This window comes from Coptis chinensis, chromosome 7 (genome assembly GCF_015680905.1).
Source record: "Coptis chinensis isolate HL-2020 chromosome 7, ASM1568090v1, whole genome shotgun sequence".
Classification (NCBI taxonomy): Eukaryota; Viridiplantae; Streptophyta; class Magnoliopsida; order Ranunculales; family Ranunculaceae; genus Coptis; species Coptis chinensis.
The window spans coordinates 60,058,579-60,119,526 of NC_141462.1; the positions used below are offsets into that span (position 1 = coordinate 60,058,579).

A 60,948-nucleotide genomic window follows, 5' to 3' on the forward strand; every position below is an offset into this window, starting at 1 on the left:
CAAAGGAATTTAGATTCTAGACAGATTTTGATGAGCTGCCACCTCATAAGTAGTTGAGTAGAACTAGTTCTTACACCCTCAATTTTTTAAATATATAAGGGGACTCTAATTCTACGCACCAATTTAAATAGATTAAAAACTCATTAGTATATTGCTAATAAAACGATGCATACACAAGCTGACAAGCGATTTCAATTCAAGTGGTGGTTTGAAATTATAAATATTGCTCTATAAATACACTAAAGGTTGCAAAGGTATTATACAATAAAAAACAACATAAATGTGTGACTTCTTCGAGGGCTATGACTCAAACTATAAAAATATTACAACTTCCATAACTTGTTATTGTATAACTTTACACTATGTAACTATTAGTAACATAATGAATAATATAGTCATTAAAGACATATCAATCTTGTATGTCGTTCATGGAATCGAAATGTGCCAAATATGCTAGAAGTAACTCAAATTGTAAAAAATATACAACTTTCATAACTTGTTATTGCATAACTTTACAGTATGTAACTATTAGTCACATAATACTTAATATAGACTCATTAAAGATATATCGATCTTGAATGTCGTTCATGTGGTGAAATGTGTCAAATATGTTGGAAGTGACAACATAAGTGATTTTAATCAAACCAGTTTGGGTTATAGTATGCTATTATTAGTACCGTAATTTATTATATATATTCATTAAATGCATATTTTTCTCGTATGTCGTTCGTCGAACTAAAATATAACAGATATGTTGGAAGTGACAACATAAGTCATTTTAATCGAACCACGGATCAGTAGAAGAACCAAGGGAATTTGGATTCTAGATAGATTTTGATGAACTGCCACCTCATAAGTAGTTGAGTAGAACTACTTCTTACACCCTCAATTTTTTAGATCTATATGGGGATTCTAATTTTAGGCACCAATTTAAACTGAGTAAAGACTCATTAGTATATTGCTAATAAAACGATGCATACACAAGCTGACAATCGATTTCAATTCAAGTGGTGGTTTGACATTATAAATATTGCCCTATCAATATAATAAAGGTAGCAAAAGTTTTATACAATAAAAAAAAAACATAAATGTGTGACTTCTTCGAGGGCTATGACTCAAATTATAAAAAATATACAACTTCCATAACTTATTATTGCATAACTTTACAGTATGTAACTATTAGTAACATAATGAATAATATATAGTCATTAAAGACATATCGATCTTGTATGTTGTTCATGGAAGCAAAATGTGCCTAATATGCTGGAAGTGACTCAAATTATAAAAAATATACAACTTCCACAACTTGTTATTGCATAACTTTACAGTATGTAACTATTATTAACATAATTCAAAATATATATTCATTAAAGACATATCGATCTTGTATGTCGTTCATGGGGCGAAATGTACCAAATATGCTAGAAATGACAACATAGTGATTTTAATCCAACCTATTTTGGTTATAGTATGCTACTATTAGTACCATAATATATTATATATATCCATTAGACAAATACTTTTTTTGTATGTCGTTTGTGGCACTAAAATATAACAGATATATTGGAAGAGACAACATAAGTCATTTCAATAAAATCAGGGATCAGTAGAAGAACCAAGGGAATTTTGATTCTAAACAGATTTTGGTGAGCTGCCACCTCAAAAGTAGTTGAGTAGAACTAGTTCTTCCACCCTCAATTTCTTAGATCTATAAGGGGACTCTAATTCTAGGCTCCAATTTAAATAGAGTAAATACTCATTAGTATATTGCTAGTAAAATGATGCAGACACAAGCTGACAAGCGATTTCAATTCAAATGGTGGTTTGACATTATAAATATTGGTCAATAAATATACTAAAGTTAGCAAAGGTATTATACAATAAAAAACAACATAAATGTGTGACTTCTTCAAGGGCTATGACTCAAATTATAAAAAATATACAACTTCCATAACTTGTTATTGCATAACTTTACAGTATGTAACTATTAAAAACATAATGAATAATATAGAGTCATTAAAGACATATCTATCTTGTAAGTCATTCTTTGTAGCGAAATGTTCAAAATATACAGGAAGTGACTCAAATTATAAAAAATATACGACTTCCAGAACTTGTTATTGCATAACTTTACAATAATAACTATTAGTAACATAATTCATAATATATAGTCATTAAAAACATATCGATCATGTATGTCGTTCATGAGGAGAAATGTGCCGAATATGCTGTAAGTGACAACATAAGTGATTTTATTCCAACCAGTTTTGCTTATAGTAAGCTACTATTAGTACCATAATGTATTTTATATATCCATTAAATACATATTTTTCCTGTATGTCATTCGTGGCACTAAAATGTAACAGATATGTTAGAAGTGACAACATAAGCCATTTTAAACGAACCAGGGATCAGTAGAAGAACAAAGGGAATTTGGATTTTAGACAGATTTTGATGAGCTGCCACCTCAAAAGTAGTTAAGTAAACCTAGTTCTTAACCCCCCTCAATTTTTTGGATCTATAAGGGGAATCTAATTCTACGCACAAATTTAAACAGAGTAAAGACTCATTAGTATATTGTTAATAAAATGATGCATACACAAGCTGACAAGCGATTTCAATTCAAGTGGTCGTTTGACATTATAAATATTGCTCTATAAATATAATAAAGGTAGCAAAGGTATTATACAATAAAAAACAACATAAATGTGTGACTTCTTCGAGGGCTATGACTCAAATTATAAAAAAATATACAACTTCCATAACTTATTATTGCATAACTTTATAGTATGTAACTATTAGTAACATATGAATAATATACATTCATTAAAGACATATCGATCTTGTACATCATTCATGGAAGCAAACTGTGCCAAATATGCTGGAAGTGACTAAAATTATAAAACATATACAGCTTCCATAACTTGTTTTTGCATAATATTATTGTATGTAAGTATTAGTAACAGAATGCATAATATAGAGTCATTAAAGACATATCAATCTTGTATGTCGTTCATGGGGAGAAATGTGCCAAATATGCTGGAAGTGACAACATAAGTGAATTTAATCCAACCTGTTTTGGTTATATTATGCTACTATTAGTACCATAATGTATTATATATATATATATATATATATATATATATATATATATATATATATATATATATATATATATCCATTAAACACATATTTTTCTTGTATGTCTTTCGTCACACTAAAGTGTGACAAATTTGTTGTAAGTGACAACAAAAGTCATTTTAATCGAACCAGGGATCAGTAGAAGAACCAAGGGAATTTGGATTCTAGTCAAATTTTGATGAGCTGCCAGCTCATAAGTAGTTGAGTAGAACTAGTTATTACACCCTCAATTTTTTAGATCTATAAGGGGACTCTAATTCTAGGCACCAATTTAAATAGAGTAAAGACTCATTAGTATATTGCTAATAAAACGATACATACACAAGCTAACAAGCGATTTCAATTCATTTGGTGGTTTGACATTATGAATAGTGCTCTATAAATATACTAAAGGTAGCAAAGGTATTATAAAATAACAAACAACATAAATGTGTGACCTTTCGAGGGCTATGACTCAAATTATAAAACATTTACAACTTCCATAACTTGTTATTGCATAACTTTACAGTATGTAACTATTTGTAACATAATGAATAATATAGAGTCATTAAAGGCATATAAAATTTGTATGTCGTTCATGGAATCGAAATGTGCCAAATATGCTGGAAGTGACTCAAATTATAAAAAATATACAACTTGCATAACTTTACATTATGTAACTATTAGTCACATAATACTTAATATAGAGTCATTAAAGACATATCGATCTTTTATCATTCTTGTGGGAAAATGTGCCAAATATGCTGGAAGTGACAACATAAGTGGTTTTAATCCAACCACTTTTGGTTATAGTATGCTACTATTAGTACCGTAATGTATTATATATCCATTAAATACATATTTTTCTTGTATGTCGTTCATTGCACTAAAAGGTAACAGATATGTTGGAAGTGACAACGTAAGTCATTTTAATCGAACTAGGGATCTGTAGAAGAACCAAGGGAATTTGGATTCTATACTGATTTGGATGAGCTACCACCTCATAAGTAGTGGAGTAGAACTAGTTCTTACACCATTAATTTTTTAGATCTATAAGGAGATTCTAATTTTAGGCACCAATTTAAACAGAGTAAAGACTCATTAGTATATTGCTAATAAAACGATGCATACACAAGCTGAGAAGCTATTTTTATTCAAGTGGTGGTTTGACATTACAAATATTGCTCTATAAATATAATAAAGGTAGCAAAGGTATTATACAACAAAAATAATAACATAAATGTGTGACTTCTTCGAGGGCTATGACTGAAATTATAAAAAATTAACAACTTCCATAACTTCTTATTGCATAACTTTATAGTATGTAACTATTAGTAACAGAATGAATCATATCGATCTTGTAAGTCGTTCATGGCAGCATAATGTGCCAAATATACTGGAAGTGACTCAAATTATAAAAAATATGCAACTTCTATAACTGGTTATTGTATAACTTTACAGTATGTAGCAATTAGTAACATAATAAATAATATAGAGTCAATAAAAACATATCGATCTTGTATGTAGTTCATGGGTCGAAATGTGATTAATAAGCTGGAAGTGACAACATAAGTGATTTTAATCCAACCAGTTTTGGGTATAGTATGCTACTATTAGTATCGTAATGCATTATTTATATCCATTAAAAACATATTTTTCTTGTATGTCGTTCGTCGCACTAAAATGTAACAGATATGTTGGACGTGACAACATAAGTCATTTTAATCGAACCACGGATCAGTAGAAGAACCAAGGGAATTTGGATTCTAGACCGATTATGATGAGCTGCCACCTCATAAATAGTTGAGTAGAACTAGTTCTTACACCCTCAATTTTTTAGATCTATAAGGGGACTCTAATTCTACGCACCAATTTAAACAGAGTAAAGACACATTAGTATATTGCTAATAAAATTATGCATACACAAGCTGACAAGTGATTTCAATTCAGGTGGTGGTTTGGCATTATAAATATTGCTCTATAAATATACTAAAGGTAGCAAATGTATTATACAATAAAAAAACAACATAAATGTCTGACTTCTTCGAGGGCTATGACTCAAATTTAAAAAAAATTAAAACTTCCATAACTTGTTATTGCATAACTTTACAGTATGTAACTATTAGTAACATAAAGAATAATAAAGATTCATTAAAGACATATCGATCTTGTATGTCGTTCATGGAAGCGAAATGTGCCAAACATGATGGAAGTGACTCAAATTATAAAAAAATATACAACTTCCATAACTTGTTATTGCATAACTTTACAGTATGTAACTATTAGTCACATAATACTTAAAATAGACTCATTAAAGACATATCGATCTTGTATGTCGTTCATGGGGTGAACTATGCCAAATATGCTGGAAGTGACAATATAAGTGATTTTAAACCAACCAGTTTTGGTTATAATATGCTACTATTAGTACCATAATGTATTATATATATCCATCAAACAAATATTTTTCTTGTATGTTGTTTGTGGCACTAAAATGTAACAGATATGTAGAAAGTGACAACCTAAGTCATTTTAATCGAACCAGGGATCATTAGAAGAACCAAGGGAATTTGGATTATAAACAGATTTTGGTGAGCTGCCACCTCATAATTAGTTGAGTATAACTAGTTCTTACACCTTTGTGAGCCATATTCTTGACTACGAACATCACAGGTAAGTGGAGTGAGAGAGAGACAAGTGGGTCTCATTTGGTATTGAGCCAAAGGGATGGGCCGAATGACTTCGACTTAGAGAAAAAAGGAAAGGAGGGAATAGTGGGCCTTTTATGGTATTGGGCCCAATAGATGGGCCCAAGATCATAGGGTCCAAGGTCTTTGACCTAAAAAGAAGGAAGAAGAAAAAAGAAAGAGGGAGGAAAAAAGAGGAAAGGGGCGGCAGTGAAAGGAGGGAGAGGAAAGACGGACAGTGAGGGGACATCTATGATTAGAGGGAATGAATCGGGTTCATACAATGGCGCCGTCTGTGGGGAACGCGTTTGCTGTCAACTTAGTGGTAAAGAGAGAATGATATGTTGGTGCAGTGGATGGGGCGAAGATGCTAGGCAGTTACCACTAATACCCAGGCGTTCCGCAAGAATACAAGAAAAAAAGGTGTCACCTTTGGTTAGTTGACAAGAGGAAAATGTATATTTTGGCTACCCGTTAGGACGATGCTGGAGAGTGGATAGTGCTCCAGTAGAGGAAAAGAAAAATCATTTGTGCATCTAGAGACTCGAAGCTCGTTCCCCCAACTCATGAACTATTGCATCTGCCGCGGCACCCAGCAGTAGAGATTCGAAGCTCGGAACACCCAGCAGCACAACAAAGAAAAATCAATTTGTTACTTGATCAGATAACGTGTTCTTGATAGTAGGCAAGATGGAAGTATCAGCAGATCTCACACCATTCAACAACGTTGTATCAAAGATAGTTTATGTTCTTACTTGTTTATAAGTTGTTTGGGTTTGGATATTGGAGTGAAAAAATGGATTTAGAATTTGCCAATAACTCATCAACTTTTAAAGAGTCTGATGTTGAAAATCTTGTAGCTGTTTCTGGACAAGATGGCACACCATCAATGTTATCTTCATGGGCCAGAAATCTTACAACTCCATGACCTTCAGTGGTAACAACAGAGAATGCAGGGAAGCCAAGCTTTGAACGATTTACACTTTCGGGTTGCGCTTGTCCACATGTCTTAATGGATGAGTTAACCCAATCTGTACATACAATATGGATTGGTACCCACAGAACATGAAATGAGATTTTTCTGTTTGGGGAGTGAATTAAAATATTTAGAAAGACGGGAATCTGTTTAACTTTTGGTGGAAATGGTTACTTACGGCCGACAGTTATGTTGCGGAGGAGTTAAGTGGGGATAGTGAAAATGTGTTGGAGTATGATTACTTCTGATGACTCTAATGGGGAGATGCCCACAAAGAGGCGGTGTGAAAGTGTTAATGAGGATTCTATTTTGTATAGAAGAAATGGATAAGCTCAACTAATGTTGGTGATTAAATAATAAGAAGTGAACTAAAAGCTTATCTCGATTCAAACTGATGACATCAGTGGGTGTTGGCAGCCATAAGGAGATTCCGAGAATTTTTCGATATTGATGTCTTACAGATTTTATCTTTAGAGAACAATCCATTGAACATGATCGGGGATGGTTACCTACCGCATTACTGAGAATTATTGCCGCGATTCATGAATTCGACGTTGTCGGGTTGTGGTCCGGTTGGAGCAATACCGGATTTCTTGGGGACCATGTCTTCTCTGTCGGTTTTGCAATTGGCTGATAATGAGGCTCGGGCGGAATTCCAGCAAGTTTTAAGCAGTCTCAATTGCATATTTTATGGTTAAATGATCAGATTGGAAACGGTTTATTCGGTCCAATAGACGTAATTACCTCAATGACCTCTGTGTCACTGTTATGGCTACATGGAAACTAGTTCACAAGTACCATTCCGGTAGGTATTAGAGCACTGCCTTTTCTAACGGTGCTCAATCTTAACAAGAATGACTTGTGGGTCAAATTCCCGAAAGCTTAAATAAGATGACACTTCTAAAGAAGCTGGATTTGAGCAATAACAACCTCATGGGTGCAGTACCAAATTTATTTGGTAATTTCCTTTTTGCGAGTAATCGATTATGTCAATCTACTCCTGGGGTTCCATGCATGTGCCCCACAAGTTACTGCACATATAAATTTTCTTGGTGCTGTGAACTACCCCTGGAGATATGTTTCTTCCTGGAAAGGTAATGATTTGTGTGTAGGTTCCCGGTTGGGGATAGCCCGCAATTCAGTTCAAAAAGTTTTGATTCTCAGATCCGCGCGGATAATAAGCTTAATGGTACTAGTAATGGGATTGTTTGTTTAGCTAGAAGGAATATTGTTTTATTATTGAATCCGACTACTCGAGAGTTTAAGGTGGTGCGATTTGGAGAGGAGTTTGACTTTGATTGTCATCAGAATAGTGGATTGGGGTATGATGGTGCTAATGATGATTACGTGTTGGTGAAGTTTATCAATGGTAATGGATGTGAATCCAGTATTAATGTTTACTCAGTGAACAACACTTCGTGCTCCGCGATTTCGGATGTTCCTTATAGGATTACTGATGATAAAGCGTTGGGAATTTGTTTGAATGGGGCTTTTTATTGGTTAGCATATGGAAAAGGAAAATACTCCAAAGCAATAATCTCGTTGATATTGAGCAGAAAGCATTCCGAGATGTTCAGACACCAGTTCGTATGGGTAAACTTGCTCAGGTAACTATAAGGAAGTTGCGGGGGAAACTTTGTATGTATTGCAAGTATTACGATGAGACTGGTATTGAGATATGGGTGATGGAAGATTATGGTCCAAGGGTCTCTTGGTTTAAATTACTTGCCATTCCAGAGGCTGGCTATAAGCAACGATCATATGAGTTGGCAATGATCATATGAGTTCAAAATGATTAGAGTGGTGGATCAGTTCGAGATAGTAGAGTGGGAGCTGATAGCTATTATTGTTGTCATGTTCACTGCACTTTTTACTACTCTACAGCAGGTGCTCTTTTTACTACTCCGCATCATGGAAGATGCAGTCATGGCTATTTGAATGTTTGTGGGTTTGCAATAGATACCTCAATTTGTAAAGCACTTATTGATATGTACTCAAAGTGTGGTAGGATAGATTTTGCAGGGGAGGTTTTTAACGGGATATCAAAGCGTGATATCATCTCATGGAATACTATGATAGCTGGGTATGGAATTTATGGTCTTGGTAAGGAGGCACTCTTGTTATTCCATGATTTGTAGAATGAGGGGCTGAAGCTAGACTATGTTACTTTCATATGTCTCCTATCAGTTTGCAGCCACTCAGGCCTTGTTCGCCTCATAGCTTAAGCAGCACGAAACAGCGCGTCCTCTCGATGTTTCGCGATTTATCTTTATGATGTGTTCCTGACTTTGCTTATTTTTGTCTTTGCCTTTCATGGCAACAAGTGTGAGAATGGTTTGATAATTACGTAGCTTCATATACTATGGTACTTTTATGCCTTTTGTGTAGTGTGCAGTTACATAGCTTTCAAGATCAGACAAGTACGAGTGGAATTACATCTCCATTGTCAGCTTGGGGGCAAGCTGAGTGGCCCGGGCAAACTCAGCGGCCTCCAACATCTCCACGGTCAACTTGGGAGCAAGCTGAGTGGCCCGGGCAAACTCAGCGGCCTCCAACATCTCCACGGTCAACTTGGGGGCAAGCTGAGTGGCCCGGGCAAACTCAGCGGCCTCCAACATCTCCACGGTCAACTTAGGGGCAAGCTGAGTGGCCCGGGCAAACTCAACGGCCTCCAACATCTCCACGGTCAACTTGGAGGCAAGCTGAGTGGCCCGGGCAAACCCAGCGGCCTCCAACATCTCCATAGTCAACTCGGGGGCAAGATGAGTTGCCCGGGCAAACTAAGCTGCCCTCGACATCTCCATGGTAGCGGGAGGGGTGAGTCTACTGCGGACGATGAGGTCCGAGTTCAACTTCGGGGCAAACTAAGGTGCCTCCAACATTTCTAGGGCAGCGACTCTTTGTGTCAGGTGGGGTTCCAGATTTGCGGACCACGACCCTCTATACCTGCCGCCGCCGCCCAAAGGACGGAGCCAACGTAGATGATGGGTTGTTTATTGTGGTTTATTAATCATCCCATTTCATATTCTAATGGTACGGTATGTACAGGAGTTTACAGCTTGTTGTTTATGGCTTTTATAGCTAAGGTGTTAGGTTGTGCATGGCTATTCATAAATTTTATTCGTGGCGTTAAATATGTATGTGACCTAGTATATTTGGAGTTTGGTAGCCTGGTGTATTAGTATGAGAGGAAGAACTACTTATGGCTTGATCCCTGAAAGGGAAGCAGCGGTGCCGAGTGGCTTCCCTATGTAGGTACCCACCTCATAGAGTTTTATGTTTAAGATGTGGATTGTTGTTTTATTTCCCAACCACATGCATATGCTGCAGCGTGCTTGGTGTGATCTGGGGGATATGTTTAATATTGGACCCTTATATATGTCAGTTGGTTACAAATAGGCAGATACGGGAATTGCATGGTGAGAATGAGTGGCGCTATAAGGTAGATATTTGTTGTTATGGGTGTCATTATTTCTAGTTATTTTTGGCTTTGGTCGAGATGATTAAGTAGCCATTTCTATGAATTAGCATATCTTTCGTAGTTGAGTTTATAGCTGAGATATGAGGCTTTATATGTGGTTTGGCTATACCCTTATTAAATTTTCAGGTTATGACAGGTTATTAGGTTTATGAAATGCGGAAAATTCAGAGGAGATGCTGCCGAAATTTTTCCAGAAAGGTCACATCTTAGGTATATTTGTTTAAGTTTTGGAGCGCTACCGGTCCAAGTCTTCTCAGGTCCGCCGTCTTCATCGACAGACCCGAGAGGGGGCATCTGTGTGAGCCATATTCATGACTACGAACATCACAGGTAAGAGGAGTGAGAGAGAGACAAGTGGGTCTCGTATGGTATTGGGCCAAAGGGATGGGCCGAATGACTTCGACTTAGAGAAAAAAGGAAAGGAGGGAATAGTGGGCCTTTTACGGTATTGGGCCCAAGATCATAGGGTCCAAGGTCTTTGACCTAACAAGAAGGAAGAAAAAAAAAGAAAGAGGGAGGAAAAAAGAGGAAACGGGCGGCAGTGAAAGGAGGGAGTGGAAAGACGGACAGTGAGGGGACATCCAAGATTAGAGGGAATGAATCGGGTTAATACAACACCCTCAATTTTTTAGATCGATAAAAGGACTCTAATTCTAGGCACCAATTTAAACAGAGTAAAGACTCGTTAGTATATTGCTAATAAAACGATGCATACACAAGCTGACAAGCGATTTCAATTCAAGTGGTGGTTTGACATTGTAAATATTGTTCATTAAATATACTAAAGGTAGCAAAGGTATTATACAATAAAAAACAACATAAATGTGTGACTTCTTCAAGGGCTATGACTCAAATTATAAAAAAATTACAACTTCCATAACTTGTTAATGCAAAACTTTACAGTATGTAACTATTAGTAACATAATGAATAATGTAGAATCATTAAAGACATATCGATCTTGTATGACGTTCATGGAAGCGAAATGTGCCAAATATGCTGGAAGTGACTAAAATTATAAAAAATATACAACTTCCATAACTTTTTATTCTATAACTTTACAGTATATAACTATTAGTCACATAATACTTAATATAGAGTCATTAAAGACATATCGTTCTTGTATGTCGTTCATGGCGAGAAATGTGATAAATATGTTGGAAGTGACAACATAAGTGATTTTAATCAAACCAGTTTTGGTTATAATATGCTACTATTAGTACCATAACGTATTATTAAACAAATATTTTTCTTGTATGTCGTTTGTGGCACTAAAATATAACAGATATGTTGGTAGTGACAACATAAGTCATTTTAATCGGACCAAGGATCATTAGAAGAACCAAGGAAATTTGAATTCTAAACAGATTTTGGCGAGCTGCCACCTCATAAGTAGTTGAGTAGAACTAGTTCTTACACCCTCAATTTTTTAGATCTATATGGGGACTCTAATTCTAAGCACCAATTTAAACAGAGTTAAGACTCATTAGTATACAGCTAATAAAATGATGCATACCCAAGCTAACAAGCGATTTCAATTCAAGTGGTGGTTTGACATTACAAATATTGCTCTATAAATAAACTAAAGGTAGCGAAGGTATTAAATTATAAAAAATAACATAAATGTGTGACTTCTTCAAAGGCTATGACTCAAATTATAAAAAATATACAACTTCCAAAACTTGTTATTGCATAACTTTACAGTATGTAACTATCAGTAACATAATGAATAATATATAGTCATTAAAGACAAATCGATATTGTATGTCATTCATGGAAGCAAAATGTGCCAAATATGCTGGAATTGACTCAAATTATAAAAAAAATATATACAACTTTCATAACTTGTTATTGCATAACAATATATTATGTAACTATTAGTAACATAATGCATAATATATAGTCATTAAAGATATATCGATCTTGTATGTCGTTCACGGGGAGAAATGTGCAAAATATGTTAAAAGTGACAACATAAATGATTTTAATCCAAACTATTTTGGTTATAGTATGCTACTATTAGTAACATAATGTATTATATATATCCATTAAACACATATTTTTCTTGTATGTCCTTCGTCGCACTAAAGTGTAACAAATTTGTAGGAAGTGACAACATACGTCATTTTAATAGAACCAGGGATCAGTAGAAGAACCAAGGCAATTTGGATTCTAGACAAATTTTGATGAGCTCCCAGCTCATAAGTAGTTGAGTAGAACTAGTTCTAACAACCTCAATTTTTTAAATCTATAAGGGGACTCTAATTTTAGGCACCAATTTAAACAGAGTAAAGACTCATGAGTATATTGCTAATAAAACAATGCATACACAAGCTAACAAGTGATTTCCATTCAAGTGCTGGTTTGACATTATTAATATTGCTCTATAAATATACTAACGGTAGCAAAGTTATTATACAGTAAAAAAAACAACATAAAAGTGTGACTTCTTCGATGGCTATGACTCAAATTATAAAAATATTACAACTTCCATAACTTGTTATTGCATAACTTTACATTATGTAACTATTAATAACATAATGAATAATATAGAGTCATTAAAGACATATCGATCTTGTATGTAGTTCATAGAATCGAAATGTGCCAAATATGTAGGAAGTAACTCAAATTATAAAAAATAAACAACTTCTAGAACTTGTTATTGCATAACTTTACAGTATGTAACTATTAGTCACATAATACTTAATATAGAGTCATTAAAGACATATCGATCTTGTAAGTCGTTCTTGTGGCGAAATGTGACAAATATGCTGGAAGTGACAACATAAGTGGTTTTAATCCAACCAGTTTTGGTTATAGTATGCTACTATTAGTACCGTAATATATTATATATATCCATTAAATACATATTTTTCTTGTATGTCGTTCGTGGAACTAAAATATAACAGATATGTTGGAAGTGACAACATAAGTCATTTTAATCGAACTAGGGATCTGTAGAATAACCAAAGGAATTTGGATTCTATACTGATTTTGTTGAGTTGCCACCTCATAAGTAGTGGAGTAAAACTAGTTCTTACACCCTTAATTTTTTAGATCAATAAGGCGACTATAATTTTCGGCACCAATTTAAACAGAGTTAAGACTCATTAGTATATTGCTAATAAAATGATGAATACACAAGCTGAGAAGCGATTTATAACAAGTGGTGGTTTGACATTACAAATATTGCTCTATAAATATACTAAAGGTAGCAAATGTATTATACAAAAAAAAACATAAATGTGTGACTTCATCGAGGGCTATGACTCAAATTTTAAAAAATTAACAACTTCCATAACTTGTTATTACATAACTTTACAGTATGTAACTATTAGTAACATAATGAATAATATAGAGTCATTAAAGGCATCGAATTTGTATGTCGTTCATGGACTCGAACTGTGCCAAATATGATGGAAGTGACTCAAATTATAAAAAAAATATACAACTTCTATAACTGGTTATTGCATAATTTATAGTATGTAGCAATTAGTAACATAATTAATAATATAGAGTCAATAAAAACATATCGATCCTGTATATCGTTCATGTGTCGAAATGTTCAAAATAAGCTAGAAGTGACAACATAAGTGATATTAATCCAACCAGTTTTGGTTATAGTATGCTACAATTAGTAACGTAATGTATTATATATATATCCATTAAATACATATTTTTCTTGTATGTCGTTCGTCGCACTAAAATGTTATAGATATGTTGGAAGTGACAATATAAGTCATTTTAATTAAACCACGGATCAGTAGAAGAACCAAGGGAATTTCGATTCTAGGCAGATTTTGATGAGATGCCACCTCATAAGTAGTTGAGTAGAACTAGTTCTTACACCCTCAATTTTTTAGATCTATAAGGGGACTCTATTTCTACGCACCAATTTAAACAGAGTAAAGACACATTAGTATATTGCTAATAAAACGATGCATACACAAGCTGACAAGCGATTTCAATTCAAGTGGTGGTTTGACATTATAAATATTGCTTTATAAATATATTAAAGGTAGCAAACGTATTATACAATAAAAAATAACATAAATGTGTGACTTCTTCGAGGGCTATGACTCAAATTATAAAAAAATATACAACTTCCATAACTTATTTTTGCATAACTTTACAGCATGTAACTATTAGTAACATAATGAATAATAAAGAGTCATTAAAGACATATCGATCTTGTATGTCGTACATAGAAGCAAAATGTGCCAAATATGCTAGAAGTGACTCAAATTATAAAAAGTATACAACTTGCATAACTTTACATTATGTAACTATTAATAACATAATGCACAATATAGAGTCATTAAAGACATATCGAGCTTGTATGTCGTTCATGGGGCGCAATGTGCCTAATATGCTGGAATTGATAACATAAGTGATTTTAATCCAACCTGTTTTGGTTATAGTATGCTACTATTAGTGCCATAATGTATTATATATATCAATTAAACATAAATTTTCTTGTATGTCATTCGTTGCACTAAAGTGTAACAAATTTGTAGGAAGTGACAACATAAGTCATTTTAATCGAACCAGGGATCAGTAGAAGAACCAAGGAAATTTGGATTCTAGACAAATTTTGATAGGCTGCCAGCTCATAAGTAGTTTAGTAGAACTACTTCTTTCACCCTCAATTTTTTAGATCTATATGGGGACTCTAATTCTAGGCACCAATTTAAACAGAGTAAAGTCTCATTAGTATATTGCAAATAAAATGATGCATACACAAGCTGAGAAGCGATTTCATTTCAAGTGGTGGTTAGACATTTTTAATATTGCTCAATAAATATACTAAAGGTAGCAAAGGTATTATACAATAAAAAACAACATAAATGTGTGACTTCTTCGAGGGCTATGACTCAAATTATAAAAAAAAATTACAAATTCTATAACTTGTTATTACATAAGTTTACCGTATGTAACTATTAGTAACATAATGAATAATAAAGATTCATTAAAGACATATCGAACTTGTATATCGTTTATGGAAGCTTAATGTGCCGAACATGTCGGAAGTGACTCAAATTATAAAAAAATATATAACTTCCATAACTTGTTATTGCATAACTTTACAGTATGTAACAATTAGTCACATAATACTTAATATAGACTCATTAAAGACATATCGATCTTGTATGTCGTTCATGGGGCAAAATGTGCCAAATATGTGGGAAGTGACAACCTATGTCATTTTAAACCAACCATTTTTTGTTACAGTATGCTACTATTAGTACCATAACGTATTATATATATCCATTAAACAAATATTTTTCTTGTATGTCGTTTGTGGCACTAAATGTAACAGATATGTTGGAAGTAACAACATAAGTCATTTTAATCGAACCAGGGATCAATAGAATAACCAAGGGAATTTGAATCCTAAACAGATTTTGGCGAGCTGCCACCTCATAAGTAGTTGAGTTGAACTACTTCTTACACCCTCAATTTTTTAGATCTATAAGGGGACTCTAATTCTAGGCACCAATTTAAACAGAGTTAAGACTCATTAGTATACTACTAATAAAATGATGCATACCCAAGCTAAAAAGAAATTTCAATTCAAGTGGTGGTTTGACATTACAAATATTGTTCTACAAATATACTAAAGGTAGCGAAGGTATTATATTATAAAAAACAACATAAATGTGTTACTTCTTCAAAGGCTATGACTCAAATTATAAAAAATATACAACTTCCAGAACTTGTTATTGCATAAATTTGCAGTATGTAACTATTAATAACATAATGAATAATATATAGTCATTAAAGACAAATCGATATTGTATGTCATTCTTGGAAGCAAAATTTGCCAAATATGCTGGAATTGACCCAAATTATAAAAAAAAATATACAACTTTCATAACTTGTGATTGCATAACTTTACATTATGTAACTATTAGTAACATAATACATAATATATAGTCATTAATGACATATTGATCTTGTATGTCGTTCACGGTGTAAAATGTACAAAATATGCAGGAAGTGACAACATAAATGATTTTAATCTAACATGTTTTGGTTATAGTATACTACTATTAGTACCATAATGTATTATATATATCCATTAAACACATATTTCTCTTGTATGTCGTTCGTCGCATTAAAGTATAACAAATTTGTTAGAAGTGACAACATACGTCATTTTAATAAGACCAGAGATCAGTAGAAGAACCAAGGGAATTTGGATTCTAGACAAATTTTGATGAGCTGTCAGTTCATAAGTAGTTGAGTAGAACTAGTTCGTACACCTCCAATTTGTTAGATCTATAAAGAGACACTAATTTTCGGCACCAATTTAAACAGAGTAAAGACTCGTGAGTATATTGCTAATAAAACGATGCATACATAAGCTGACAAGCTATTTCAATTCAAGTGGTGGTTTGACATTATTAATATTGCTCTATAAATATACTAACTGTAGCAAAGTTATTATACAATAAAAAAAACAACATAAATGTGTGACTTCTTCGAGGGCAATGTCTCAAATTATAAAAAATTTACAACTTCCATAACTTGTTATTGTATAACTTTACAGTATGTAACTATTAATAACATAATAAATAATATAGAGTCATTCAAGATATATCGATCTTGTATGTCGTTCATGGAATCGAAATGTGCCAAATATGCTGGAAGTAACTCAAATTATAAAAAATATACAACTTGCATAACTTTACAGTATGTAACTATTAGTCACATAATACTTAATATAGAGGCATTAAAGACATATCGATTTTGTATGTCGTTCATGTGGCGAAATGTGTCAAATATGTTGGAAGTGACAACATAAGTGATTTTAATCCAACTTATTTTCTTTATAGTATGCTACTATTAATGCCATAATGTATTATATATATCCATTAAACACATAGTTTTCTTGTATGTCGTTCGTCGCACTAAAATGTCACAGTTATGTTGGAAGTGACAACATAACTCATTTTAATCGAACCACGGATCAGTAGAAGAAACAAGGGAATTTGGATTCTAGACAAATTTTGATGATCTGCCACCTCATAAGTAGTTGAGTAGAACTAGTTCTTACACCCTCAATTTTTAAGATCTAGAAGGGGACTCTAATTCTACACACCAATTTAAATAGAATAAAGACTCATTAGTGTATTGCTAATAAACCGATGCATACAAAAGCTGACAAGCGATTTCAATTCAAGTGGTGGTTTGACATTATAAATATTGCTCTACAAATATACTAAAGGTAGCAAAGGCATTATACAATAAAAAACAACCTAAATGTGTGACTTCTTCGAGGGAAATGACTCAAATTATTAAAAAATATCCAACTTCCATAACTTATTATTGCATAACATTTCAGTATGTAACTATTAGTAACATAATGAATAATATATAGTTATTAAAGACATATCGATCTTGTATGTCGTTCATGGAAGCAAAATGTGCCAAATATGCCTGAAGTGACTCAATTTATAAAAAATATACAACTTGCACAACTTGTTATTGCATAACTTTACAGTATGTAACTATTAGTAATATAATGCATAATATAGAGTCATTAAAGACATATCGATCTTGTATGTCATTCATGGGGCGAAATGTGCAAAATATGCTGGAAGTGGCAACATAAGTGATTTTAATCAAACCTGTTTTTGTTATAGTATGCTACTATTAGTACCATAATGTATTATATATATCAATTAAATACATATTTTTCTTGTATGTCGTTCGTCGCACTAAAGTGTAACACATTTCTTGGAAGTGAAAACATAAGTCATTTGAATCGAACCAGGGATCAATTGAAGAACCAAGGGAATTTGGATTCTAGACAAATTTTGACGAGCTACCAGCTCATAAGTAGTTGAGTAGAACTAGTTCTTACACCCTCAATTTTTTAGATCTATAAGGGAACTCTAATTCTAGGCACCAATTTAAACAGAGTAAAGACTCATTAGTATATTGCTAATAAAACGATGCATACACAAGCTGACAAGCAATTTCAAATCAATTGGTGGTTTTACGTTATTAATATTGCTCTATAAATATACTAAAGGTACAAAAAAAACAACATAAATGTGTGACTTCTTCAAAGGCTATGACTCAAATTATAAAAAAATTACAACTTCCATAACTTGTTATTGCATAACTTTACAGTATGTAACTATTAGTAACATAATGAATAATATAGAGTCATTAAAGACATCGATTTTGTATGTCGTTCATGGAAGCGAAATGTGCCAAATATGTTGGAAGTGACTCAAATTATAAAAAATATACAACTTCCATACCTTGTTATTACTTTACATTATTTTACTATTAGTCACATAATACTTAATATAGAGTTATTAAAGACATATCGATCTTGTATGTCGTTCATGGGGCGAAATGTGCCAAATATGGTAGAAGTCATAAGTGATTTTAATCCAACCAATTTTGGTTATAGTATGCTACTATTAGTACCATAATGTATTATATATATCCATTATACAAATATTTTTCTTGTATGTCGTTTGTGTCACTAAAATGTAACAGATATGTTGGAAGTGACAACATAAGTCATTTTAATCGAACTTGGGATCAGTAGAATAACCAAGGGAATTTTGATTCTAAACAGATTTTGGTGAGCTGCCACCTCATAAGTAGTTGAGTAGAACTAGTTCTTACACCATCAATTTTTTAGATCTATAAGGGGACTCTAATTGTAGGAACCAGTTTAAATAGAGTAAATACTCATTAGTATATTGCTAATAAAATAATGCATACACAAGCTGACAAGCGATTTCAATTCAAGTGGTGGTTTGACATTATAAATATTGATCAATAAATATACTAAAGGTAGCAATGGTATTATACAGTAAAAAACAATATAAATGTGTGACTTCTTCAAGGTCTACGACTCAAATTATAAAAAATATACAACTTCCATAACTTGTTATTGCATAAGTTTACAGTATGTTACTATGAAAAACATAATGAATAATATAGAGTCATTAAAGACATATCGATCTTGTATGTCTTTCATAGAAGCGAAATGTGCCAAATATACTGGAAGTCAATCAAATTAAAAAAAAAATACAATTTCTAGAATTTTTATTGCATAACTTTACAATATGTAACTATAAGTAACATAATTCATAATTTAGAGTCATTAAAAGCATATCGATCTTGTATGTCGTTCATGGGGCGAAATGTGTCGAATATGCTATAAGTGACAACATAAGTGATTTTAATCCAACCAGTTTTGTTTATAGTATGCTACTATTAGTACCATAATGTATTATATATATCCAATAAATACATATTTTTCATGTGTGTCGTTCGTGGCACTAAAATGTAACTGATATGTTGGAAGTGACAATATAAGCCATTTTAATCGAATCAGGGATCAGTAGACGAACAAAGGGAATTTGGATTTTAGATAGATTTTGATTAGCTGCCACCTCATAAGTAGTTGAGTAGAACTAGTTCTTAACCTCCCTTAATTTTTTAGATCTATAAGGGGACTCTAATTATACTCACCAATTAAAACATAGTAAAGACTCATTAGTATATTGCTAATAAAATGATGCATACACAAGCTGACAAGCAATTTCAATTCAAGTGGTCGTTCGACATTATAAATATTGCTCTATAAATATACTAAAGGTAGCAAAGGTATTATACAATAAAAAACAACATAAATGTGTGACTTCTTCGAAGGCTATGACTCAAATTATAAAAAATATACAACTTCCATAACTTATTATTCCATAACTTTATAGTATGTAACTATTAGTAATAGAATGAATAATATATAGTCATTAAAGACATATCGATCTTGTATGTTGTTCATGGCAGCATAATGTACCAACTATGCTGAATGTGACTCAAATTATAAAAAATATACAACTTCCATAACTTGTTATTGCATAACTTTACTGTATGTAACTATTAGTAACATAATGCATAATATAGAGTCATTAAAGGCATATCGATCTTGTATGTCGTTCATGGGGCGAAATGTGCCAAATATGTTGGAAGTGACAACATAAGTGAATTTAATCCACCCTGTTTTGGTTTTATTATCCTACTATTAGTACCATAATGTATTATATATATCCATTAAACACATATTTTTCTTGTATGTCGTACGTCACAATAAAATGTAACAAATTTGTTAGAAGTGACAACATAAGTCATTTTAATCGAACCAGGGATCAGTAGAAGAACCAAGGGAATTTGGATTCTTGTCAAATTTTGATGAGCTGCCAGCTCAGAAGTAGTTGAGTAGAACTTGTTCTTAAACTCTCAATTTTTTATATCTATAAAGGGACTCTAATTCTAGGCACCAATTTAAACAGAGTAAAGACTCATTAGTATATTTCTAATAAAACAATACATACACAAGCTGACAAGCGATTTCAATTCATATGGTGGTTTGACAAAAATAATATTGCTCTATAAATATACTAAAGGTAGCAAAAGTATTATACAATAACAAACAACATAAATGAGTGACTTCTTCGAGGGCTCTAACTCAAATTATAAAAAATTTACCACTTCCATAATTTGTTATTGCATAACTTTATAGTATGTAACTATTACTAACATAATAAATGATATAGAATCATTAAAGACATATCGATCTTGTATGTCGTTCATGGAAGCGAAATGTGCCAAATATGCTAGAAGTGACTCAAATTATAAAAAATATACAACTTCCATAACTTGTTATTACATAAATTTACAGTATGTAACTATTAGTAACATAATGCATATTATAGAGTCATTAAAGCTAGTTATTGATGATTCGGTTCAATCTAATCAATCAGCTTTCATTCCTGGCAGATCCATTCAGGACAATATTCTGCTTTCTCATGAGCTCCTCCGAGGATATGACAGGAAACACGGCACACCTAGATGTACCATTAAGTTGGACATTCGGAAGGCCTTTGATATGGTTAGTTGGGAGTCTATCAAGGCAATGATCAGGATCTTCGGATTTCCGGATAATATGTGTTAGTGGATTGAAATGTGCATTTCATCCCCTTCCTATTCTGTCATGAGTAATGGTGCGCCGAAAGGATATTTTAATGGTGGCAGAGGTCTCAGACAAGGAGATCCCTTATCTCCATATTTATTTGTCCTAGTTATGGAGATCCTCACCTGAGTGATTAAAGAAAGACTGAACAATCGTCTTATCCAGTATCATTCCAAATGAAAAAAGGTGAAGCTGTCTCACCTGCTTTTCATGAGATGATGTTCTTACGCTCGCAAGGGCGAGAGTGCATCCATACAAGTCATGAAGGGATGTCTGGAAATTTTTGGAAATGCAACTGGGCTACAGATTAACAAACACAAGACAACTCTTCTTATGGAAGGTCTAAATGACCAAGAGGCGAGTGCTCTGGCTAACATTTTAGAGGTTGACTTGATCAAACCTCCAGTGAAATATCTAGGACTTCCTCTCATCTCCGCTCGATTGGGTATCAAGGAATGCCAACCTCTGGTAGAGAAGGTCACTCGCAAGATTACCAACTGGAAATCAAGAGTATTATCTCATGCGGGTAGATTACAGGTAATAAAGTCCATCCTGCTGTCTTTTCACACATATTGGGCAAGAACCTTCATTCTTCCCAAGACAGTACTCGAGCAAGTGGAAAGTATTTGTGCAAAATTCCTTTGGACTGGCACAAATAATAGAAAAGGGCTGCATCAGGCGAGTTGGAGCATAGTCTGTCAAACAAAGGAAGAAGGTGGGCTGGGAGTTATGAATGTTCACAGATGGAATGTGGGTGAACATTGTGGGCTGATCTTCACATTAGTCTCTAAAGAAGACACCATATGGGTAGATTGGATTTGGAAACAACACATCAAGTCCAACTACTTTTGGACTATGAAAGTACCAAGAGACTGCTCTTGGACGTGGCGAAGCATTTTGAACAATAGAACCGCAGCCAAGAAACTTATCAAATACTCCATTGCAAAAGGGGAAGAAACACTACTGTGGCACGATATTTGGTGCACAAGATCACCGTTGTTCGAAGACACTGAAGCAATGGCAGAATGGGATTTTCTGCTAGACGCTAAGGTCAGTGTTATCATTTCTAATGGGGAATGGTCTGATTCAAGAGGTGGACATCAACCAACATCTCGCACAATATCAGATAGTGTGGACGCCGCATCAGAGTGGGCAGTTCACCTCACATAGTGCGTATCAGGCACTGTCACTAGAGAAGGAAAAGAAGAAATGGCACAAGCTAGTTTGGGGTAAGTGGGTGCTTCCTAGACACTCTTTCTCTACATGGCAGCTGTTCTCTCAAAGTCTCCCCACACAGGACAGACTTGTGCAAAGGAAAATTCTCCAAACTTCAGCATGCTGCCTATGCAACAATAGCTGAGAATACTCAGGTCACTTGTTCTTTGAATGTTTGTACTCCAAGGAAGTCATATCTAGAGTCAGTTTACTGCTCGCGGTATCGACCGATAACCGCACAACAAATAGAGAGTGGTCGTCTATCCTTCGCATATGCAAAGAAGAAGAGTTGGGAGAGATCTACAAGGTTTTTTTTCTGTGCATCAGTGGCATACCTATGGAAGGAAAGGAACGATCGTAGATTTCAGCATGTTGCCAAGACAGAGCAAAACCTTTATGAGAAAATGGAATGAGATATAAAGAACTACCTACAAGTCTTAAGGCCAGAAGTCCAGGATTCGGCAAGAGTTAGGGATCTATTTCAGAGACTTAACATCGAACCCAAATATATGACGCCAAGGCAAGTAGAATGTGTGTGGAGGCCTCCAAATGGTAGGCGTGTGAAGGCCAATACCGATGGAGCAGTGAGCAGTAAGGGAGCAGGACAAGGCGGAGTTATCAGAGACAATGAGGGGCAGGTGTTAGCGGGGTTCAGTGGCAGTGGAGGCTTGGCGTCTGTGTTATTTCAGGAAATCAAAGCTATCAACATATGCCTACACAGATGTATAGCAGAAGGCTATAAGGAAGTGGAGGTCGAGTCAGACTCTCTGCGAGCTGTGAATGCAATCAACAAGCAGGAGAAACCCCCTTGGTTCTGCATGGACATGCTAAAAGCTATAGATATGAAAATATCAGAATTCACTTTTATATCTTTCTCTCATGTTTATAGAGAAGTGAACCGAGCTGCAGACTATTTAGCTTCTCATCATGATGCAGCTAATTTTGTTGTACAATTTGTCCCTCAACTAGATCATAGACTGCAATGTATTGTAAATGACGATGCAAGTGGCCAAATATAAGTACAAAATAGTTGAATCAATACAGGTGGGGGTCTGCCTAACCCTAGCTTAATTTTTTTTTTTTTTTTATAAAAAAGACATATCGATCTTGTATGTCGTTCATGGGGCGAAATGTGCCAAATATGCTAGAAGTGACAACATATGTGATTTTAATCCAACCTGCTTTGGTTATATTATGCTACTAGTAGTACCATAATGTATTATATATATCATTAAACACATATTTTTCTTGTATGTCGTTCGTCGCACTAAAATGTAACAAATTTGTTGGAAGTGACAACATAAGTCATTTTAATCGAACTAGGGATCAGTAGAAGAACCAAAGGAATTTGGATTCTAGACAAATTTTGATGAGATGCTAGTTCATAAGTTGTTGAGTAGAACTAGTTCTTACACCCTCAATTTTTTAGATCTATAAGGGGACTCTAATTCTAGGCACCAATTTAAACAGAGTAAAGACTCATTAGTATATTGCTAATAAAATGATGCATACACAAGCTAACAAGCAATTTCAATTTAAGTGGTGGTTTGACATTATTAATATTGCTCTATAAATATACTAGAGGTAGCAAATGTATTATATAATAAAAAACAACCTAAATGTGTGACTTCTTCAAGGCCTATGACTCAAATTATAAAACATTTACAACTTCCATAACTTGTTATTGCATAACTTTACAGTATGTAACTTTTAGTAACATAATGAATAATATGGAGTCATTAAAGACATATTGATCTTGTATGTCGTTCATGGAAGCGAAATATGCCAAATATGTTGGAAGTGACTCAGATTATAAAAAAATACAACTTCTATAACTTTTTATTGCATAACTTTACAATATGTAACTGCTAGTAACATAATGCATAATATAGAGTCATTAAAGACATATCGATCTTGTATGACGTTCATTGGGCGAAATGTGCCAAATATGCTGGAAGTGACAACATAAGTGATTTTAATCTAACCAATTTTTGTTATAGTATGCTATTATTAGTACCATAATATATTATATATATCCATTAAACCCATATTTTTCTTTTATGTCGTTCGTGGCACTAAAATGTAACAGATATGTTGGAAGTGACAACATAATTCATTTTAATCGAACCAAGGATCTGTAGAAGAACCAAGGGAATTTGGATTCTAGACTGATTTTGTTGAGCTACTACCTCATAAGTAGTTGAGTTGAACTAGTTCTTACACCCTCAATTTTTAGATCTATGAGGGAACTCTAATTCTAGGCACCAATTTAAACTGTGTAAAGACTCATTAGTATATTGCTAATAAAACGATGCGTACACAAGTTGACAAGTGATTTCAATTCAAGTGGTGGTTTCACATTTTAAATATTTCTCTTTAAATATACTAAAGGTAGGAAAGGTATTTTTGTAAGAGTTGTTATTTCAGAATGAATAGTTCTACAAACCGTGAAAACCACGCGTAGCGGAATTAATGGTTCTCACGATTTTGGAATGGAAAACATACCTGTAAATCAGCTTTTTGATATCTCTGAGAATCCAATAGCTATGAAATTAAATCAAAAATCAACCCCTTGATCTTCTGTTGTATTCCTTTCAATAGATTGAACGTTGTGTGGGCAACAATCTACCAACCCCCTTCTTTCTCACAAAGCTAGATCCAATTTTAGATCTATCTTTCCTTGCCTCTCTTTTCAATCTAGATGAATAGTAATTTCGGCCTGGAGAGAAGGGTTTCTATTTATATGCTACAACAGGGACCATGAGGAGAAATTAAGGTTGGGCCTCCTGATGGGCTTGGGCTTCCCATGTTCGCCCAGAACACGCGGCCCAAGTCTGTCAACAAATGGCTTATTCCACTAAAGGTCATTGTTGTACTACCGCCCTTATCTCAAATTACGTGTCAAACATTATGGGCCCCATATTATATGCTCGTTGATCTCCCCGTGTTTAAGATATCGAATGTCCGTTGATTAAGTCAAGTTACTAATAACAACATCAGTCAACTTCTTATGTGCTTGAGTAGTACCACTCAACCTCATTGTCATGTCGGAATAAATCCACTTGCGGGATTTACATGACAATCTTTTTGAGCTCCTCAAGGGGACATCATAAACCCGACTTCCTGCGGGTCACAGATTCCTTCTATAATCAACAGCGCACCTTACATACAATGTCATTACCCAATCCATCGAGTTTGTTGATTCACAAATGAATCTCACTCATTGATGATTTAAAGCAATGTACGATGCACATAAGTACCCGTTATTATATCCGGATTAAGAGGACAAGCATCCATAATAATAGAGGCGTTTGTTCTCTTATATAGTCAGTATAAAGAGAAACAACCTCACTTGGTCCTGTTCAATACACACAAAGTGTACTAGTATAATCCTATAGTCAAGATAGACTAATACCAGATTATACTACAACCGTACTAATGGTTTGTCCAAATCCATCTAGGTTGTGAACGATTACTTATACTTTATAAGGTACTGATGATATGATCTTCTGTGTGTCCACACCATATCATCTACAACATAATGTATTAGACACATGCATATAACTAATAACATATATAATATGCATAACATTTTCCCATATGATTCTCATTCAAAATATAAAGATTTAGAATTAATACAAAAGTAATGCTTTTAGTATATAACCCTATCAATTATACAATAAAAAACAATATAAATGTGTGATTTCTTCAAGGGCTATGACTCAAATTATAAAAAATTTAGAACTTCCATAACTTGTTATTGCATAACTTTACAATATGTAACTATTAGTAACTGATAAGTGCTCAAAAAGTGCTATTTAACCCTCGATTATACCTCTTGTTTAGCCATCTTAGTGGACTAAAAGTGTTTGTAAGTTATGTTTTATGATTCTACAGGTCAAAGAGAGAGTTTTGTGGAATATTAGAGAAAAAAGGGTAAAACGGAGCAATTCAGAGCATTAAGGATCACATTGGAAGTCCGTGGACAATCGTGGAGAAGGCCAAGGAATTGGAGCTATTAAAGATGCGATTTGGACCTATTTTAAAGCCTATTTGGAAGCCCAAGGCCAAAGAATTCATTGCTTGGATCAAAGCCCGTAAAAGAGGATAGAAGGATAGAGCAGAAGAGACAAAATAGGCTTACTGGTTTGGGACGCATGGATCGAGCGTCCAGACGCATTGCTTGCGTCTGAGACGCATGAATCGACATTGTAGCCAATTCCTTCTTAGTTTTGGAGACAAAGTTGGACTCTGAAATAAGTCTATTTGTATTAGGAAACAAATAACGGTTTGGAATGCTTCTAGAGCTCATTGTAACCTCTATAATTAAAGGACCTAAGTGCCTCATGTAATTTGCCAATTCACTTATACTCTTGTCTCTAGAACTTGAGGAAGAGAGAGATTAATAATAAAAGATCGGTTTTAACTAGCTGAGTCTTAATAAATTAGTCTTTCTAGTCTTATGTTCTTCGACTCTTCTTCTTCTCGTTCTTCGTGCTCTTCCTTCTCTATGGAAGGTTAATCTTCTCCTTCAAGGGAGGAGATGAAGCCAGTGCTTAAGGTTTAATGATTCTTCTGGTTCATGGTATTCTTCAATCAAGTTAGTTCTTTATATTTTTAGTTATTAGTTCCATTGCTCACACCAGGGGATGGAAGTATAGAATAGGGTTTATGTTTTGCAATATTAATATCATGCTAGTGTTCTTTACTTTTCTTCTAGTAGTATAGTTCTTTAGAGTTAGGGAAGTATTCTTTGTGTTGCCTTAGAAGGGGTAGCTCAGGGAGTGGCTGCCTAGGGGAAGTATTCTTTGTGTTTGCCTTAAGTGGTGATTCATTGAATGGCCACCCTATTAGGAAGTACTCCTTGATGTTGCTCTCGATAATACATTGAATGGCTGCCGGAGCTTACATAAAAGGAAAGAAGATATTAATAGCATAAACATAGGAACAACCTTAAGTAGAGTTAATTGTTAACGATGTTTAGATCCAAAGCGGGGGCATCGGCACTCATTTCGATTGCCTAATTGTAGTATACTTGTAAGAACAATCACGAAGCAGAAGGTCATAGATTAAAAGTATTGGTGGATTCTAATCTCTTGAATTCTCTCTCTTATAAATTCTCAATAGTTTAGTTAATTTAGTTTAGTTTAGCATTAGAATCTAAAATCTCTACAGTCATAATTTTTAATCCCTTAACCCCCCTTTCCAGTCCTATCTTTCACATAACATACACTTAAAAGTGGAACGATACCCTACTCATCCTTTACTTATTAAGGGATAATTAGGTTTTGATACGCTTCGATTTTGTTCAACGACCATACACCATCTGTATACACAAAAAGAGGCAAGGTCAAATGGCGCCACTGCCGTTTTAAGTTGTTTATGTTTAACGTTTTCTTTCAAGATTAGAATTTTGGATCTTGAGGTAATTTTAGCCGCATCATCCATCCTTTTAAGAAAGAAAGAAGCTTGAAGGACATCTCGAAGACAAGATCTACCATCCAGGTTAGTCGAATCTTCATTCTTTTTATTTTTCTTAGTATAGTTGCATCATAGTTTAGTTTTATTGCTTTCTAGTATAATTGCATTTAGGACCTTTTCAACAATTGAAGTTGTAAGCCAACACAGCGAAACATCAAACTCTAGTGTTTCTAATCTAAATCTTGACAAACGGACTATTGTCTGTGGGTAGTGGTACTTAAGCAATCCAAGTGATTCACCATAACCCTAGAAGAGACAACTTTAGACAATGGGCAAGATACTAGCTACAAAGCCCAACCCAGTTGAAGGAAAGTAGTTTTACATTTTAGTATAACTTAGAATAATTGCATACTATTCAAGCATAGTAGGATAGTTTTTCATTATTTTTGCATAGCATTTTCTAGTGTATGCCCCGTCGTCCATATCATCGTCTAGTAAGAACACAAAAGTGGACAAGGTTTAACAACCAACTCACAAGAATACTAGACGAGATTAATACAATGGCCGCACGCAATGATGGAGGTGTTGTGGACACCAATAATCCTGAAGCTATCCCACCCATGCAAGCACAATGAGGAAGAAGCCGAAAGTGATTTCTATTCGCCAATCATTGGAGACCCCACCCAGTGATATTGTTTTTCGAGAGGCGAAGCTAACCGGTTTGAACTTAGAGCATCGGTAATCTCTATGCTTCCAAAGTTCAATGGTTCGCATTAATGTTCAACCTTATGTTCACATGAACAAATTTCTATCACTCCTGAGAACTTTCAAGAACCAGAATATCAGGGATGAGAGTATCAAGTTAATTCTTTTTCCACTCTCACTCGAAGGTAAAGCATCCAAATGGTTAACTGCATAGCTGATCAATTCAATCAACAACTGGGAGAAGTTGAGAACAAAGTTTATGAACAAGTTCTACCCACCCTAGAAGACAGATGCAATGCAGCAAGCCATCAGCAATTTCAAAGGGAAGGTGACTGATGAATATCATCAAAGCTGGGAGAAATTCAATAATCTGCTAGTTTCATGTCCACATCATGGTTATGATAAGAGCACACTGGCTCATTTTTTCTTTCGAGGACTTTCTACTATGAACAAGCAGATGATACATTCAATGCATCAAGGAAAGTTTACATCATTGGATGGAGAGAAAGCCTACAACTTTCTCAAGAATTTAGCTGAAGACACTCAACAATGGAGTACTAGCAATGAGGACGTAGCTAGAGTTGAGGGGGTGCCGAAGCAATTTGGCAACCAAATTCAAGAAGACCCAAATCAAGCAATGCTATCAATTATGGCAAGCCTATTAACAGGACTTGAAACTCTAAACAAAAAGTTTGATCAGTTCTCCATGAATCCTCCAAAAGCAAACAATTTCCAAGCTAAACCTCAACCATCCAAGCCTTGTTATACAATTTGTGAGCTATGTTCTGATGAAGGCCACACCACTGAAGAGTGTTCGTACTATTTGGATACTAATGCGGAGGCATGTAGTATCAACTCTTTAGGAAGAAATGACCAATTCAATCAGGGACAGAATTATTGGAAGCCACAAAATACAAATCAGAGGAATTTTCCTCCAGGATTCCAAAATCGATCAAATCGATTACGAATAACCCGATGATCGGTTCCAAAACCGCTAAAAACCACAGAAATCAACGGTCATACGGAACCCGGCAATACCAAGCCAACACAAACAGAGAGTTGGTGCCAGATCTTATGAGTGGATATATTACCCCTACGCCTTAGTCGAGCAAAGCAGTTATCCCACATCTGGAAGAAGCTATCACCACCATTGTCAATGAGCTGAAATAGACAAATCAAATAACCCAGAAGTTAGAGAGTAACTTTAGTGTCATTCAAGGCCAGATAGGGAAAATCGCGTTGCCGCCTTGATGGAAAGATCAAAAGGAGCATTACCAAGCCAGCCGGAGCCAAATCCAAAAGGAAAAGGTGTCCTGCAGGTGGATAACCTGGAGATTACTCATGAACAAGTTAATGTTATCACCACTCTGAGGTCAGGCAAGAAAGTTGATAACAAGATTGTCTATGAACCAGGAAAAGATTCTGCAGAGCCTAAGGTAACTTATGTCCCGACCATCCCACCCAGTTCTAACATTCCAGATATATCTAGTGTTGTGCCACTTGTTGAAGAAACTATTGCAAAAGAAGTTGAAGGAACTACTATAGACGTAAGTAAGAAGAAGCCATCACGAGTAACTCCACCTGTCACTCCACTATCTGTTACCAAGCCAACCGAAGCCAAAAAAAGAGAACCGATATTGAAGAATCCGCCAGCACCGTCTCCTTTGAAACTAGTGAATACTAGGAAGGATGACCAGTACAAGGAGATTTGCGATGTATTTCAGAATTTGCATATTAATATCCCATGTCTGACCGCCATCAAGCAAGTTCCCTCGTATGCCAAGTTCCTGAAAGATCTAGTAAAGAAGAAAACCAACATTCCGAAAGAAGCTTTTCTCGCTTAAAGATGTTCATCGTACCTAGAGAATCTATCGGTTGTGAAACTGAAAGATCCTGGAAGTCCAACTGTTACATGCAGAATCGGAGATTCTTTAGAGGAGCAAGCTTTATTAGATTTGGGTACCAGTGTGAATCTTCTACCATATTTTGTCTACGAGAAGTTAGGCTTGAAGGATCTTAAACTGACTAATGTTACTTTACAGTTAGTAGATAGATCAGTGAAGATACCTAGAGGACTTATTGAAGACATCATAGTCAAGATCGAAGATTTCTATTATCCGGTTGATTTCATAGTACTAGACACAGAACCTACATCTGGTAGGCGGATACCAATCATTCTAGGCAGACCATTCTTGGCCACTGCAAATGCACTCATCAACTGTCGAAACGGTAATATGACGTTATCCTTTGGTAATATGAAAGTCGAGACCAATGTTTTCCATATGTTACAGCAACCACAGGAGGTGTGTGTTGTGAATGAGGTATGCATGATTGAAGCGTTAGCACAGGATTATCTGACTCATTCATATCCTACTGACGAATTGTTGAAAGCTCTGACAGACTCAAACTGTGAGGAACTTAGTGTCGAGGCAATTAATGCAATTTTGGATTCATCACCTATCATGGATGACAGCAAGTTCAAAGAAAAATTTGAATCGCCTATGCCTGATGGACCATTTAAAGAGCTTAAGAAGGAGCCGCCTAAGCTAGAATTGAAGCCTTTGCCGTCTACACTCAAGTATGTTTTCTTGGGAGATTTAAGAACCTACCCAGTAGTCATTGTATCAGATTTGACTAAGGAACAGGAATCCAGGTTAGTAGCACTTTTAAAGGAACACAAGTCAGCTATAGGTTGGACAATTGATGATATAAAGGGGATCAGCCCTATGATAGTACAACATAGGATTCATTTGGAAGAGGATTCCACGACTTCTAAGCAACCACAGGGGAGGCTTAATCCGAAGATGAAGGAAGTAATCCGAGAAGAGGTCGTCAAACTCCTTGACGCCGGCATTATCTACCCTATTTCTTATAGTCAATGGGTTAGTCCAGTTCAAATTGTGCCGAAGAAGTCTGGAACCACAGTAATCGAGAATGAGAACAATGAGTTGATTCCAACTAGGATTCAGACTGGATGGAGAGTTTGCATTGATTACATAAAGTTGAATAGCGCATCGAGGAAAGATCATTTTCCATTGCCTTTCATCGATCAGATGTTAGAAAGATCAGCTGGACAAGCTTAATACTGCTTTCTTGATGGTTACTCAGGATACTTTCAAATCCATATTCACCCTGAGGACCAAGAGAAGACCACATTCACATGTCCTTTTGAGGATTGTCTGCATCATCTCTCCTTAGTCCTTAAACGTTGTTGCGATACCAACTTAGTTCTGAACTGGGAAAAGTGTCACTTCATGGTAAATGAAGGGATAGTGCTGGGTCACCAAGTTTCAAAGGAAGGAATTCTAGTAGATCGAGCGAAAATGTCTACAGGAAGTAAGCATGTTATCGAAATATCAGTTTTCAAATGGAAACCTAAGTATTCCCCACCTGTTAGTTTATGGGATTTACTCCCTGTTAACCTTCAAAGGAAGATTATTTTTATGGCTCGTGTAGGGTTTAGTAAAAGTCCATTTGCATATAAGAGGAGAGTGTGTAAGCTAGGTTGTTGTAAGAATTGTCATTCTGAAACTTGTCCTGGGTTACAGCCATTAAGAGAAAATTGTTAGTACAAGGTATACTTTTGTCAATCACATGTTGAGAGAGATCAGAAGAATTCCTACAAAGTGGAACCTAGTGGGTGGGAATACTTGTCTTGAGGATCTGACTATAAAGGACTTAAAAGTCTTGAGGATCTGACTATAAAGGACTCACATTATGTCTTGGGGATCTAACGTAAAAAGACCTAAAAATTTGTTTCTTGAACTAATTTTGATATTCCGCATCAATGGTAATATCCTACCTTTTTCTCATCCATTTCATTTACTTCTTTATACATTGAGGTCAATGCATGCATAAGTAGGGGGAGGGTGTACTTGAGAAATGAATTTCGAAAATTAGTTTTCAAAAACAAAAATATTTTTGTTTCTATATCAATAGCATGAGAAAAATGAATTTTAATGATGAGTCTGGGATATATATTCTATACTGCTTAATGTTGAGTTTGATAGATAGTTGATATTATTGATTTCATTACCGCTTAGACTATTTATTATGCTCGAACATAGTTCTTGTTGATAGAATTCTTTATCAAGGCACCACCATAATACTTGGTCAGTTTTGTGTACTTTTGCTAGAAGAGAGATTTAAACCCCTAGTAAACTGGAAGTAGAATTTTTAGACTTAGCCTGTGAGACTTGAACTTTATACCCATTCTTTGGAGAGTTTTACGAAAAATCCGAGTCTTAGTGACTCAACATCTTTCAGTTCTTTATGTCGTTGTAATATAGTCTCATTATTTATTGATTTGGTTAATCACGAAGTGACATCAACTGGGGAGATAGCCATTAGGTCTTGTAGTTTATTCGAAACAGAGTATCATACTGATAAGTCAAGTAGTGAACCCATTCAACCTTTAGCCCACCTAGTAGGACCATCATGTTAAACCCTTTTGAGCCTTATAGTAAGCCATTTTCTTTCATAAAACCCTTTACCCTTTACCCAACTCCAGACAAGGAGTATAGCCAAAATCTTTATCAGCCATACCCATATGTTTCTGAGAATACGAGGGGCACAAAGAGGAAGAAATAGCACAAAAGGAAGATTACAAGGAAATACCAGAGAGATACAATGAAGACCATCATTCTGTTCTAAGTGAAAGAAGCTAGTGGAAAACAAACATATCCAGTACTAATCAAGGATATACCACTGAGCTTTAAAAAAAAAGTTGAATAGAATGGATGGAAAAGCTAAGACAAAGGAAGAACTTTCTTTGCAATACAGAATTTGAAGAAATCTTCCAAAGAATGAAGGAAAACCCTTAGTGTTTTCAGAAACAACCTTAGAATCCTTTTTACCTTTCCTTCATAAACCAATACCCAAGCCAAGTTACAACCCATGACTTATCACTACAGTATGGTACAAAGTCTAGAATAGGTGAGAGGATGCTAAAGTGAAGGACCCGACACTTCATATGTGATTGACATTCTTTCCATGAGACTACTTTTATTCAGAAGCCTGTTTTTCAAGGTAGTATGTGGGATGTTCGTATGCATTATTCTTTTCCCCACATACATGAGGTAAAATAATAGACCATCTTCTGAGAGATTCTTTTCTGAGAATATGACCGGTGAGGATTGAAAGTCGAGATTTTCTACTTATGGTAAACTAGGGATTCCGTTTCTTGGATAGGAGAGTATAGGAGATTGACTAAGTACACACATAAGCCTTGATTGAGAATTTTGTCAATTTTTACTATCTCCCATCATAATCTATGAGTCTTTGCAGCAATGTAGTTAGCAATGGAGACTGTCTGTTGGAGTAAGCACTAAGTGGATAAGGAATTTCTCTCTCTGAAAGATACTATCATTCTTGAGCATGCTATTGATTGATTTTGTGGGTATATCACCTGAAAACCCTCACGAGACTATAACTCATCCTTTTTGGGGAACTTAAAGGTTTAAAGCCTTGTTGTATATGGTAAATGCAATCGCGATGCCTGTGAAAATGAGTTAGGATTTTATTTTTGGTTATTAGGATGTGATTTTGATCACTTATCTATTTTTTATCTTATTTGCTAAGAGACTAGCAAAAGGCTAGTTGGGAGTTGTGATAAGTGCTCAAAAAGTGTTATTTAACCATCGATTATGCCTCTTGTTTAGCCATCTTAGTGGACTAATAATGTTTGTAAATTATGTTTTTTGATTCTACAGGTCAAAGAGAGAGTTTTGGGGAATATTAGAGAAAAATGGGTAAAACGGAGCAATTCGAAGCATTAAGGATCACATGGGAAGCCCGTGGACAATCATAGAGAAGGCCAAGGAATTGGAGCTATTAAAGATGCGACTTGGACCTATTTTAAAGCCTATTTGGAAGCCCAAGGCCAAAGGATTCGTTGCTTGGACCAAAGCCCGCAAAAGAGGATAAAAGGATAGAGTAGAAAAGACAAAATAGGCTTACGTGTCTGGGACGCATGAATCGAGCATCCAGACACATTGCTTGCATCTGAGATGCATGAATAGTGCATCCAGATGCATGAATCGACACTGTAGCCAATTCCTTCTCAGTTTTAGAGACAAAGTTGGACTCTGAAAAAAGTCTATTTGTATTAGGAAACAAATGACGGTTTGGAATGCTTCTAGAGCTCATTGTAACCTCTATAAATAGAGGACCTAAGTGCCTCATGTAATTTGCCAATTCACTTATACTCTTGTCTCTAGAACTTGAGGCAGAGAGAGATTAATAATAAAAGATCGATTTTAACTAGCTGAGTCTTAATAAATTAGTCTTTCTAGTCTTATGTTCTTCGACTCTTCTTCTTCTCGTTCTTCGTGTTCTTCCTTCTCTATGGAAGGCTAATCTTCTCCTTCAAGGGAAGAGATGAAGCCAGTGCTTAAGGTTTAATGATTCTTCTGGCTCATGGTGTTCTTCAATCAGGTTAGTTCTTTATGTTTTTAGTTATTAGTTCCATTGCCCACACCAGGGGATGGAAGTATACAATAGGGTTTATGTTTTGCAATATTAATATCATGCTAGTGTTCTTTACTTTTCTTCTAGTAGTATAGTTCTTTAGAGTTAGGGAAGTATTCTTTGTTTTGCCTTAGAAGGGGTAGCTCAGGGACTGGCAGCCTAAGGGAAGTATTCTTTGTGTTTGGCTTAAGTGGTGATTAATTGAATGGTCGCCCTATTAGAAAGTACTCCTTGATGTTGCTCTCGGTAATACATTGAATGGCTGCCCGAGCTTACATAAAAAGAAAGAAGATATTAATAGTATAAACATAGGAACAACCTTAAGTAGAGTTAATTGTTAACGATGTTTTAGATCAAGAGGCATCGGCACTTTCGATTGCCTAATTATAGTCTACTTGTAAGAACAATCATGAAGCAGAAGGTCATAGACTAAAAGTATAGGTGGATTCTAATCTCTTGAATTCCCTCTCTTATAAATTCTCAATAGTTTAGTTAATTTAGTTTAGTTTAACATTAGAATCTAAAATCTCTACAGTCATAGTTTTTAATCCCTTAAACCCCCTTTCCAGTCCTGTCTTTCACATAACATACACTTAAAAGTGGAACGATACCCTACTCATCCTTTACTTATTGAGGGATAATTAGGTTTTGATATGCTTCTATTTTGTTCAACGACCATACACCATCTGCATACACAAAAAGAGGCAAGGTCAGTAACATAATGAATAATATAGAGTCATTAAAGACATATCGATCTTGTATGTCGTTCATGGAAGCGAAATGTGCCAAATATGCTGGAAGTGACCCAAATTATAAAAAATATACAACTTCCATAACTTGTTATTGCATAACTTTACAGTATGTAACTATTAGTAACATAATGCATAATATATAGTCATTAAAGACATATCGATCTTATATGTCGTTCATGCGGGCGAAATGTGCCAAATATGCTGGAAGTGACAACATATGTGATTTTAATCCAACCAGTTTTGGTTATAGTGTGCTACTATTAGTACCATAATGTATTATATATATCCGTTAAACACATATCTTTCTTGTATGTCGTTTGTTGCACTAAAATGTAACAGATATGTTGGAAGTGACAACATAAGTCATTTTAATCGAACTAGGGATCTGTAGAAGAACCCAAGGAATTTGGATTCTATACAAATTTTGGTGAGCCGATTGGAACGAATCTAGCACCCACAACAACTCTTTCCCTTTTGTTTTTTGGTTGATAACAACTATTAGAAGAATCAAAATATTCACACACATTGTGTTGTTAGTAATGGAGGATTAGTAATGAGGAATTGGTTATTACCTTGTTGTAAATATAGTGAGAAATAAGATTAGAGATAGCGATATGATTATATTCTCAATTAATCTCGTATTCTTTGTAAACATGTCTTACATTCATTAATGCAAACAAGTACACCCTAGAAGACACAACAATGATAATTTATATCAAACTATGTTATCGATTGTAACATATAATAGTTTATGTTACTTTTTTGTTGCATTAACTTGTTCACCCAGTTTGTTCTGGTTCTACCCTCGCAAATGTGTGGCTAGAAAAAGCGTGCACCATTAGTTTCAGTACATCTCGCACACCATAGATTTAGCATTAAATTTTAACTTAGTTACATGTTCTGAAAGGGTTCATTGTTCTGAAAAGCTTCATAAGAAAAATTGGAACATGCAGCTTTCTGCTTAGAGATGAGACATTTATAAGTGAGTAGCACCATTAAGAATTATAAATCTAAAATGGTTCTAGGCGCTGTTGAGATGTGTTATCTGGTGAGTCTCTTTGTTGTTGAACTATCGGGTCTTATTTTACAACCCTATTTTCTTGGTGACAGGCTTCCTTTTTTTCCTTTTATCTTGGTGTCCACATATTGTGCATTTGGTTATGGCAATTAAAACGAATCATGAAATCTCAGTAGCTAGTAGCCACCAGTGGAGGAGCCAGGGGGGCCCAGGGTACGCCCTGGCTCACCTTTAACTTTCGGCAAAACAAATTTTTTTTTTATTGTTCAGCAGAAACTAAAAACCCATAACCGAAAACTTAACCAAAAAAAAAAAAAACAGACTCAACAGTGTAAAGTTCATCATACATTCATACAGGACATCTTTTAAACTCAACACACACGCACACCGAAACCAAACAAACAACGAAACAAAAACCAAGACGTACTCCACTTTGACTTTTTCTCTCCTTATCAAAAAGTTAAATAAAACCACGACCCAGGTACTCCACTTTTCCTCCTTTCTCTATATTATTCTAGTTACCTATCTATAATTCCTAAATTCTTCTAGGTAAGCCTAATATTATTAAATTTCTTGTCTTCTTTTTTATCTTTTTATATGGATTCCTAAGCCATGTTTTTTTTTTTGTATTCTTTTTGTGAATTCATTAAACCACATATTTTTATTTAATTTTATTTTGTGAATATCATAATATCATTGGTGGTTTATTTTAATTGATGCAATTTCAATTCAGCTGATTAATGATTTATTTTAATTATTTAAACAGATATGTTAAAGTATTTTATCAAAGGAAAGTCGTTGCCCGCTCAACCTACTCAATCACCTAATAACACAAATAATGTTGCCAATGTTGAAATAGGATCCTCCTCAAAGCAAAGTCACCAAGAAACTGATGATGGTGGTGTTGAACAACCCACGTCAAAGCGGGTTCAACGTAAAAATCGTGAAGAACTTGACTTGTCTAGTCTTCAGGGAAACCCTGCACTGAGGAAAAAGATTTCAGATTATCATCCTAATGATCAAGACTCGGTGAGAAGACCATATTTGCTTAGGGGACCTTGCCATCCTAAACATGTTTTTCCTCCAAGAAAAAGAGGCAAGAGAATCCGACGCTTTCAAAAAGAGTGGTATGTGGAGTTTAGTTGGTTGGAATATAGTATTTACGAGGATGCCGTGTTTTGTCTATATTGTTATCTCTTTAAACCTAATAAGGGGGCACAAGGAGGTGGGGATGTTTTTTTTCTCACAGGGGGTTTACTAATTGGGAAAGGAAAACCAAATTAAAAGAGCATGTTGGAGGACTAAATAGTGCTCATAATATTGCTTATAGGGTAGCACAGGCTTTGTTAAATCAAGAGCAGCATATTGAGACATTTCTTCACAGACAATCTGACCAAGTTCGAAGGGATTATCGAATACACCTAACTGCAATAACTGATTGCATTAGATTTCTTTTGAGACAAGGTTTAGCTTTATGTGGCCATGATGAATCAGATGAGTTGATCAATAAAGGTAATTTTCTTGAACTTATACGGTTTCTGAAATATCATAACGAAGTCATTAAGAAAATTCTTGATAATGCTTCCAAAAATTGAAAATTGACCTCGCTTGATATCCAAAAAGATATTGTGAATTTGGCTGCTATGGAAACTACAAATGCTATTCTAAAAGATTATGGAAATTCATTGTTTGCTATTTTAGTTGATGAAGCACGTGATCAATTAATAAGGAGCAAATGGCAATTGTTTTGCATTATGTCGACAAGAAAGGTTGTGTGATTGAGAGATTTTTTGGAGTTGTGCATGTTAAGGAAACTAGTGCAGTGACACTTAAAAAGGCAATCGATGAGTTGTTCTCCAAGCATGGGTTGAGCCTTTTTAGTATTCTCTCTAATGTGGTAAATATTGTTGGAGCATCATGTAAGCGACGGGATATGTTGCGCGATGCAATGAAGGCTAGAATTGTTGCAGCATTACAAAGCGGAGAAATTTCAAGTGGCAAAGGGTTGAATCAATAGACTAGTCTTAAACGATCTAGTGACACTCGATAAGGCTCACACTATTATACACTTCTTGGGATGATAACCACGTATGGTTCAGTAGTTGATGTGCTTAATAATGTAGTGGAAGATGGTTCAAGCTTGGAACAAAGAGGTGAGGCTTACAGATTATTAGATTCAGTGCAGTCTTTTGAATTTATCTTCAATTTACATTTGATGAAAGCGATACTAGGAATTAGCAATGATTTGTCAAAGGCTTTGCAGCGTGAAGAACAAGACATTGTCAATGTCATGGCTCTTGTTAAAATAACAAAGGTACGCTTACAGACGATGAAAGATGATGGGTGGGATAGTTTCCTTATTGAAGTTTCTTCACTATGTGCCAAACATGATATGGTTGTTCCATATATGGAAGAGAGGTATATGGCTCGAGGGAGGTCTCGACGAAGAGGAGAAGGAAACACCAATTTACATTACTATCATGTTGGATTATTCTATCACTATATTGATTTGCAACTTCAAGAGTTAAACGACCGGTTTAATAAAGCAAACACAGAATTACTTCTTTGTATGGCATGTTTTAATCCTAGTGAATCGTTTGTTGCTTTCGATAAGCAAAAGTTGATTCGTTTTGCTCGACTTTATCCTGATGATTTTTCAGAGATAGATCAGATGGAATTAACAGATCAGCTTGAGAATTATATCATTGATGTGCGTTTTGATACTAAGTTTGGTGAAGTAAATGGAATAAGTTGCCTAGCTAAAAAAATGGTTGAGACGAAGAAAGACATTGTGTACCCACTTGTTTATTTGTTGATTAAGTTGGCGCCGATTTTACCTGTTGCTACTGCTATTGTGGAGAGGGCATTTTCTGCTATGAATATCATAAAGAATCGTCTGCGCAATCGGATGACGGATGAATGGTTGAATGATTGTTTAATATCATACATTGAAAAAGAAGTTTTTGATAGCATTGATACCAAGTTGATCTTACAACGCTTCCAGAAGATGAAGAAGGATGACGAAAAAGAAGGCCGCCGAGGACAACTATGAACTAGTACTTAGTTAGATTTGATTCTTTTTTTTTTTTTCTAATACATTAATATATATATATTATTATTATTTTGTATGCTTGGTTTTTGTATGGCTGGCTCACCCTTACTTACACTCCTGGCTCTGCCATTGCTAGCCACCATGTCTACTACCATGCTCTAGATAAGTTGTAATTGGAGTTCAAGCTCATATATATCTGATGATTCCAATTAATCAACTGAATATTGAGTAATGAAAATGTCCAGATCTATTGCTTCTTGGTGTATAACAATATTCCTTATGGAACAGTAGATGTAGAAAGTGACTTGCAGCAGATATGTGGTTCAATTCCCACGTATTAATGTGCACTACTAGCGTTCGTCCCAAAATCAGTTCTACTGGTGACAAAAAAGAATGAAAAAAAAAAGTGTGGGAAGCCTTTCTCATCTATCAAAGCCAGGTTTCGATCCTGGGACCTGTGGGTTATGGGCCCACCACGTTTCTGCTGCGCCACTCTAATTATTAGGCTAAACTACACTTGGATCCCCTCTCAGTGTAGTGTTTGTAAGATCTTTGGGGATGCTGCTGCTAAGTGCCCCAAATAAAAGGGAGATATTAACATGATTAGTAAGAAGCCTAAACCCCCAAAGAAGGAAAATCAGTTCAAATGGGAAGTACAACGGAGATGGACTCTTATGAAATATACAAATGCTCAAGGAGAATCTAGTTGTTTGAGAGATAAAGAAGGTGTAATCCTATCCTCCCAATCGATGAGTCTACTATTGAGACCAGGGACTTAGACTAATATGAAGGAACTACAGCCTCAAATAGTATCGTAGTGCATGAAGGTTCACTTTAGGATGTAGTCTCTTTGCCTAAACATGGTATATATAGTCGTAAATGGAGATATGGTTCTTGGTGGTTTCATGACAACAATTACTACACCAGTAGTGTCTCCAACTACTAAATTGGACCCCTTACCTACCAGTGACAGAGAACCGGGGGTTACTACCATTTAGCTGAATATGTTATCCCTTCCCTTGATGCCTGTGATTCCTGTGAAGAACCAATTGCTCCTGACACTGAGTTGTTGAGTGACCAAGGGAATTTACCATGCAAGGGAATGCTTATTTTGTTGCTGATAAGGATGGTCTCGATTCCTTAGGGGATGAACAAGATGTTGTAGAACATATCTTCTTCAAAGATAAACAAGACATTATTGAAGCTGCTGATGGTCATATGACATACACTCCACCTTCTAAAGCTAAGGTGGCGACACAGCATCAGTAAGTACTCCACTCACTGAACATGTATATAAATTTGGTTATGTCCCTATAAAACATGATTCTAACAAACCAAGTAAGAAGAAGAAAAGAGGAAGGCCCAAGGGGGCAAGAGCAAAAACAACTCTTGTATTTAATGAGTACATTATTTTGTGTTCGGAATGTGAGAGGCATTAATATCCCTCCCAAAGCTTTATAAGTAAATAAAGTTAGACTGGAACTCAAAATTGCTCTTTGTTGGAAACGAAAGTTCGACGAGATCATTTTGATTATATTAGGAACATTTGTTGTCCTTACTGGAGTAGGTTGTGGTTATGCTAGGACATCACCCTACTACAGAAAGGCACATATACCACGATAGCTATGAATTTATATACCACTGTTTTTGTAATAACAGTGACTAATATTTGTATACCACCATAGACATTCATTTGATTTTTTGGATCTTAGTTTATACCACTATCTTACAAAAAATGTGGCATCTTCTTTGCCATATCAGGTCTGTGCTTCTCCGTTCGTGCTACACAAGATCATGCTGCTTCGTTTTTTTATTTTCTTCATTTTCATTAGTAAGATTTGGTAAGAATTTCTCATTTCTTTTTATTACGTATATAAAGTCTATTAGTTAGATTTTCTCATTTTCACTTCAAAATTTATTGTGTTTAATCTATGTTTGTCTTCACACTCCTACTCCTTTGAGATTCTTGCCAATTAAATTTGAAAGGGTTCGATATTTGGCTATTTAGGTTCTATCTGTGTTGTTTCTTTGTGATGATTCACTGTAGTTGGTTGGTTGGTCGTTCCCTAGATATAGCTTGTCTTGCTCTTAATGTGTTTGATTGTATGAATATGTGGACTGGCTGGTGTGGTCTTGCAATGAGCTAAAACTTTAGTAGTTTTGACTTTTGATGCTTTTTTGGATTTGGGTTTTGCATTTTAACTTTACACCCTTTTCTGATGATGTTGTTAGTAATGTTGTTTAGCGGTTTTTATAAATGTGCAAAGGTTTGTTTTACTTCTTAACTGACTCTTTGAAATAAATAATGGTTGTAATATACTGAAATCTTTGTCAAGCTTAGAAATTAGGCATGATAAGGATAATAGACGACAATAGTTTTCGAATAGTTTAACTGCCGTCAAATATGTAATTAGTTGGGACAAGATGTTGTTGAAAACATCATTAGTAGCTGTTAAATTATGTTAAGTTGGACTCTTTGGCAACATTGAAGTTTCATTTCTTCTCGTCATACTTCACAACATGTTTCTTAAGACCAATGCATAGTCAAACTGATTTCTACATGGGCGAACAAAAGAAAGATCAGATAGTAACTATGAGGAGAGAGAGTGAGAAATGGAATTGCTAACTAACGTACAAGATTGGAAAGGAGAAACTAAAGGAAGGGGATCACGTCTATTCTTGGAAGAGTGCTTATATATATGCTCATCACGGTCTGTTTCATTTCCTTTACTTCTATTAAATGTTCTTTCTTTGTTTCTTTTTTTTAGTATATGTCTTATAATGATCTCTAATATCGAAATGTTTTGTTCTGGTTATGGTTTACCTAATATGGTTTCCAATTCCTAGGCTCTTCAACATAGTAGTTCAATTGTTAGGGAGGAAGACAAGGAAGATTTGAACTGTTTCATGTATGTAAATCAAAAGATTTTCATGTTTGCATCTTATTGTACTTATAATTTGTATATTCAGCTAGACTTCTAGTATGCAATTTTTTCTCGTCGGTGCATAAGTACATTGGTTAGAGCGGGAAATTATTGCCCATCGTACTATTGTTCGTCTAATGTTCACTTGATTGGCTACAGTCGTATGTTTTTTTAAGTTTCACCCACTCCTTCAGACTCAGGTTATATGTGATTGATCAATTTTATTTTTGTTTCGACTAGGTGGGCACCGTATATATTAGAATATGAGGGTGTGCACCCCTTGTTTGCTCTTGGTTTGAGGGCGTTCGCCACCTATACGTAGTTGACATATGTAATGTCCCATGTTTCTAAAAGTGTGGACTATAAGTCAAACTCATCCTTATCTAGTAGTTTCTATTATCATGTTTTGGGTTACTTCACACCCAAGGTAAGTTAATATAAATATGTAACTCTAGGTAAAGAACAATAACTATCTAACCCAACTCAATCTCTATCAAATAATCAATCTCTGTTCTTCTTCTTGGTATTTTCCCATCTTTCATTGTCACAACTCTCCTAGCATCACCACTAACATGGAATTTAACATGGTATCAAAGCAGCATAGAATTTAACATGGTATCAAAGCAGCATAGAATTTAACGTGTGTAACTTAAATAGATATCCCTGGCAGCGACGCTATTTGATGTAAGCACTTTGAATGGTTTTATATCTATTCATGTTACACAACCATTTACGTACCAAACTCAAGTATTCCTTACTCACATGTCTTCGCGTGTATGGTTAAAGTAAGCGTTTTCGTTCTAACCCAAAATATTATGATGATGTTACAACTGAAATCCTAGCACCTTAGAGAACTATGTGAGTAGGGTTCCAAACTTTTTGTTTTTTTACTTCCTATGATAACTTAACATGCAAGACAAGGTAAAAAAAAATAAACTTTAGTTGTTTAAACAAGAAACTAGAAAGAGAGGAAGGTAAATGATTAATCCTACTCATGCAAAGTTTACCTACATATTTTTAGAAACAGATCACTACCATCTCAAATATGTCTTAGGTTCATAGACGAACCCGAAAACGGATTTAAGATCGATCTCTTGCAAGATGTACTCATCTCTGAGTCCATCTTACTAGCATGAGGAGTTAAATTAATATTTAATCTCTGAAATATCATCTCAACTCCTGGATTCATTCAACTCCAGCTGGTCAACTTTAAGAGGATGATTTCTCAAGCTAAAAATTACAAGAGTAAGGAAAAAAAAAATAAAAAATACAACCACAAATTCCAATACTCTTCATGCATCCCAATTATTAACACAAGTGTGAATCAACGTAGTAAATCTCTTTGTTGATCAATTCCAATTATAACCCTAACCCTAAAAAAAGACAATCAGATCCACAAAATGACCAAAATGCCCATCAAATAAAAAAATAATACCTCCTTGGTGGAGAGTTGAGAGTGATAAGGAAGGACAAAATTGACGGTAACTGACGTAACATTTTTTTTTTTTTTGTCTCTAAGTGAATGGGAGGAGGAATGTGGAGTAGTGAAAGGAAATGGAGTTGAGCTTCTCCCGGACATTTAGGGGTGTCAAATGGGCTGGGCCTCGTTATTTTACATAGCACATAGGTGTAAAAGTCCATCAAATTTCCTGCAAAGACTAGTATCATTCCTATTTTTTATTGTGTGCTATATGTGATCTTTGCAGGTTTCGATAAGGAGATAACATGAAGAATATCGAACCACAAACCTTAATTCTATCTTAAATTTTTAACATATCATGGAGGACCTATTCTGGTTTGCGGGCATTGCTACCTGTATAAAACTTTTTCTTATTCCCTCATACCGAAGTAGTGATTTCCAAGTCCATCGTCATTGGCTAGCTCTCACTTCTTCTCTTCCTCTCTTTCAATGGTACTCAGACGAAACAAGTCCATGGACTCTCGATTACCCACCACTATTTGCTTATTTCCAACGATTTCTCTCCATTTTCGCCTATTTTGTCAATCCCAAGATTGTAAATCTTCATCAGGGTTTGAACTACAGTGCAAACTCAGTGATTTACTTTCAAAGACTTAGTGTTATTGTTTCTGATCTGTGTCTCTACTACGGAGTTTATAGATTGAGTAGAAATTTTGGGGTTTGGAGAAGGTGAATGCTTTTGGTTTTGATCGTGTGCTCTCCGGCTTTGTTTATTGTAGATCACATGCATTTTCAGTATAATGGGTTTCTTCTTGGTTTTTTGTTGATATCACTTTCGTTTTTGGAGGGAAGAGATTTGTCGAGGGGTTTTGTTTTTGCATTGTTGTTGTGTTCGAAGCATTTGTTTGTTGTGGCAGCACCAGTGTACTTTGTGTATTTGTTGACACATTATTGTAGAGGAGGATTTTTTAGAGGTTTTGGATGATTGGAGTGGCAGTTGGGATGGTTTTCGTTCTTGCTTTTGCTCCATTTTTGTACTATGGGCAGGTATTCACACCGTCACTCTTCTGATTATCATATTTGGAAATTATTGGCATGTTACTCAACATTAATGCTCTCAAGTTTGTTTATTTTTTTGCAATATGATTGAGATGTATATCGTTGTTCATCATAAATTTGTGTGGATATTATCTTCAAAGATGCAATTTGGTTCATTGGGTCGGATGTGTGTGAAACTTAGTTATCAATTGTTATGAATTGATGTACTACATCAGTTGCCTACTTGCATTTGCTCAAGGAAATGGGCTAATGCTACACTATGTATGGAATAGGCAATGTTTTGTTGAGCTAAGTAGTGAGATTATGGTAATTACTGTCAAAGTGTAGTTGTTGCGTCTGCTTACATGGTTTTAGAGCCCATATATATACTTCAACTGTTTAATCCATTTGTCTCTCTAATGGGTGTTGAACAACTTACATGTTTGTGAAAAACTGTTTTGAATTTAGCACCATTTATTCAGCTTATTGAGGTGTCCTTGTGAGTTCATGGACCTTTTGCATGTAGGACTGTACATGCATTGCGGGGTGCCATCTTCCAAACATTAAAAATTGATAAAAAAAAACTTATTATGGGAACTTGTATTTGAAGAGAAGGACAAATTGTTTCATTAATCTCAGAGTATTTTTTTTTTTCCAATTTATTGGAAGACACTCTTTAGAGTGTTTGCTTTGTAAGTAGGAAGTGTTTCAAAAACCTTAAGATATAGTGAAATGATTATACTCTTAAGAGAATTATAGTTGTTTTACTATAACCTGCTTAGCAGTAATCGCACCAAATGGATAATTGATATACTCGTACTCGTTTTTGCTTTGGTACATGGTGGTAATGCTAGTGTGTATAAAGTTGTGATGGTGGTTGATCACAAAAAAAATATATATGTTGCACCAGCCAAACACGTAGATATAGACAACTATTGACATTTGCTTTGTGACCCTGTGGTGGTTTAAACACTGAACCGATATGGCGGAAAACAGCCTCTACAAAACGGGAATTATATACACTGATATGTTTTATATGTTCTATCTCTTGTAATTCTCATACTGTGTTGTTATAAACATGCTCCTATCCCAGTCCACGATGATGGGTTACACATTTTGAGCTATATATTAACATGAATACCTATTTTTTGTTCGGACTATGATGAAAACAACTAATTAGTCGTAATGTTCTTTTGGACATTTTCCCACTATGTATTGATTTTTTAACCTTTTTTTTTTTTTGCAGATTGAACAAGTTATACATCGCCTGTTTCCCTTTGGTAGAGGACTCTGCCATGCATACTAGGCGCCAATTTTTTTGGTATTTTACATTATTATTGATAAAGGCCTTGCATTCATTCTCCGAAAACTGGGTCTCGACATCAGGGCACCAGTGGCTTCATTTACTGGGGCCTAGTTGGGGACTCCTCACCATTTGATGTGCTTCCTCAGGTAATGTTGTTCCCATATGGATTACTTATATTCATCAGATCTTATGCGAAAACAATCAATCATACTTGATGAACTTGGACTCCATGGTATACGACAATACTTGTTTATACCAAATCATGAGTTTTGTAATATGTTATTTAGATGATGGACCTTCCGTTGGAGCTTGGTCTAAAACCATAACTTGAAATCCTGCTAATCTATCTAACTATCTTTGATCATCCCAGAGCTTGATCCATTTTGTCTTGAATGGTCAAATCATATATGTTGTGTTCATTGGTGAGACGAGTTTAGATTTTATATAAGGCTACAACAACCCTCCATAATGTGTTTCACATTTACACATGGGATTGATAGGCTGGTGAAGGGTTCACATGTGATCTACGATATAGTTTTTTTTACGTCTTTCTGGTATGCAATTGTCACAAGCTAATCTCTCACATATGAATGTTTTTGAATGACAAGTGACTCCATTGATAAGATTCATATTAGTGCTAGTTGCATTGTCTCCATGTATCATTAAGGCATGGAAAGAGCCCCGTCGAGAACTTATCACGAGATGGGTGGCCTATGCTTATACCTGTGGTTTTGTTTTCGATTGGCATGTTCATGAGAAGGCATCCCTTCATTTCGTGGTTCCCCTTGCGGTTGTTGCAGTATAAAGCCTGGAAGATGCGAGCCACTATTTTTTGTTGTCAATAGGTAGGACTTTATGACTATTGCCATTTATCTTGCCGATGTGCTGAGTTATATTTGTGGGAAGCTACTCTATTCGAGAATAGGCAGCGTCGTTCGGCCCTACCCTTGAATTTATTTCGATTGATTCAGAGATTAGGATGTTCTATATTTAAAGCTGCAGATGTATCCACGTGTACTCACTACTCAGTTGATTATGATAGATTAATAACCATCCTTGCTTTGTATTACTTTACTCAGTAACTATTAGCAGAAGAGGTGTTTGTTCTTTTCATTGTTTGGTTTTGTGTTCCTTACCTGGACAGTTGTATACTGGGGTTTTTTTTTCCCATAATAATTGGTATGTGAATGATAGAGAAAACAGTAGTATTTATTTTCAGTTTGCTACGACGACTGATCTTTACAATTTTCTTCTTAATGTAGTGTCCAGCTACTCATTGTTCCCTTTTCTATTTGAATCCCAAAAGTATCCCATAAAAGTGTTGTTGCTTGTTTTGCACTCATTTCTCAAGTGGTCAGGTTTTACTGCACAATATAGCAAAGTTGCAGCATCAAATACATCAAGATCGACAGATAAAGGTGACACAAAGATCGCAACAAGTGAAATTTTTTCAGAGACTGCAAAGGAAGGTGGTGCAGCGGTTGTAGGCATTGTTGAGATGTGTTATCTGGTGGGTATGTTTGTTGTTGAACTATGGGGTCTTATTTTACAACCCTATTTTCTTGGCAACAGGCTTCCTTTTTTTCCTCTTATGTTGGTGTCCACATATTGTGCATTTGGTGTCATGTACTCTTGGTTATGGCAATTAAAATGAATCATGAAATCCGAGTAGCCACTAGCCACCATGTCTACTGTCGTGCTCTAGATAAGTTGTATTTGGAGTTCAAGCTCATATATATATGATGATTCCAATTAATCAATTGAAGATTGTGGAATGAAATTGTCCAGATCTGTTGCTTCTTGGTGTATAACAATATTCCTTATAAAACAGTAGATGTAGATAGTGACTTACAGCAAATATGTGGTTCAATTCCCACGTACTAATGTGCACTACTAGTGTTTGTTCCCAAATCAGTTCTGCTGATGACAAAAAAGAATGAAAAAAAAAGTGTGGGATGCCTTTCTCATCTATCAGAGCCAGGTTTCGATCCTGGGACCTGTGGGTTATGGGCCCACCACGCTTCCGTTGTGCCACTCTAATTATTAGGCTAAACTACACTTGGATCCCCACTCAGTGTAGTGTTTGTAAGATCTTTGGAGATGCTAATGCGAAGTGCCCCAAATAAAAGGGAGATACTAACATGGTTAGTAAGAAGCCTGAACCCCCAAAGCAGGAAAATCAGTTCAAATGGAAAGTACAACGGAGATGGACTCCTACAAAATATACAAATGCTCAAGGAGAATCTAGTTGTCTGAGAGATGAAGAAGGTGTAATCCTATCCTCCCAGTCGATGAGTCTACTATTGAGACCAAGGACTTAGACCAATCTGAAGGAACTACACCCTCAAATAGTATCGTTCGTAGTGCATGAAGGTTCACTTTAGGATGTAGTCTCTTTGCCTGGACATGGTATATATAGTCGTAAATGGAGATATGGTTCTTGGTGGTCTGATGACAACAATTACTACACCAATAGTATCTCAACCTACTGAGCTGGACCCCTTACCTGCTAGTGATAGAGAACCAGTGGTTACTACCATTCAGCTGAATACGTCACCCTTTCCCTTGATGCCTGTGATTCCTGTGAAGAACCAATTGCTCATTAATCGAGTTGTTGGTGACCAAGGGGAGTTTACCATGTAAGGGAATGCTAATTCTGTTGTTGATGAGGATGGTGTCGACTCCTTGGGGGATAAACAAGATGTTGCAGAACATATCCTCTTCAAAGATAAACAGGGCATTATTGAAGCTGCTGATGGTTATATGACATACACTCCACCTTCTAAAGCCAAGGTGGTGACACGGCATCAGTAAGTACTCCACTCACTGAACATGTATATAAAATTGGTTCTGTCCTTATAAAACATGATTCTAACAAACCCAGTAAAAAGAAGAAAAGAGGAAGGCCCAAGGGGGCAAGAGCAAAAACAACTCTTGTTTTAAATGAGTACATTATTTTGCGTTCGGAATGTGAGAGGCATTAATGATAAGAGCCCAAAACTGTAGTTTTAACCCTGTAACAGTCATACTATTAGACCAATTATGTGAGTAATAATTAAGAGTTAACACTGATTACGTATTTTTATGCATTTCAGGCTTCAAAGTCCATTATGTGCAGAAATGTGCCACTTTAGCGAGATAAAGGAGCAAAGGTCGGTTACTAAGGAGTTCCGTGATTAAAGGCCAAGATTCAAGAAGACAAAGCCTTTCTAAAGCTTGGTCAAAAGCTGAAAAGTCGACGCGGGCAAAAACAGCACACAAGTCAGCAGAATTTCCGAAGGCCATATCTTTAGACTCAGACCTCGGAATGGGGCCTACCTTATGTCAAAACGACCGGCTCGGAAAGAGTTGTCCAATGGTATGAGCCTTGATCCAATCAGAGGAGCAGAAGTGGACGAAAAGTCTGTTGAAGCCAACTGCAGCTGAAGAGGCCTTTTTGGACTGAAAGAATTGAGTTTTGGGCCTGATTCTCTGGCCCAAAACATGGCTCCAAGCCCATGCACGATTTTTGGATCTGAGATATAAAAACCAAAGCTTAGCTCTTTGTTAATGGTAGATAGTTAATGGTAGCTAGTTAGACCTAAAAATATATAGAATTCTAGATCTAGTTTTCAGTAGATTAATTAAGTTTAGTTCCATTTCAATTCTTGTTTTAGATTAAACTCTTAGAATCATTATTCTTAATTAGTTTGATTAATAAAATCGCTAGTTTGTCAATTTCGATTCTTGTCATTTACAATTGTGTAGATCTAAATTCCCTTATTACGTAGATAGCTAGACTTAGATTAGTTAGATTATTAATTTAGTATTTGAATCATTGTTTTATTATTCATTAGATTAATAAAATAGTGTTCTCCATAATCTAGTTTCATTTCCATTAATTGTTTAATTTCAATTCGTAGATTTAATTATTTGTCATTATTAGTTTAATCCAAATTATTGCATTAGTAGTTTTGAATTGGGTTTAACCAAGCAAAGTTTCAATCTTTCTATCATGTCTTGTTTGAACTCCATTGGGAATGATAGCGTGATGATTCTCGGCTAAACCTCCATTGAGGGGGTTGAGAAGCCTTGATGAAAGCTTGATTCCGATTATCGTAGAGTAAATTCATGATATTTCCTTTCCACTCTAGAAACGATTAGTTCACCATAAGAATGGGTTTAATCGTTCACATACTAGTTATGAATTGGTAGAAATGCCATGGTAATTAGGGATTAGGAGTAACCTTATTGTTCTGCGAAGCAGTTCAATTCGGATTACGACAACTCGTCGTTAGTAGAATTAAGTCGAGTTAAGATGGAATCAATCCCCCTCTAACTCCTTATCATAGAATCGACGTAGCATTCCCATAGTTGTCCTAATAGTCGACTAGTTGCATCTTGTGGGTAGTTGCATCGTAGTTTAGTTGTCATTCGTAAATCTCTCATTAGACTTTAGAGTTAAGAGTACTTATACGTAGAGAACATAGCATGCGGAAGGACTAGGAGTGGAACGAATCACTCTACTCCACTATATCTAATAGAATTGAGAGTAGAAAACTTTGATAAAATATAGGCACGTAACAAATTAGTTTTAGTTTACTTACGTTTTGAGTTTCATTGTTCATTTCGTAGGTAAACTATTTATCTTTTAATGTTTATCAAATGGCGCCGCTGCCATCTTAGTTTCACTTTCGCATTGTTTTTGTAGTACAAGTACTTTTCTTAAAGTCCCATTAAACCCACCCACCCTTGTTTGATTCATACTGTGGTTTTCCGAGTCAGCGTTGGAAAGTTCATAAAAATATATACGAGCGATCGCGCTTCTAACCGAAAGCACTACCAAAAAGATCAGAACGACCGCCGACCGCCCCATGTGGGAGCGACCCGCCCTAAAACACTGTAACTTCAAGTTACACGGAGCGAGACCCGCACCCTAAGTGAGCGCACCCGCGCCCTAAGCTAGAGTTTTCCGGATTTCTACAGTTTTGATTCGAACTTTGATTTTTCAAGTTTTTCAGTTGTTCTAACTTGTTATATACATCGAACACGCCAGAAACAAGATGCTATTCATAAGCGAAAGCAGGGACTTAATCAGGTATTCCTTTCTTCCACACCTCGCTTCTCCGTTAGAGGTTTATACTAGTATATCGTAATAGTTTGGAGTGTTGATGTGTTTAGCTAAAATTGGTCTTAGCCTTGTATGAGATTAAGGTCCGCCGAACAAAACACCAAACGTAATTACACAACAACGCCAACAAACAAGTCTATCTAGTATACCACCCACTACACCTCTAGCTACTATTTCACACACACCACCCGACATAATGCCCGACGAAGGAGAGACTCTCTCTCGGACTTTTATAAAGCCTTGAGCGATAGCCCCAAATCTTGCATCGTTTCTAGCGGACCGATTGGGGATTTCGAATCCCCAAATATTTTAATTTGTTACCCGCTTTTCATGGATTAGACCGTGAAAAACCTTATCGGCACATACGCGTAGGATTGAACAAGTCCTAACAACATTCCACCATCCTACGGTTGGTGCGGAACAAATTAAACTAAGGGTATTCCCTTTCACCTTAGCCGATAAAGGCGGGTCTTGGTTAACTACCCAAGCCTAATTCTGTGGAATCGGGCTAAACTTGTTCAATTTGTTTATGGAACATTTTACCCACCCCTAAAGACGGATGAGATGCTTTCCAAGATTCATTTCTTTTCGACAAAATCCTCATGAATCATTTTTGGAGGCTTGGAATCGTTTCACCGATCTCCTTATAGAGTGTCCACATCATAACTTAGAGAAAGACACGTTAGTTCGGCCTTTTCAAAGGACTTCTACACCACCATAAAGAAGTCCTAGACATAATGAATGGGGGTAGTTTCTTAAGCAAAGGAGCCTCTGAGGCTTATAAATTTTAGAGGATCAAACTAAGTTTAAATAACAACTGGGGGTAGTGATGATATCCACCGCCCGCTAGTTCATCAAATACAGTTAAGGCGGCCGGGATGTTTGAAATTAAACACGATCCCGAAGCTTAAAACTCTAATCGAATCACTCACTAAAAAGGTAGAGGCCATTTCGTTCAACAAAAGCTTATCCCGTCATGAATGTAAATTCAAATCCATGTAGTTTCATTTGGAGCCCCGAGCATCCCGACTTCCATCGTCCCTATAGCCTATGAACGGGCTTGTTCCATTAATAGTGAACTTAACCCTTGGAGACAAAATCCCAACTTCGGTTGGAGAAATAACCAACACGCCACACCTCCGTGGTACAATAATCAATATGTTAGGCCAACGACGGTTTTAACCAAGCTCCACCATGACAAGGACAGGGTCAGGGTAATTTTAATAATTATAACAACCAAGTGCAACCTCGACAAGGTCAAGCACAAGGTCAAGGTAGTTATAATAATTATAATGCTAATAGAGGTATCGTTCCGGTAAATAATAATTATCAAAATCCACCCATAAATAATTCACGCGAAATAGTTCCAGTCACACCACCCATGACTACTACACCCACACAACCGGATCGTCTTGACACCTTCATACAAGTGAGCCAAAAACTTTTCCAAACCATGGCTCAATCTAACCAACAGCTTCTACAATCCGTTAATAATTTAAGCCAACAGTTGGCCCAAGATAAATCTCAACCCAAAGGTGTGTTTCCAGGTCACGAAATACCTAATCCCAAAACAACAAACACAGCCTTTGAGGTAACCAATAATACTAGTAATAAATATGAAAATGTAGGTGAGCTAAAGGCCATCACCACTCTCCGTTCTGGCAGAGTGGTTGATAACAAAATAATTATGCCTATAGTTACCCCACCAGTAGCCCCTACACCTGTTATTTTACTAGATACCGAAAAAGAAACTGAAGAGCCTACCATTGTAGAGGTACCAGTTACAACACAACCTAAGAAGCAGAAAGCCACGGTTAAACATCTAGGTGATACCATTGCTAAATATAGATAGAAACCACCGTTTCCACAAAAATTAGCCGTGTTAACTAGGGATACTAATTATGAGGAGATTAGGGACGTTTTCAAGAATCTAACTATAAACCTTCCCTTCCTCGAAGCTATTAAAAAGCTACCACATCATGCTAAGTTTCTTAAGGAGTTGTGTACCACTAGGAGTAAGACAAATATACCAAAAGATGCCTTTTTAACAGAACAATTCCCAACTCTATCTGAACATAATGGAATTGTTAAGTACAAGGACCCTAGTCGTCCTACTGTACAATGTACCTTAGGAGATTCCTATACGACATCTAATCGTTGTTATTAGACCTGGGGGCTAGTGTTAACTTACTCCCGTTTTATTTGTATAGACAAATAGGCCTAGAAGAAATGCAACCCACTAAAATGACATTGCAATTAGCTGATCGGTCTATTAAGTATCCTAAGGGTGTGGTCGAAAATATTCTGGTAAAAATTCAGGATTTCTACTATCTCGCTGATTTTGTCATCCTCGATACAGAAGTCGTTAACGACTCTGTCCCGATCATCTTAGGGCGTCCTTTCCTGGCAACTGCCAATGTGCTCATTAATTGCCGTGATGGTTTAATGTCCATGTCTTTTGGCCATCTTGCTATTGAAGTCAATGTTTTTAAAACAAAAACACAGTTACCCGATTCGCCTAGGGATGGAGAGGTTAGCATGATCGAGAGCTTTGCTCGAGATTATTTCAACAACACGTTCCCTAATAATCATATGCCCAAATTTCTTTCCTTTGGAAGTTCAGACTCCAACATTTTCATCCCTACACTAGTCGATACACATATTACGGATGAGGATGAGATAGATGACTTTCTCAAAGATGTAGAGGACTATCATAGTAACGTGGATATGACCAATCTAGATGAGGAATTCGATGAGTTTCTTAGAGGAGGTGATGATTCACCCTATCAAGAACTACTTTGCACAACATCCACCTCGACTCCCCTCCTTCCACCCTTTCAAAGGAATCTCGAGTTTGCACTCGATCCTTTTGTTTCTTCTGTACTTCATAATTTTTTAAATCCACCTAGTAAACAAATACTTCAGAAAGACAAACCATTTGACACCTTCATTTTCAGACTTGAGACAGTCCCTACCTACACTATGAATGAGTTTTGTGCTAAACCCACATCCTTATTTTTTCCATGCTTTCCTTCTACAACTTATCCATATCCACCATATTCTCCACAACCATTCACCTTCCCACACTTATTTACTAGAACACCCTATCGTTCAAAAATGAAAAAGAAGGTCCATGCTAGGTTACGTAATAGGGTTATCCGACTTCGCTTTCATTTCACTAGGTTGCGTCATAGGAAATCTTGGTGCTTGATTGTGTTTGGATATGTTTTCTGTGATATTTATTTATGGAATGATCCACAACTATTTCGGTTGTTGATATATGATAAACTGCATGTTCATACATATGTTTAGATAAAGTCTCGAAAGTATCCGACTATAAACGACTCAACTTTTTTGTGTTTGGTGCATTTCCTTTCATTTCCATATATTGGTGAGTGCACCATTAAGGTAACTGGGCCCTCCATAATGAGTGTGTGGCTGTAAAATCTTGGATCCTAAGTCCACGTTTAACATAATTCACGTTTTCCACTCTTGCATGTTTTTCGGATTTTTAGTCATGTTTCTCTATGGGGTGAATTATGTCTTTCTTGTTATTGTTTTCTTTTTTTAAATATATATATATATATATATATATATATATATATATATATATATATATATATATATATATATATATTAAAGAATAAATATAGTAATCTAGGAAGTCTCGGAAATCTGACTTTAAAAGACCCACTGCTAAAAAACAAATTTTCTAAGCTTCGTTGTAAAAAAAAATTTGTTTGGGGGTGGGGTGTTCGTGTTTCCGTCCTAGAATATTTTATGTCCCATTAGAGTTGCTTAGGCCGTTGAATTGTATTACGATTCGGGTTGACATAATCCATAAATTTAGAGTTCAGTCGTTCGCATAACGTAAGTCATGCACGCACTTCGAGGCATTTTCCACTATCTTATATGTCATCCACAGTCGGAATAGAGTGTTTTATGGATCATTAGATTGGAAATTCTCTCCTGATCATTTCCATATCTCATTCACAAAAATCGGACCGGTAACGAAGCGGCAATTTTGATTTGAAGTTTCGCGAAAAATCAAAAAATTCAAAATTTCGATTGGGCTTGGGGTCCAACCCAACCACCGGCACCGCACAATGCACTGCGTTCTTTACCTTTGCCCCAACAAATGTGGTCCATCTTCTCAAACCGCCATTATCAAACAAAACCAAAACTTAAAAACCTAAATCCAAAAATTAAACAAGAAACCAAATTAACCCACGCCAACCATCAAAAATCCAATTCAAATCTCCTTTAAAACCAAACCACCACCAAAAAAAAAAAAAAAAAACCCACGAAATTTTTTTTTTAAAAAAAATTTAAGCCACCGCACCACCACCACTGTTTGGTTTAGTCGGTCGACTCAAATTCCAACACCACATCCGTTTTAAACCCCCACTACATTCCAAACTCTAAAATGGCTCAACAACGTCGAATCTTGTCGGGGCAAGCATTTACTAGCGACCACTTCGCGCCATTTTACGGTGACGAAATGATCAGTAGAGACTGGAATAGCTTGTGGTACTCGACTGAAGCCTTTTACCACGAAGACTTAGTCCGACGGTTTTACAACAAAAAGGAGGTGGAGGGACTAGAATTTTGTTATGGTGGCTAAAAGGAGGAAGGAAGTAACCATCGGGTTGTTATTGAGATTCTAGGCATTCCGCCTAGAATCCATCTAGATGTCACGCTGCAGGAGTCCCAATATAATGGGGTAGAGCCATTGATGAACGCGGATAGCATCGAAAGGAACTACAATGCGAGATCGCGATTGTGTTCGCCAGCATCCCTAAGAACCAAACCACCGGGCCGCAGCTCGATGGATTGGTCGGAACGCCTGGGAAGGAGAAGGTCGGCGACATCGGTCCGAATCGCCTCCACATTTTATGGATACTCCAGAGCAGAAGTACAAGTTCTCAGATCTTGGAGTTTTTGCTTAGCATGATTAGGGAGAGTAGGGAAGTCCGTTGCACCTCTCCCCTCGTGTTGATAACCAAGATCATCTTTGAAGTTGAGAGCGGCTCAAAGGTCGATAGGTCTTACATCACCCTACACCGAAATCCTCGCAATCTATAAGGAGTGTGTCCAACGAGTTTGGAGGTTGCCTGAGGATAGGATAGAGGATGAGGAGTATGGTGGAAATGAGAATGCCTCGGAGGATGAGGAGGACTTGACTTGTTTTGATGCGGATGCCCTGGAGAGGTGTTGGTCAGATGTAGAACGCATGGCGGTAATTCATCGTGGCATGCGTTCACTCAACACTATCTGCGAAGACCTCCGGACTCGATAGGCTACTATCCATCATAACTTTGAGATCTGATCCCAGCGGGAGGACGAGCGGTGGGAACAGATGAGGGCCGAGCTAGAAGCTAGAAGCTCGCCGCCCGATTCGACATGCTTGCACGATTCCCACCTCGGGGATTCTCCTTCCGAGGACACACCATCGAGGCACGAAGGCCGCCGCCGAAAAGATTTAATGGTGCTGGCCCATCGGGAGGGAGCGGGGAGCTATCTCCCGACCGTGTGCCCTCCACTACCGATCATGCCGAAGTAGTTAGGGATAGTATCATTTGATGTTTATTTGTAGTTTCATTATTATTGTTTATTTTAATGTAAGTTTAATTCGTAATTTGAATTTTGTAGTGAAATGTACTTGAATGAAAATTTTAATATAATGAGGTTATTTTCATTGTCGTGGTTGTTTAATATTGATCCCACCTTCCCAAATTGTTTGGGGTGGTGTTATCTATTCCAAAGATGATTTTTATATGACCCTTGTTTTAGAATTTATTCATGGAGTCAAGGTGAAAATATGGCCGTTTAGGCAAATCTATGAATAAGTATATGAAATCTCGATTAAATAGGTAGATTCTATCCTAAATTCAACCTAAAAGATACTAGGTTTGTTTTAGAATCAAGGAAATGAGTTGTTTCCGTTTTCGGGTTTGGAAAGTTTAGGATTCCAAAAACTGTCGTAAAAACTTTTTGGCAACTTCCCGATCCGTTTTAGCAACTTTAAACCTATATAAACTTCATTCATTCTACACTCACAACTCACACTACACCTAACCTTCATCACTCACCTTTCACTCCCACGATTCCCACGTTTCGTCTCAATTTCCGATCTTCAAGACCTCGAGCTACCGGCTGAGGAAAAGAAGAGACTCGCTACCGCAATTTTTTTCAGAATTTTTGTCGAGCGCTTTTCAAGGCTTCAAGGTGAAGCGGGACCAGCTCAAACACTGGAATTTCAAAATCTTGAGCGCGCTCGCATACCGACTTCGTGGACCAGAAAAATTCCAGTTTTCTGCGGGTAGTTTCCGGATCATTCGAAGCTATTCCAGAGCGTAATTTTGAGATGACATCTCCTACCTTGATACCGGAACAATCTTTTGAAGATTTGTTCCAAAGCACTACTTATGGTGCTCGGTTTCGCGAGGCGATCACATACGTTTGCTAGAAACCGCTTATGGTAAGACCTGATGCACTTTATTCTCCAACACTAGCATCTTATTTTTACGATAACTGCATTTTCTTTGAGAGACCAGATGGAGAACAAGTGTTCTCCATCAACATTGATAATGAACTAATGGAAATTACCAGGTTCTTGCTAGCATTTGTTCTTGGACTTGCTATGCCCGCTGAAATACAAGACCCATGGTGCTATTGGGTAGATAATATGTATGTCTACACTTACGAGTTTTTGCATGAGTCGTATGGCGGGCATTTTCCGATATCGAGGACCAAAGGGAATATAGCGTCGCGCTTTGGTAGCCCTGTCCATGAACATAGGAACTGTTATGTTTTGGATCATGCTAAACATTTTAGGGAATGGTGTTTTTCTTTCCGTGAATGATGCCACTTTGCGGCGTCTTCCTTGCTTTAGCCACGGGACGATGTGTCATGACCTTCCCCGAACCTTGATGTCTAGTTTAGCTCGATCCCATAGCATGAGGCATAAGTACCTTCTTATGCCTGTTCTAATTTTCCGTATTATGCTATGTTTCTTTCCTCGTTTTTTGTACACATTTCACGGATTGGATTACGGTCCATTAATCGCACCACCCACCAATAGTATTATTCGATCTTTTCCGCGTAATGACTTGGTAAGTGGTGGAGGATACAACCTCATCGTTGCACCCTACACCCCGTCCGCACTCAAGTGGCTCTTAATAGGTTAGCAATAATAGATGATAAATGGCGGGAAGCCCGGCAAATTATCATGGCATGGCAGATCGCTGAAGGAACCTCACTTCTTTATAGAAGAAAGAGGATGAGGAAGATGATGAGTAAAGCGGGGAGATAAGGTAAGTTTTAATTCTAGTTAGTGTCCGCTTATGTCCCAAGCAATTTCATTCTTGTTAACCCCATAATGGGTAGAACTCAGATAGAGTTGAGTCAGGTTTTATTTCCTATATTAGACGTTCTAACCTTGTTTTCATAGATGTTCCTAAATTTCACGCGATTCAATGGTATTTTTCTACCCTCTTTATTTAAAATGCTTTGAGGACAAAGCATGTTTCTTTGTTTGGGGGGGGGGGGGGCATAGAAACACGTGTAATTAAGACATCTGTTAGGATATAGATAGAGATAATATGTATTTGTTTTCTAGTTAAAATTTCAAAAATTCAAAAATATAAATAAATAAGTTCATGCTATACACTTAGGAATATTGGTATTGTTTTCCTTCTCTATGCTCTTAATAATCTAGAAGTCTCACATAGATTTTGCATTAGAATAATTTTTAGAAACTTAGGTTAATATATAGGTAATAATCTTTGCATCTATCTATAAATATATTACATGAGGATCGATGATTGTTAGCAAGAAGTTTTTCAAATCTAGGCTAGAGTACTTATTCTACAAATCCCGTGGAGAATATAGCCTAAAGCCTTATATGAAATTAAACATTTGAGAAATGACACAAGGGAGAAGTAAAATCCAGATAGAGAAATCACACGTCCACTTGCTTGATCACTATGCCATATCCTAAGCGAGAATTTAGGCCCTCTTTGGATCGATATAGCCAAAAAATCAAACCTATGAATTATTTTCCGCTAGTCCCCTCTCGAGCCTTTCTTTAGCCTTTCATAAACCACAAATCCTTTACCCCTGTTACAAAACAAAACAAAATAAAAAAATTCAACCTACCCAATTTAGATAAGTCTGAAAATAGAATGAGGGAAGAAAGAAGAAGAGAAAACTTGTGTAAACAAAAGTTAGTTAATTGTTTCATAAAATAAAGAAAAGAAGTTTCCATCCAAAGAAAAGAAAAATAGAAATAGAAATAAAATAAAAACTCCAAAAATAGAATAAAAGGGAGTCAAAAGCCAAAAAAAAGAAATAAAAAAAAATATGGCTAAGGATGGAAACAAAGTATAGAAGAAAAAGAAAATAACAAGGTTTTCTCTAAGTTACATAATATGAAGACTCTATTATCTCAAACTTGTCCTTTCTGAATATCCATTTCTTTCCTTCTTAAACCATCTCCTAATCCCCGCAGCACCTAATAAAGACCTCTAGCTCAATTAGGAATAGGTTAGTGTGATAGTAAGTGGCAGATGTGTTTGATCGACTCCGGCTTCCTTGTTGTCATTGAGATTGTAAGGTAAAAAGTGCCCCCGCATTAATCGGAGTAAATGGAACTTGAGTGGAAAAATTAGAGTGTTGTATCTTGACTATTATTGTGAGAACCTACTTAAGGACGCTATCCCGAGTTTCAGAAACGAACCTGCTAGGCATTTCATAGTATTACTCATAGTATTTATATTTGTATCATAGATGATTGATTATTATGCATATATGACTTGGTTATTCTTATTCATTTGCTAGTGAGATGTATAGGTAGTTGATTTAGAGCATGAATAAGGAAACAATAGTTTTATTTCTTAGTCGTTGTAGTATAGATGAAGTTTGTGAGTACCTTCACTGGAAAACTCTCACGAGGCTATAACTCGTCCACTAGAGAATTCCTAGTGGTTTAAGGCCTTGTTGCATAAGGTCAATGCAATCGCACTCAGCGAAACGAGAGTAGTTAGAACTCCATTTTTTGGTCACTTATTCTAATTTCCCATCTTTGCTTGAGGACAAGCAAAATGCTGTTTGGGGGTGGTTTGATAAGAGCCCAAAATTGTAGTTTTAACCCCTCAGAATAAAGATCATACTATTAGACCAATTATGTGAGTAATAATTAAGAGTTAACACTGATTACGTGTTTTTATGCATTTCAGGCTTCAAAGT

General features: G+C 35.9%; 3 protein-coding genes and 1 pseudogene across 3 annotated transcripts; 3 read left to right on the forward strand and 1 right to left on the reverse strand.

Annotated features, from left to right (window-relative positions):
• The first annotated feature begins 22,994 nt into the window (after positions 1 to 22,994).
• Positions 22,995 to 23,504, forward strand: LOC147488198 (uncharacterized). The gene has a single exon (XM_086574299.1). The coding sequence runs from the start codon at positions 22,995 to 22,997 to the stop codon at positions 23,502 to 23,504; it is 510 nt and encodes a 169-aa protein (XP_086430425.1).
• A 14,113-nt stretch (positions 23,505 to 37,617) lies between these two features.
• On the forward strand, positions 37,618 to 38,444 carry LOC147488199 (uncharacterized). Its single transcript, XM_086574300.1, has 2 exons — positions 37,618 to 37,976; positions 38,180 to 38,444. The coding sequence occupies exons 1-2, from the start codon at positions 37,618 to 37,620 to the stop codon at positions 38,442 to 38,444; spliced, it is 624 nt and encodes a 207-aa protein (XP_086430426.1).
• A 482-nt stretch (positions 38,445 to 38,926) lies between these two features.
• On the forward strand, positions 38,927 to 41,170 carry LOC147488200 (uncharacterized). Its single transcript, XM_086574301.1, has 3 exons — positions 38,927 to 39,586; positions 39,671 to 39,771; positions 40,984 to 41,170. Exons 1-3 carry the CDS (start codon positions 38,927 to 38,929, stop codon positions 41,168 to 41,170), a joined length of 948 nt encoding a protein of 315 aa, XP_086430427.1.
• Positions 41,171 to 52,273: 11,103 nt separating this feature from the next.
• LOC147488201 (small nucleolar RNA R71) lies at positions 52,274 to 52,368 on the reverse strand (annotated as a pseudogene).
• Positions 52,369 to 60,948: the final 8,580 nt, after the last annotated feature.

Coding starts and splice junctions, on each gene's coding strand:
- LOC147488198 (XM_086574299.1), top strand. CDS start 22,995: ATGACGCCAAGGCAAGTAGAATGTGTGTGGAGGCCTCCAAATGGTAGG.
- LOC147488199 (XM_086574300.1), top strand. CDS start 37,618: ATGTTAAAGTATTTTATCAAAGGAAAGTCGTTGCCCGCTCAACCTACT. Junction 37,977..38,179: donor CGACGCTTTCAAAAAGAGTG/GTATGTGGAGTT, acceptor TATTGCTTATAG/GGTAGCACAGGCTTTGTTAA.
- LOC147488200 (XM_086574301.1), top strand. CDS start 38,927: ATGATAACCACGTATGGTTCAGTAGTTGATGTGCTTAATAATGTAGTG. Junction 39,587..39,670: donor TTGATACTAAGTTTGGTGAA/GTAAATGGAATA, acceptor TTGTTGATTAAG/TTGGCGCCGATTTTACCTGT. Junction 39,772..40,983: donor AATCGGATGACGGATGAATG/GTTGAATGATTG, acceptor TGAGTGACCAAG/GGAATTTACCATGCAAGGGA.